Source organism: Nuphar pumila, chromosome 1 (assembly GCF_984573655.1).
Source record: "Nuphar pumila chromosome 1, dmNupPumi1.hap1.1, whole genome shotgun sequence".
Taxonomy (NCBI): domain Eukaryota; kingdom Viridiplantae; phylum Streptophyta; class Magnoliopsida; order Nymphaeales; family Nymphaeaceae; genus Nuphar; species Nuphar pumila.
The window spans coordinates 25,574,960-25,647,048 of NC_143249.1; the positions used below are offsets into that span (position 1 = coordinate 25,574,960).

At 37.6% G+C, this 72,089-nt stretch overlaps 3 protein-coding genes and 1 pseudogene across 4 annotated transcripts; 2 read left to right on the forward strand and 2 right to left on the reverse strand.

The window, feature by feature from the left end:
* Positions 1 to 10,472: 10,472 nt before the first annotated feature.
* LOC149848425 (phytolongin Phyl1.1 pseudogene) lies at positions 10,473 to 12,973 on the forward strand (annotated as a pseudogene). Its single transcript, XR_016430152.1, has 2 exons — positions 10,473 to 10,741; positions 11,682 to 12,973. The product of XR_016430152.1 is annotated as a phytolongin Phyl1.1 pseudogene (transcript).
* A 7,831-nt stretch (positions 12,974 to 20,804) lies between these two features.
* LOC149848426 (protein SUPPRESSOR OF GENE SILENCING 3 homolog) lies at positions 20,805 to 29,351 on the reverse strand. The gene is made up of 3 exons (XM_090004290.1): positions 29,148 to 29,351; positions 28,801 to 28,961; positions 20,805 to 20,961 (listed from the first exon to the last, which is right to left on the reverse strand). Exons 1-3 carry the CDS (start codon positions 29,349 to 29,351, stop codon positions 20,805 to 20,807), a joined length of 522 nt encoding a protein of 173 aa, XP_089860416.1.
* A 2,856-nt stretch (positions 29,352 to 32,207) lies between these two features.
* On the reverse strand, positions 32,208 to 36,325 carry LOC149848427 (GDSL-like Lipase/Acylhydrolase superfamily protein). Its single transcript, XM_090004302.1, has 5 exons — positions 36,133 to 36,325; positions 35,917 to 36,044; positions 35,268 to 35,507; positions 34,804 to 35,059; positions 32,208 to 32,428 (listed from the first exon to the last, which is right to left on the reverse strand). Exons 1-5 carry the CDS (start codon positions 36,323 to 36,325, stop codon positions 32,208 to 32,210), a joined length of 1,038 nt encoding a protein of 345 aa, XP_089860428.1.
* Positions 36,326 to 56,482: 20,157 nt separating this feature from the next.
* LOC149848428 (protein NRT1/ PTR FAMILY 4.3-like) lies at positions 56,483 to 62,108 on the forward strand. Its single transcript, XM_090004312.1, has 5 exons — positions 56,483 to 56,615; positions 57,815 to 58,032; positions 58,350 to 58,790; positions 60,512 to 60,648; positions 61,052 to 62,108. Exons 1-5 carry the CDS (start codon positions 56,483 to 56,485, stop codon positions 61,935 to 61,937), a joined length of 1,815 nt encoding a protein of 604 aa, XP_089860438.1. The 3' UTR covers positions 61,938 to 62,108.
* Positions 62,109 to 72,089: the final 9,981 nt, after the last annotated feature.

The window sequence follows — 72,089 nt, forward strand, 5'->3', positions numbered from 1 at the left end:
CATAGGATAAAGGTTGGGTGGATGAAATAGAAAAGTGCAACTGGAGTGCTGTGCGATCGTAGAATGCCATTGCGGTTGAAGGGTACATTTTATAGGACGACTATTAGACCCGCTTTACTATATGGTACAGAATGTTGGGCTGCCAAGAGACATCATATTCAAAAAATGAGTGTAGCTGAGATGCAGATGCTTAGATGGATGTGTGGAAATACAATAAAAGATAAGATTCAGAACAAGGAGATACGTAAGAAGGTAGGTGTTGCACCCATTGAAAATAAGATGCGAGAGAATCGTTTACGGTGGTTTGGACATATTCGGCGAAGGCCTAATGATGCTCCAGTTAGAAGGTTGGAGAAATGGGAAAATATTTTAGTTAAAAGAGGTCGGGGTAGGCCTAGGAAGACTTGGATGAAGATGATAGGAAAGGATATGAATGCTTTGAACCTCACCGAGGACATGGCATTGGATAGAAATGATTGGAGGAAAAGGATTCATGTGGAAGACCCAAAATGAATTTCTTTTTTGGTTCATATCGCTGACCCTAATTGTTTTGGGATGAAGGCATAGTTGTTGTTGTTGTATATATATATATATATATATATATATATATATATATATATATATATATATATATATATATATATATATATATATCTGGAATCCAATGGGATCTTTGTAAAGTCGATCGGTATGAGTGTTATGATGAACTCGATTGAGAAGTCCAAAAGGAGACTCATTAGGTCGTTATTTAGCAAGAATTGACCAAATGATGGAATTTATAAAAATTATTTAACATGGTCTAGAAGGAATCACTGGGGGGACGCTTTGCTGGAACAAAAGAATAGTATTGGCTACTCTCAATTGGACTGTGCTCTTTAGAAGAAACAACTCATTCTTCACGTTTTTATGAGTATTTAGTAGATGAAGGCCTATGGCTATGATTTAAATTATTTGTCAAAACCAAGTTAGATCGTATAATCACATTATACAAGTAAATATTTTCAAAGGTTTCAAATTTCAATGGTCCACAATATGTGGAAACTTTATAAATGACAAAATCATGTGTTCACATCAAACCACTCGCTCAAAGTGCATTTCCAACTAAATCAACCATGTTGACTGCATATGTGCGGTCAAATTGATAAAAAAAAGCTTATACCTATGAGTATCAACTTAAAAAGTACCGTACTTTAGAGTGTAGCCTATATATATGTATATATATCCGTGCTAAATATGACAGTGTTAAATGAAATATTTCATTAGATTTTTGGTGTTTTTTAAAATTCTGTGAGTATATGTTTTTTTTATAGAAATCAGTTCTTGGAGCATTTAACTCATGGATAAGTTTTTATAAGGTTTAAAAAATTAATATGGCTTGTGATTTTCATAAATTTTTGAGGCTCTAAATATCATTTTTTCTTCCAAAATACATTATTTAAGTGTTGATTTCTAGTAAATCAATCATCCTAAACACATCTATACGAACAAAATTTTGAAAAAACACCAAAAATCTAACAAAATGTTTCATTTAGCACTGTGCCATATAAATAAAATATTTTATTGGATTTTTGATGGTTTTTTAAGATTCTGACCTATTATATTTATATATTTATATATAGGGCCACCAGACTTTGTTAACTGAAACACAAATCTAACCCTTTTAGATGTGCTCAACGTGGTTCATTTGTTAGGAATTGACTATTGGGTCACATCTTTTCTTTGAAAAAAATATGATTTTTGGATGCTTGAACATTTACAAATTTCAAGCGTTAAAAACTCTTGTTGGCATTCTTAAAATAGAACCGAAATGTAAAAGCAAGAATACATACCGGTAGACGCTATGAATAAAATGAGTGTTGATGTAAGTGTATGATGTTTTTTTTGGCCTATCGACACCCACGATGAGCCCAGGCTGTTAAGTCAATGGTGAGCCAGACCTTGAATTCAAATGAGAGAAAGAAGATACCCCCCCCCCCCCCCCCCCTTTTTGTTGTACTCATCAAACAACCAAGCTTCTTTAAAGACTTCTAAGAGAAGCATGTAGTAGAAGGTTGTAGTGAGAGGTTACCATATCAATGGTTACCCTGCATGGGCAGTTGCAATAACTGCCCTGTAACTCTCATGAGTCATGCTATTTAATGATGTACCCATATCAAATCAGGTCACATAAGGTTGAATATCATTTATATTCCAATATTCTCCTACTCGACCCATTGACATGAAAAAACACTTCATCAAAGTTTTACTACTATCATGATTTAATTTTCATGTGGGTTCACTTGCTATTCGGTATCACAAGAATGAACCATATGAGTTATGAAGATGAACACATCTTTATAAAATGTCATATTTTCATGCACTATAATATAATTTATTTTCAGTGTTTTAGCGTATTAAAATGATTTTTATGAGTAGGTTGGTCTCTAACTCATTCTATTGGTTCTCCAAATGAAAGATCTTTTATGCAAAATCAACAATACACCATAAAGAATCAATTTAGCTTCACAAATATGATCACATATAACCATAATGTATTGTCATACATCAGAAGAAATCAAACATACCTATCCTCTTTATATGTTGAGAATATAATTTCGATGCTAGCCCTTTAGTAAGGAGATTCACAGTCATTTCTTTTGTATCGATTATATCAATACACACTAAATGATTCTCTGTTCTTTTTTAATAACAAAGTACTTTAACTTTATATGTCGATACAAGGTTGAGCTCTTGTTATTTGAGAAAAACATAACAACTTTATTATCACAAAAGATCTTTAGTAGTCTCTTAATAAAGTCCACAATCCCAAGACCCATAATAAATTTTTTTATCCAAATGGCCTAAGATGAAGTTTTGTATAGAGTAATAATTTCTACCCCAATGGTTTTCAGAAGTTCTTTCACTATCCTGTAATAAGAGATGACACATTGAATATTCTAGCACTCACGATTGCAAAAACAACAAGCTAAAAATATTTGAGTACTCCCACTTCTCATAGGCATCTTTTTAAGCACTCTCACTTATCTTAGATAACATTTAGAGTGATTGTTCTATTCTCTGTATGAGTGAGAGATTAATCACTCTATATGAGATTCATATTGAAAAGGTAAGTTTAAGACCCTTTATTATTCATATTTTCTAAGACAAGTATAATTGGGTAATTATCATTTTACTTTAGTGAAAACGATAATATTTATAGTTGTTTCGTTTCGTCAATTCACAAAGAATTAACTTTAATTGGTGAAACTAGCAGATCATGTAACCATAACCAATTCAACACTGTACCTTTAGATACGAATATGCTTCATGGGTTGATATATATATCTTTTATTACACCTTGTGTGAATTTGAAATACAATGACCAACCTTTGGGTAGAATCATTGTTTCATAAAGTCACACACAATCATAATACTGAATCTTAACACGGTCAAAAGAATCTTCAATCAACACAACTCAGATCACTTTGGTAATTGCATGAGTAAGTTAATTAGATCTTTTATTGCAAACATATTCGTATTATGAAGCATGCCCATGAACACATGATAATGCATGTATATTCATGATAAAATATGTATTATATCATAAAAAATATAAATTCATGCTTAAACTTATATGCATACATAAATTTTGATGAAAATACATCACATATATCATGAATTTAGTCATAATGCATGCTTAAATATCATACATAACTTAAATAACATCAAATGCATGTAAAAAGTCATGCTTCTATGATAATAAACACCTATAAAACATGAAAAAATAACAAAAACATGCTCTTATGGGTAAAACTCGAGGTTCTCATGCCGGAACCAGTCTAAAAATGCTTAGAATTGGTCTGAAATGACCCTGAACTAATCAACTAAAAGCTTGAACCGGTTCTGAAACAGTCGAATCGGTCTGAAACATATACAAAAGCTCATAAATCCCTAAACTCGAATGAAAATAATCTTTGTTTCTTCACTGATTCATGAAAATAAGTTTTCTACATTCAGAAACCAGTGAAAAACTGATAGAAACCAGTAAAAAATGGCTCTAAACCGGTCCCGAAATGCACCATATCGGTCACAGAACTGGTTCAGTTCTTTAAAGGTTTAAATAGCACATGGACCTTATTTCAGATCTGATCTGATTCAACATGGATCCAGATCCAATTCTAATGGACCTGAGTCTGATCCCCAGGTCCGGATCAAGTCTGGATCTAGACTCGTTTATGACCAGGTCCTGGGTTGGATCCCACAATCCAGACCCGATCCAGATCCATACTCGATCCAAATAGGATCCGGGTCATAGTTGAATCCACAATCCAATCTAGAACTGCACCCAGGTCGGATTCGTATCTTGGATTGGGTTAGACCCAGACCTAATATCCCAAATGGGTTTGGGTTTGGTTCTGTCCCATGGATCAGGTCCTGACCCAATCCACCTGGTTCCCTAATGGACTCGGTTTGGATCGAATCCACTCGGGACATGCTTCGACCGGATCCACCCAAAATAGAGGATCTGGGTTTGGATGGGGACCTTCCGAGAGGAGGATCCGATACTTGATCATCCCGGACCAGGTCAGATCGGGCTAGCCCCTGGGTTGGGATCCATTGTAGGTTGCTACAGTGGATCCCGACGCTGGAGATCCCTGAGAAAACTGACCGACGTTGGTTTCTCAAACCCCCCAACTTCCTCTATCCAGCCACTGCCGTTGGCAGCCGCCTTCGATGGGCTGCCACAGTTGTCATGAGCGATGGCCAACCACTGCCGATCTAGGTCATCCGTCAGTGGCTGCAATGGTAGAAAATGGTCCAGATATGGTTCGCCCCCCGCCTTCTTCGTCTTTCAGCCACCACCACTGATGACTGGCCCCATGGCTGTTGGTGATGGCCAACTATCGACGGAGGCTAATGATTGAAAGGGGGTTTTAAATCCCCAAACCGAAGCCATTCGATTTCTCACGGTACCGCCTCCCCTCCACTGCTACCTCAGGCAATCGTTGTCTGCGGCCGACTTCTACCACTGACGATGATGATCGGGCTCTGATAGCATCTGTCGCCGACCATGATGATCTATCATCGATGGTAGCTAGCCACGTTGTTGGTTGTGATTGTGCAGCCACAGTCATCAATAGCTGTCGACGACCACCAACCGTCATCCAACCTTGGGAGCCATCAACGAAGGCCGACCATAAGAGGCCAGCCATCGCTTGGCAAGGCCTGTTCCAGCCTACTAGTGACAATAGGTGCCAACTTATGATGATTGGAGGGAACCTCGAAGGGGCTCCAAAAGCCCCAGTTGAACGAAGCTATGTAAGCATGTGCGTCTCGTATCCCCATGTTTGTCAGCATTAATTAGCGTTGGAGTTTGATGCGATTGCAAAGACTTAAGTACCCTCTCCTCCATTGGTGCAAAAAAAATGACGATTCTTGAAAAGGAGTGGTTGTAAAGACTTAAGTGCCTCAAAGATGATTATTTAAAACCCAGTCTCTACAATGTAGGATTATCAGAGAAAGAAATCTCCCCTGGAGGAGGCCATGAACATCAACCCTCTCACTCTCTCTCTCCCTTCTATTTCTTCTTCTGTGCACATCCAGCAGAAGATCCTACATTGCTCCATCAAGCACCGACTGACCTGCACATTGACTGTTGTGGAGCCTGATTCAGAGTTTTTACCCTTACATGAGGAGGATTTGGGGGCTCATCCCAGCGTGAGTAGCATCATTCAACTTGAAGAGTTGTAGATCCCGATTCAGAGTTTTTACCCTTACAGGAGAGGGGTCTGGGGGCTCCTCCCAGCGTGGGTAACATCATTCAACTTGAAGAGTTGTGGAGACTGATTTAGAGTTTTTACCGTTACAGAAAGGGGGGTTTGAAGGCTCCTCCCAGCGTGGGTAGCATCATTCAACTTGAAGAGTTATGGAGTCTGATTTAGAGTTTTTACCCTTATAGAAGGGGGGTCTGAGGGCTCCTGCCAGCGTAGGTAGCATCATTCAACTTGATGAGTTGTGGAGCTTGATTTAGAGTTTTTGCCCTTATAGGAGGAGGGTTTGGGGGCTCCTCCCAACGTGGATAGCATCGTTCAACTTGATTCATTGTGGAGCCTGATTCAGAGTTTTTGCACCAATGGAGGAGAGGGTACTTAAGCCTGATTCTCTCTCTCTCCCTTCTATTTCTGGTTCTGTGCACATCCAGCAGAAGATCCTATATTGCTCCATCAAGCACCGACTGACCTGCACATTGACTATTGTGGAGCCTGATTCAGAGTTATTACCCTTACAGGAGGAGGGTTTGGGGGCTCATCCCAGCGTGGGTAGCATCATTCAACTAAATGAGTTGTAGATCCTGATTCAGAGTTTTTACCCTTACAAGAGAGGGGTCTGGGGGCTCCTCCCAGCGTGGGTAGCATCATTCAACTTGAAGAGTTATGGAGTCTGATTTAGAGTTTTTACCCTTACAGAAAGGGGGGTCTGAGGGCTCCTCTCAGCGTGGGTAGCATCATTCAACTTGATGAGTTGTGGAGCTTGATTTAGAGTTTTTGCCCTTATAGGAGGAGGGTTTGGGGGCTCCTCCCAGCATGGGTAGCATCGTTCAACTTGATTCGTTGTGGAGTCTGATTTAGAGTTTTTGCCCTTATAGGAGGGGGGTTCAGGGGCTCCCCCCCGACACGGGTCCCAAGTGTCGTGGTAAAAAACTGCACAGGGTGTCGTGGTGAGAAAGACATATGTTTGTTCCAAGCAAGGTTGGAAGAAATCAATGAAAAATCCAACAGGGAGCATGCCAGAATCAAGATGTGGATGTCAAGCGAGAATGGTGTTGTGCAACTCAAATAACACAAAATAATAAGGGTCTGATTTTTAATTAAAATAGGGAATGAAATGACAATATAAATTGCCTAAAATTGACAGGAATAAACTAGACTCAATAACGAAGACACCACTTTTTACGGATTTGGAATATGATTTTCGGTTAGGGAGATATGACCCTGACAAGTTGGTCCTAATTCGGGTAGCGATTTACAGCGATTTGCTTAGTGAATAACACTATAAATCGCTATAGCGATTTGCAGAAGATACTACAAATCGCTATAGTGAGATCCAAAAACACTATAAATCGCTATAGCGATTTGCGGAAGACACTACAAATCGCTATAGTGAGATCCAAAAACACTATAAATCGCTATAGCGAGATCAAAAAACACTATAAATCGCTATAACGATTTGCGGAAGACACTACAAATCGCTGTTGAAAAGCCGTATAACATTATAAATCGTTGTGGGGCTTGTTGGAGACCCGAAAATACTACAAATCGCTGTAGGAAAGCCTGATAACACTACAAATCGCTGTTGGAAGGCCCCAAAAAAATTTGGTCCGGAGGGCGCTGCCCCCTGAGCCCCCCGCCAGGGGCGGCCCCCCCTGGACCCCAAGCCCCCCGCCAGCGGGATCTGCGCCGGGGGGGAGCCCCCGGACCCCCTTCTGTAAGGGAAAAAACTCTAAATCAGGCTCCACAACTCATCAAGTTGAATGATGCTACCCACGCTGGGAGAAGCCCTCAGACCCCCCTTCTGTAAGGGTAAAAACTCTGAATCAGACTCCACAACTCTTCAAGTTGAACGATGCTACAGTCAGTGTGCAGGTCAGTCGGTGTTTGATGGAGCAATATAGGATCGTCTGTTGGATGTGCACAGAAGTAGAGAGAGAAGGGAGAAAGAGTGAGAGGGTTGATGTTCATGGCCTTCTCCAGGGAGAACTCTTTGCCTCCCTTGATTTCTTCTCTAGAAAGAGAGAGAGAGGGTTTTACAGTGTTTTACGGAGAAAGAAGAAGAAGACTTTGAAGAGTCAACGTCATCCTCGACTTTCTGAATGGAGGACATGTTTGTCCTTTTTTTGAACGGAGAAAGAAGAAGAAGACTTTGAAGAGTCAATATCATCCTCGACTTTCTGGATGGAGGACATGTTTTTCCTTTTTTTGAACGGAGAAAGAAGAAGGAGACTTTGAAGAGTCAACATCATCCTCGACTTTCTGGATGGAGGATATGTTTATCTTTTTTTTGAACTGTTTGTTTTTTCTTTTTTGAATGAAGGGCATTTTTGTCATTTTCTCAAACCATCACTTTATGAGAAGAATAACAAGAAAGGGTACTTAAGTCTTTGCAACAACACCAGAGTCCGATGCAAAGTTATGTCAACATACACGGGAATACGAGCCCCATGTGCTTGTATACGTGGTGCTCATTCAAAGCCCCGAACACGGACGTGGGATTTAGTGAATCATCCGGGGGGAACATACACCACCCTCTCCCAATTGAAGGCCTAAATCTGGCATCGCTGCTCATCGACAACCACTGCCGACCTTCGCAAGGAATAGCAGCAGATGTCTACCTGCAGCCGATGGGTCGCTGGCCAGTGCTTTCCCATCGCCATCAAACTTTCCATAGCAAAATAAAGTCTGAGTAGGGAGAACAACGCCGACAAAAATTTTGACGAGCATCGCATGGATGTCAGCACACCCACACCTCGGATGTGTGTAGTAGATGCACAGTGTTGGCTCATAACTCAATGTTGGCGTTCTTAAACAGAATCGAAATGTAAAAGCAAAAATACATACCAGTAAACGCAATGGATGAAACGAGCATTGTCACAGGTGCACGACGTTCTCCTCAGCCTATTGATGTGCACGATGAGTTCAGACCGTCAAGTTAATAGTGAGTAGGACCCTGAACCCAAATGAGAGAAGGAGGTTTTTATTTTTTGGTTATACTCATCAAGAAATTAAGCTTATTTATAGACTTCTCCGATAAGCCTGAATTACAATAACTGCCCTGAATCATGTTATCTCATGATTCACCTATGTTAAATCGGGTTGCATTAGGTTAGATACTATCCATATTTTAACATATGAATCATAATTGGATGATTCAAGAAACAGTTCCTATAAAACCAGATGTAGATCATCATGTTTGTACGGTAAAAAAACTTGTGAAAATGAGTTCAGACTCTGATTCACAAAATACGTCATGGTCATCCTTTTATTGTCTGTTTTTTTTTTTTCATCTGATCTCGTTGATGTACATTAGATTTAGAAAAAAAGAAGCAAGAATGAACTTTGCTAGGTCGTTTGTAAAACTTTGCTAGGTCGTTTGTAAATCTTTCTCTCACTATTCACTCATATATATATATATATATATATATATATATATATATATATATATATAGATAGAGAGAGAGAGAGAGAGAGAGAGAGAGAGAGAGAGAGAGAGAGATGAATTAAATAAAGGCGTACCATAAACGCGTGATGACTTCCGTGTGGGTCTACGGGCCATTACAAACCCTTGTGCAATTCATGCGGGGTCCACTCTCATCGTCTTGTCGGTCCTTAGGTTTGGATCCGAATCCGACTAAACATCGGCCCAGGTCCTTATCAAGGTTAATTTCCTTTCTTACATACAAATCAATCCAATTCACATCATGGACGGAAGGTCCAATTGCCCTGACGAACCAATTGACCATGTGATTCACAACAACACGGAGGCTGGAGTGGGATTGAGTTGCGTCCCTTTATTTTCTCTGATGCGCTTGGGAGGTTGATTAGATCCATTCCTACCTTACCAAACTTAGGGTCCGTTTGCTTGTCACGGAAAGTGGTCAGTTTCGGCGAAAGCGCATCGATGGAGCCCATAGTGACAAAACAAACACAAAATCCACAATCCGCATTGAAAAGGAAGTCATTTTCAATGCCGGATCCCCCTTTCGTAGAAAGCATTCCCTTGCGGGGGGAGGGTCTGATTCTGTTTCCGTGGAAGAGGTGCCGCAGCTTCCTCTTCCATGACATGCAAATGGACCCTTAAGCGCTTGCCTGAAGATGACACAAATCTTTTGTCTTTTGGATTCGGTGGCTGATCTCAAAACTGAAACCCTACTATTTTAACTTTTCCTACTATTTTCTCACTTTCAAACGGGCCCTATGAAAAGTAAACTGATCCAGGCGAGGCAACCGGGTGCTAGCTCAGACATAGTTTAGTGATCAGTACAAGCGGTTTATGTTCGGACCTACTCGTTTGGCCTAAAATTATGTGTGACCTGCACTTTGCAACCTCAAGCCTCCGATATGGCATTCAAAACTTTCCGGACTTTTTAGCTTCATTCCCGGGGTGAGTGGAGCCGAGACAAAATTAGGAATGTAAATTGGTAGCATTTGGACTACCGGATCTAGCATTATCAGATAAAAATAAGGACTAGAGGTTGTTACAAGGTCCAGTTGTCTTATTCAACCCAGAGCCAGAGGCATCAGGAGCTCACCGTGTCCAATTAAACAGATCCAGACGGTAAGTGGTCCATCCCCTTACGCGATGCGGACAGGGCCCAGGGATAAAACCATGCCCATTTGCACTCAGTTGGATCCCCAAGAGAGAGAGAGAGATGAGTATGATGACGACGCACTGACCACGACGGCTTTGTATATTATTGTACATGACTAATTAGAAGATTGGTAGGGACTTTGGGGGCGATGACTCGGTCTTTTGGTTGTGGCATTTCGTCGAACAGTTGGCAACGAGCCTCTCAACGGGAAACCTCCCACCACCACCAACGTCCCTCTGTCTCTAGAGCTCCTGGTCTCTCTTTAGACTTTTAGTTTGCCTCTTCTAATCGCTCACTTTACCGTCTGAAGCTCCCCCTCCCTCCCTCTCTCTCTCTTTGATCATTATTTTCGGGGATCGTCGTCACTGCCGTCAAGCGGAGTTGGACGCGCTTCAGGTAAGAAAAGAAACCCCCAGCCGTCTTCCAATAGAAAAAGGCGCTAATTTTAGCCGAGGTGTGTGTCAAGAACGGTTTTCGCTTGGTTCCCTTTGTTGGGCAAAACCCCTCATGGCGGCAGAACGATGGGAACTCGAGGGCCGACCCTCGTTCCTTTTCATTTTCCCCCTCTTTTTCCCGATTTGGGTGTAACCGAAAACATTTCTTTCTTGGTCACTTCGTGAAACAAAAAACTTACTGACAATGGATTTGATGGCATGGGAAATTTATAAACATGTGAATATCAAAGGTTGGGAATTATGGTCTGTGTGTTGCTTTCTTGGTATTTCTGAGTCGTCAAATTCTGTACGGATTGATTGGGGGGGTTCTATCGGAGTTTGGGAATATTCATTACTGGAATCTGAATTTGATCAGAGACTGGCCTTCCTTTCCTGGGTTTTGGAATCCTAGAGACTGAAAGGATCAGTGGGGAGTCGATCAGTTTCTGGAATTCGTTGGAACTTGACTTTTCATTCTGGATTTTAGAACCCTAGTGACCGGGAGGATAGGTAACTTCTTCTTTTTAATGTGAGTATGGAAAAAGGAACAATTGGTTCTTTTTTCTGGTTATCGGGTTTTCGGGAACTCTCGATGTGGAAAACTGTGGTACCCATATTGGGATTTGTCGTTCCTGTGGTTCGTCAAACCCTTTGGGGGGGACTCCATGGATAATTCAGATTCCCCAATTTTGCTTTTTCTGCTGAAACTGAAGGCTCAGAATTGACTGTAGTTCTTGTTTGAAACAATTCAGCAATTGAATATTTTGAAACATCAGACCATGATTTTCAGGACGAATTTTGGTTCTCACTTTCTCCTTTTTCTTTCTGGAAGTTATGTTCATCAGGTTTAGAATCTGGAAAATTTGTGTGGTGTTGCTTACATTTCTCTATGGTGTACACAGATGGGTTCCATCCCAAACACCGTCTATTATTGCTCTGTTTCTAAAGGAACAAAAGTACTTGCTGCATATAGCCGCGGAGATCCAGAGATAGAGAAGTGGGCTGCGTTATGCTTAGAGAGAACACCTCCATTTCATGCTTGCTATTTCCAGACGGTCCGGAACCGTATCTTCGCGTTTCTAATGGAAGACGGGCATGTTTATTTCACGATTGCTGATGAAGGCCTGGGAAGGTCTGGTGTCTTGGAATTCCTTGGGCACGTCAGGGATCATTTCAAGAACGTATTGAAGAATGGTGCAGTGGGCAGTTTGGGCTTGACATCTTTCTGTCTACATGAAGAATTGGTTCCTGTTCTTCGCCGGCTTATTTTGTCTCTTGAGAACGTTCCTAGAATGGACGGGGATCGTGAGAACCATTGCACTCCTCCTGCAAATCCTGAGGTTCTGGTTTTGCATAACCAGATGAACAGTTTGCATGGCAAGGCCGGTTCAAAGTCATCGACAAAGGAACCATTCCTAGGGAAGCCCAACAAGTATGAAAAGATCTCGAGGGAGCTAACAGAAGTTCGGGAAGACATAGCAGAGGACCGAGGGAATGCTGCGGATGAAGGGCATAGGATAGATGTGGTGGTTGATTCCAATAAAAATGGAGATGCTGTATCTTCATTTCCTTTGCAGAAGAGCGCGAGTGCCAGGGTCAGAGCGCAGCAGCTCGCACGCAGGATGTGGTGGCGCCATGTTTGGATAGTTCTTATTTTTGATGTGGCGTTGTGTTTGATTCTGTTCGGAATTTGGCTTAGCATATGCAAGGATTTTGAGTGTCTCTCTTAGTTGATGATCAAAGAAGAAAAGTTGGTAAAGACAGTTCAGGAAATCTGCTTATATTTTCATTGAAGGATGCCTAGGCGTTCATTCTTTTACCTTCATTCTTTTACCTCTAGGCTTGGTGTAAATATTGTCTTGGGAGGATCTACTTATGGAGATCTTAGTCCACACAGCGGATTGAGCTCAGAAAGTCATGAATCGCCATCTTCCTAGGCACTGTGTACCATTAGTTTCAATTGGAGTTGCTTGTTGCGGACTCTTCGAGAAGGTTTGATTCATTGCAACTGAAGCTGTACAAGACACCGAATGTAAATACACTCACTCAGGCTGATTGCCTGAAGCAGAGTCAATGTGCCATCACTCTGGAGAGCCTGGTACCTCTTTGATCTTGTCTCAGCCTTTGGATAAGTTGTTTTCAGGAACTGCTTCTGTATGTTCTTATTTCAGTGTCACGATCACATTAATTATCCTCTTATTCTTCTTCTTCTTCACCACCAGCACCAACCACTGCATCTATGGCTATATCTACTCACAAAGCGCTGAAACATCTGTTTATTTGTTTCCTTCTTTCTTCAACTAGACATGTTGTCTAGTTTTGGCTTAGGGGGTGTAATATCTCCCTTGCAGAATTCTGTACAGATACGTGGTGCAATGCTGGTAACCAGTTTGGTGATGAACCTGGTTCAGTAAGAATCGAACCTAAATGAGTAAAGACAGAGAACTCATCGAGTGGTTTTACAATCAGTGTGATCAAACGAGTCCTAATTTCAGCCCTTATGGCGTGTTTGGATGCAGGAAATTCAGTGGAATTGGAATCCTATTCCACTAAAATTTTCTTTGTGGCCGAAGAATAGCCAAAGATTTCAATGGAATTGGAATAAAATTCCACGAATTCTCCTCAACCCAAACACACCCTTTTGGTGTGCTTCGGTTCAGACAATTTAGTGGAGACGGTATCCAAATTCACTAAATTCCTCTTTGTAACTGGAAAGTGACCAAAGTATTCAGTGGAATTGGATTTCATTTCCACTAAATTCTCTGAATCCCAACAAAACAACACTAGACCGCAGTAGTATCTGCCAATGAAGAGTGTTTGTTCATGGTGGCTTGGCCAATTGAAAAATTGTCACTGTGTGTCATCTCAAACCAACCATTTTGTCCCCTTTTGAATCCGTGAACCTGTATGATTTGGTGCCCACCTTGACCGCAAGAGTTCATATTTAAATTTGGTGATTCTACTGAATAATTTATAGATTCTTGCCTCAATAGACACTTTTACCTAGTGTTTTACTTGTTCAAGTCTTTTGAGTCTAGGGTCGGATCAGGGTTTGCCTAAACCCACCCAAAATAACAATTGGTTATGTTGGATCATGAAAATGAATCCCAAACCCTACCCGTTTAAAATATATATATATATATATTTATACTAAAAAATTACCTATAAAATACTCGGTTCAGCAGGGTCAGGTTGGTTATCCAAGTGAAATTAGATCCCAAACCTGACTTCGGGTCAAGAAGTTTTCATCCCCATACTCGGATATTCAATTTGGGTCTGGTCGGGTATTCGACGCCATGAGAGATTGGCAATGTTATGGTCTCTGTTGCCAGGGTACAGCTGAAAGAGTATCGAGTACAGTGACACAGTCATGGCAAAGTATTCGATACTCAAATGGTTGCTCAAGTCCTAAGGGTCTGTTTTGAAAGTGTGAATTTGAGAGGAATTGACCAAAATGACTTGGAGGGAATCTAGGAGAAACCTTGATTCTCTTCATACCTTTACAATTTCACCAATTCCTTTATCCCAAACAAGGTGAACGTGATTGTAAGAGTGAGAAGCCTTGATTCCTCGTGACTGTACTACGGTTTCCTCTGGTTCTTCCCTGATTCCTACTTTCCAAACAGGCTCCAAATGTAATGTAAATAAAATTATTGATAGTATGACCAAGGATTTGATGTCATATGCCACCGGGGCTGCATACAGATTGGGTACGGGGCTGGATCCTGCATAATCGATATTTGAATTTTGTGCACTTGATCTGAATCCACGTCCGAATCTGAAAAAGGTGCAACGATCTAAAAGGTCAAATTCAAATCCCAACTATATGTGCTAGCATGGATCCGGTAAAAACATGTCCAAAACATACTCCTTACATGTAAAAACCGTAATCAGATCAAATTTTGATCTGAATCTAAATCAGATCCGACGTAAAGTACTCATCTGAATCTGAACATGATCTGATTAAGAGAATCCTAGTCCAATTGGAATGCAAATTTTGGATCTTGCTTGAAGGATCTGAATATGGAAATAACATGCTGGATTCAGATCGGATATCTTATTGTATCTGATCTGTTTGCACCCCTATATGCCAGAATCCTCTCCTGGAGGAGCATGTATGCTTGTAGAGACTATTTCCTGCTAAGTAGCTCTATACGTATGAACCTGTGGTCACCTACTATGGAAAGGGAATGCAATTGCTAAATAGTAAACGCCTACATCCAAAGACCAGTAGTTTTTTTACTAAAAAGGAAAACATTACTAAAATATAAATTATTCATAGGCCCAGTAAATGAACCAATCTAGCCGAGCTTGAATGTTCAAGCTTTGCCCCATTCTTGTAGCAAGCTGATCCTAGTTTGAGCTCATAATGAGTCCGAGTCAAGCTCCAGCTGGTTAGTTATAAAAAAAAATGACATTGTCTCAAAGCGGTTAAAACGTATGCCTTGCTTTTTGGGAGTTGGTATGTAGGACACTTGATTGATTGGTTCCCAACCTTCCTTGTATCAAATGAAAAAGCTCAACTTTGTTTTGATTATAAATCTTGCTCTTTTAAGATCAAGAAACCGGATTATGGGATATAATTCATTTTTAATGCAAAAAAGGCATCTTAACCGTAAAGGCAAATGTTGACCAACATAACCAACTGGGTCTCCGCGTGGTTGGCAGGAGCTGTCAGTGCACGTCTACCTGTGGTGGGACGTTGCAGGTTCAAAACCCCAGTGTTACATTGAATAATAACTGGTGGTGTTCTGCCTGATCCCTTGTGACTTACATTGTACAATTGCGCTTAGAGTCTGTTTTGCTTTTGTTGAGTCTGATGTAAGCTGCTCGGTTCAGGTGAATCAATACCCCGAAGGGGCAGCCCGTATACTTGAACTGTAATAGCCTGCGGGCAAAATTATGAATGAAGTAAATGCGTTGAGCTTTCTTTTGTTCACCCTCGTTGTGATTGCTTCTTGTGATTGCAATTTCTCTCTCTCTATTCTCTCTTGCACTTTGATTACAAGTTTTCGTGACCGGCAAGCGAGCTGACAAGTAGGCTTGTGGCAGTGAGGAGGGACCGTCGCGCTGCGCTGGCCCATTGAAGAAAATAGGCCTGTGACACTGCTTAACTTTAAAAAAAAAATTATTGACCATGTAACTATTTTCATTATGCCAATTGTAAGATTTATTGATTTCTTGCAAAACTTTTCGTTATAATTCATGGTTTACATGTGATGTGATGTGATATGATGCATGTTTAGCATATTTGTAAGAGGTTGATGACAAATCTGTACTTAACAATATAGAAAATCTTTCCCAAATGGCAAGAATAGACTTTTCTCAATTCTTTAAAAAACAAAAATGTCAAATAATGGTGGGGGCCACATATTTGTGTATTTGAAAGAAAGAAACTTCAGTTTTTGTCATCCATTGGTCAATGCCTCAAAAATCATGAGGGAGGCAGTTGTTCGGGCACATTTGTGGCAGTGCACTATTTGGGTAAAAACTTTTGAAAATTGTGATAGATATCCAACATGTACAAAGTTGTAATTCCTATTTGAATAAATTAACCCAAAGCCAGCAAGTGGGTTGCACTAACAAGGGTCTTAACTCTTAAGACCATTCTTTTATCATCATCATCATCATCATCATCATCATCATCATCATCATCATCATCATCAAGCTTTATATCAATTATCAACTACCCGGGGCCAGCCAAGAATGACCTCTTTATATTGAGAAATCTTTGTCATTTCAACTCTAATCAATCTTTTGTTTGCCTTGCCCCAAAAGGGTTTGGCGTAGGTGGATGGTGCCTAGGCCACTAGGAAGGCGGTCTAGGTTCAAATCCTATGAGCATCATTCTTTCTGCAAGCCTAAGCGTGGTGACTCTCTGGGACAAGGGGTAATTAAGTCCACAGAGTTTTATGCTGCCAGGACAGTGATCATAAGTATGGCAGGCAAAAACCAGTGCAGCTAGGTCTCTGATCTTAAGGGTGGTTTCTTCGTGTAAATATAAAAAAAAAAAATCTTTTGCTTGCCTCACAAGAGGGTGGCGGGCACGTTAATTGATCTAAGTCTAAGGGAGGGCTCCTCTTCATAAAAAAAAAAAACTCTAAGCATTTTTTCCTCTTTTTTCTTTTCTTTCTTTTGAACAGTCGAGCTGGGTGGATTGCCGCCGCGTGAATCGAACCCGAGACCCCTTGGTTATGAAAATGAAACTCAACCGTCCAGTTTCTTGATACTAATGGCTAAACTGTTGTTCAAATATAGCAGATTCTTTGGTGGGTTCTCTGATCCTTGACCCTGCATATGAGCTCACCACTATACCTAAACGTGTGACCGCAATCATGGGTGTGGGGTTTGTGGACTAAGAACCTAAAACTGTTGGCTGCCCAATTACAACTGCAGGACAAGAGCTTTGTTATAACCCTTTTGAATAAATTCATTGTAAATTATAAAACCTAAATAATTTCATGAAAACTTATAAAATCTATTAAAATTATGAGATTGCACACCAAATAATGAAAGAACAAGACAAACCATAAAGCGCACATGTTTTCTTCATGATTTTTTTTTTATGTCAAAAATATGAAAGTGAAGAAAAAAACCAAATTTGATGGTTTTGAGAGTTCTGAATTTCTAGAGGCTTTTATTTCCATTGATTTTGACATAGAAAATGATCAAACTCAGGGTCTTGTGAATGCGGTCATGACCAAATCATGTTTTTCAGTCCAAAAGAAATAAAAAATAAAAAAATACAGTTGAAAAAATTGAAAATAAACAAACTACTCTTCGGTGAGGCATGCTTTTCCAACACCCATTTCATTAAATAGAAAAAATATAAGGCCACACTGATTTATATATTTGAGGAGGAATTAGTCTGATTTAGACCGATTCGTTAGACTCGAGAAATAATTGGTCAATTTTTCAGGCACTCCATTTGGGTTTCCTAATGAGTGTCTTTTATTGTGCTGTTCTGCTAAACGGTTCGGATTTGGGTTAGATGTGGCCAACACCAGATTGGATTAATTGATGTTTCCTAAACGGATTCGGATTCAAATAGTGAAAAGCTCATACCAAATATGCCTTTTTTACATGTAATCCACTTCAGGTATCAAATCCGGATATCTGTCGGTAGCAAAAAATCAAAACTATATATTTATCCAGTTATAATTGGATAACGTACACTATGATCGCATCAGAAAGTGCAACCCTCTTTCCTATGTAGGGTCCTCTTAATTTGTTTTTTTTTTTAAATATTTATAGGGAGAAATCGCCCCAGGATCAGAGACCTAGCCGTGCTGGCTCAAACCTGCCTCAGCGACCATAGAATACAGAATCACATTTAATCCTGTTTTGGTTTCTTGAATCACTAAGGACTAAATTGAGTATTTTTCGAGGGACCTAAGAATGTTCGATTCAGTGCCTTACCCAATTGGATTTATAGTCAGATGAAAAAAAAAAAACTCGCATCTAAATCCGATCCAATTAGCTTAAAGAGCTAGTTCGATTTCTAACCGGATTTGGACATCCGTTGTGTCCGGTTTATGTTTAGATTCCGACATGGATTCAGGTGTAAAACTTTACAAAAAGACCAATTCAGTTGGATTTGGATTTGGATTTGGTTAGATATCTGATCTAAATGAAGCAATGAATTTATGAATCAGAAAAGCATGGACATAAATGCCTCATAAAAATACAGTTGCAATTTTGCAGTCGTAATAATCATGATAAAATGCAGAGAGAGTTTATTTTTTCTATCTTTATAACACAGTATTTATTTTTCGATCTTTATAACACTTACGATGGGAAGCAAGAGAGAAAACTCTCAATTATATTGAAAAAAAAAGTCATCTTAGGACCTTTGATTCTCTGATAATTTGCAATTTATAATGGCAGAATGGAGAACAGAATCAGCAAAACTTAGAACTTCTGAAATCTTTGAACTCCTACTCCAATCTTTCTTGCCTCAATATGTCACAAGCCTAATTTCATTTTCTCTTCTTTCCCATTATGATTTTACACTTGGTATTTACAGAATATTCTATAAGGAAGTAACCTCTGCGTACAAAGGGTTACTACCACATGAAAAGTTCCTCTACTGTCATGTGGCACTTAATGTGCATTGCTTTAATATGCATCCTTGATCGTGGTTGATGAAGGGTGAAGATCTTATTTGATAGTTAATTGATTTATAAGAGTACTTGAGTACCGTAGTTTGTGTCTCATGTCTGGTTTTAGTGGAAAATAGAATAATGTGCTACACTACAACCAAAATTAAGGGAAGTGGTATGCTCCAATAAAGTCTGAAATTGTAGGATAACATTGGTAGCTCTACTAGAAAGTAGGAAGCAAGAGGGTGAATCCCACTTGAAAAACTGAAAATTGGAAGGGCGAGCAGGGTTCCAGTTCTAGATCTGATTTGAATCTCACATAAAGATTTAGATTCAGTCGAAAAGTACAGCCTTGTGGTGCTGAATATGCTGAAAACAGGTAGAACCTATTGTTTCCCAAATGAAATAGATAAAAAGGTCGAGAATCAGATAATATTTGTTCACTTGATTCAAATTTCATGTATATCAAAAGTAAACAAACAAAAGAAAAGGGTTGTGATGTCCTTGTCTACCAACAAAAAGATATCCTGGTTGATGGTTTAGGTGACATGAGAAAATTGCGAAAGTCGACAAAAACATCGTGTAAATCCATAAGGAATTCAAAAATTAATACAAAATTTCAGGTCTAATTTTCAAGTACATATTCACATGATACTGTTGAATTGATTTGATCAATCTGACCTCGTAGATGTGATTTAGAGATCAGCATTTTTAAATTGCCAAAATCCGATCTATGTGCAGGACTTTCGGTGATTAAAAAATCAACAGATATTTTAGTGGTCATTTTTGGACAGCAAAAAGCCAACTGAAGAAAATATTATGACGTGATCGCATATGGTAAAATCCAATACTCCACCATTGTTTGAAGGAGCTGTACACAACTTTTTAACCAACTGATAGGTGGAGGCTTTCATATGGGGAGATACCTCCCTATGAAATAACCCCCACAACCAGTGTTGCCCAACAACTGCTTATCAGAAACATGTCAATGTCACTTCATGAAATGTGATCCCTACAAATAACACCAGCATATTGAACCTAAACGCATCACAGAGATGAAGTTTAACAAAATACAGGAAAAGCACCAACCAAGAATCATCCATCCACATTCAAGATATCATATTAAGTTACAGCCAACGAACACCAACTGTTAAAACCGAGTCATAGTCAAATCACCTGGGTCAGATCAATAAGATGCACACAATCTACTTCTGATTTTCCTGAACCTGCAAATAACAAGAAATCTCAACCCAAAGGAGCTGGAAGAAACAAAACTATTCAGTGCAAGCACAAAATATCAGCTCAGACCCAAATTCCACCAATGTACAGCAGGAAGCTGGGCAAATCACCCACCAAGAGACACTGGTGTATTTTATTATAAAAGGGAAAAATGTAAACCAATTGGTCCCAATGTGGTTTATCTCAAACTCTCATTAAGTTTCGACGAAGTTCTGATGTAATGCATCTCACTCATCACACCCAGCCACAGTTTGAAATTGTCAGACAAGCCCAAGAGCCAAAGCAGACAAAGTGCAAAGATTTGTTCCATCTAGTCTGATTCACAAATAATACGTTCAATACCAATTTAAGATCCACTTTCTAGAGATTCCATCAAAATTATATACGAGTAAACTTCACCAAAGCGAACATTATAAATATAAAATCTTTAATGTTGGGCTAGTCAACTGAAGAAAATGCCTTGAGTCCATATTATGACATCAATCTTCTCCTAGTAACCTTGCATCAAGATTTTTGTTGATCTAAGAGAAGAACTGAATTCTTGTTCAACCAACAGAAAAGCTCAACATGTTCACAGGGTATAGAGGAAAGATTTCCATTTCCAAACAAGAGTTAGGAATTGTAGTCAGGCATTTTCGGCAGATGATTCATGTGCCTGTGCCATGTACTTGTCTAGCGACCGGGTCACGGCTCCAATTCAACTTCTTGCTCGAGCTGCTTGCTCTTGAACTCAGTCCTCATCTCGTCATGCTTCTTAATCAATTTCTGCCTCTCCAGCTCATACTCTACCCATTTTGACTGAGCCATAAGAATGTGTTCCACCTTGGAAATTTCTTCATCCCTGGTAAACAAATGCATAACAAATTAAATGAGCAGAAAGAACGTAACTTCCTACCAATCTAGCAGCTTTCTAGTTTAGAAACATTAACTGATATAAAATAACTTTATGCAACCCTTTTGTCTGACAAATTGTAACGTGGTATCCCATAGGCCATAAGCAAGGGCCTAGAGAAAACCAACAAGCCAACAATACTTTACCACACTGACAAGAATCCACAGAGATGGAAGACAATCAATGCAATGGACCCCATTGCACAACTAAGTGATGTTAAGTCAATCCTACTGGATGATATTTGAGCCAAGAAGACAAAAATAGATGGTGCTCATCTCATGGTAAGTTGATGATACGAGCCTGCTTCAAGGTCCATGTACTTGTCCTTTACGGAAAAAAACACAAGGGTGGTTCACTAACATACCCTAGAGGAGAATAGAAAGAGTACCCAAGGAGGTCTTCTTATATGTTGTAGCATGTGAAATTGAAAACTAGCCTGATAATATCAATTGGAAGCAATGTTCGAAGCAAGACAAGAAAAGACAGTTTCAAAAGATACTTAAAGATGCACTTCAATCAACCTTTTATGAAATGAGAAAATTTGTATCGACATATAGCAAAACAATGCTAATAAATTCACCAGGCAAGACATCTTCATTAGGCTGCGTCCCCTTACAAAGTGTTGGGGTTCTGAATCCAATTATCCCATTCATTCTTGTACAACGCTAATTCTAAGCTATGTAATGCGGACACTCCATTTGGAGAGCGGTACCCGTGTCGACACGGGTACCACCACTAGACTTGCCGCATTGCATCAGGTCGGGTAAAAAAAACCCGACCCGTGTTGGATTCTCCCCCCCTCCCCCCAACCACTTCCTCTTGAAATGAAACAAGAAGTGCACGATCACAATGCTAACAAAGGGCTACACAAGTTCACAATCACAACATGGTCTCTAATGGGCGGAATACAATCTCACAAAAGACATAACAAATTTCACAAGAACACAATGTAAAATAAATGCTTTTTTGTATTCACACAAATATGCTCAAAAACGTGCCTAAATACTTTACAAGAGGCACTATATATAGATCATAACATACAGCAAAAAAAAGGCTGAGAAGCTCCGTCGGTCAGAAATATGACCATTGAGAGCAATAGTCTAAAAATAATAATTTAAATAAAAAGGAAAAATAAATAAAAGAAAAACAAAAAAGACAATACAATCCCTAGGACTGTATTTATTACAACATATACAATGACCAACATACTCCTAATATATATATATATATATATATATATATATATATATATATATATATATATATATATATATATATATATATATATATATATATATATATTAAAACTCCCTATCAAACTTACTGTGAGATCATCGAAAGTTTGTTAAGAAAAAACAAAAATCGAGGTAAAGGAAGAGCTTTGGTGAAGAAGTTTGCAATCTGAAACTCAGACTGAACATATGGTAAAGTAATCATCTCTTTCAAGTATTCTTCTCGAACATAGTGACAATCTATCTCGATATGATTTATTCTTTCATGAAATGTATGGTTACTGGCTATATATATGACATTTTTGTTGTTGCAGCATAACTTTAAAGGTTCTAAAACATCAGCACCCATGTCTGAAAGTAATGATCTCATCCACATGACCTCGGTTGTTGTTGTAGTCATCGCCCTATATTTAGCTTCTATGGAAGATAAAGACACTTTTTGCTGCTTTTTGCATCTCCAAAAAATAAAAAATCACCTACAAACACACAAAAACCTTTGGTTGAGTGTCGATTATTGAAATCTCCCCCCCCCGTCGAAATTAGTATAAGTAATGAGATTTAAAGGTGATGAAGATGATAAAATTAACCCTTTAGATATTGTCTTCTTGATGTATTGAACTATTTTTAACACGACACTCATGTGAACAGATGTAGACGCATGTTGAAACTGACTTATAGTATATACTACAAGACCAATATCCAATCTAGTAATGGATAAATACATTAGTGACCCGATAAGTTGCCTATAAGGAGTTGGATCATGTAGTAAAACTCAGTCTTCAGCTCTCATTTTAACATTTATTACTTCAAGAGTGTCAGCATATTTTGTGTCTATGATTTCTGATTGCGCAACAATATCAACTGCAAACTTTATTTGAGACAAAATGTATTCTCTTCGCGAATATGTTACTTTAATACCTAGAAAATATCTAAAAAAACCAAGGTCAGTTATATCAAAAGTTTTTTTAAACATAATTTTAATTTCTTCAATTTCCCTCTGATCATTCTCAGTGATGATTATATCAACAACATAGAAGAGCAAAATGATAAACAAAGTACCTGCAGATCTTACAAAAAGTGCAGCGTCAATATAACAGGATTTAAATCCAAAATTTATCGTAGTTCCACTAAACCGATCATACCACGCTTTAGGAGCTTGTTTAAGCTCATATAAAGCCTTTCGAAGACGAAGAACCATACCATTTGCAATAGTCAGATCAGGGAGAGGATCGATGCAAACTTATTCATTTAAATTTTCATTTAAGAAAGCATTCTTAACATCAAACTGATATATAAGTCATTTCTTAATGGATGCTACTGCAACTAAAGTCCTAACGGTGGTTATGCGGGCAACCAGGGTAAAGGTTTCATCATAATCCATACCATATTCTTGGGAATACCCTTTTGTAACTAATCTTGCTTTATATCTTTTTAGAGACCCATCACTCTGTGTTTTGACCTTAAATACCCATCTACATCCTATTGTTTTATTTTCCTTAGAAAGATATTGAACTTCCCAAGTATAAGTCTTATGTAGAGCATCTAATTCTATTTTTATAGCTTGTACCCATTCTCTTATGTCTTTAGCTTTCCTATAGTTGGATGGTTCATGCTATAAGTGGATAGGTAGAAGACATGTCCTATAATTTGAGGAGAAGGATTCATAGGAGACAAACCTATTTGGCAGTTTAGGTATTCGTACAGATTATCTAACCCTAGATTCTTCTACATTTATTGGTTGACTATATTTCTCAAAAGCACATGGATGCTCTCCATTATTACAGCTAGAGTAGTGTATAATGTTATGAGTTGATTCTCTTTCTTTCACTTGGTTCATCATTTGACTCAACATTATCATTATCTTTATCATCATTTTCAATGTTGGATTTAGGCAATAAGTCAAACAAGAAGGCATACTGGGATTCTTAGTTTTTTCAAGATCAAATACTTTTTTCTTTTTTCAAGAAATGTTACATTTCTAGATATATAAAGCTTACCATTTTTAGAATCATAGCATCAATAGCCTTTTTATTTTCAGCATACCCAAAAAAAATACATTCAATAGCTTTAGGAAAGAGTTTGTTGTACTCTTCAAGAAGTACAAAACACTTGCATCCGAAAATCCTTAATCCTTTTAAATCAGGTGAAATCTTAAAGAGTTTTTCAATTTAAATTTTGTTTTCTAAAATTTGAGAAGGCATTCTATTTATTAAATAAACCGCAGTGAGGGCAACTTTGGTCCAAAACTGCTTTGGAACTTATTTTGAAATAAGTAGTGTCCTATTAGTTTCAATAATTTTCTTTTGTTAAATAACGATGTTTTCTTTCAAAAATTTTATTTTGTTGGGGGGTCCTTGTACAAGATTTTTGGTGTAAAATACTATGGATTTTTAGATATGATTGGAAATCATTTGAAAGAAACTCTCGCCCAAGTCAAAGTGAAAGATCTTAATATTTGTTTTGAATTGATTTTTAACAAGATTATGAAAATTTTTAAAATACGAAAAACTTCAGATTTGAGTCTAAAGAAGTAGATTCAAGTGCGTCTACTAAAATAATCTATGAATGTAATATAGTATAAATAACCACCTTTTGACATAACGGGAGTGGGACCTCATACATCCGAATGCACTAATTCAAAATTTTCATTAATTAAAGAAGTTCTAGACCCAAAAGGTATCATTTGTATTTTTTCAAATATATAATCTTCAAATACGATTTTTTTTTCTTACAAAATATTTTCAAAAATGAAAAAAGAGATAGTTTGGATACACTTGATGTCTTAATCTTTTATGCCAAAGATCCAAATTAATTTCTTGGATATGGTTACAAAAAGATTCTTTAGGAAGACATAAAGAGTCCATATAGTAAAGGTTCCTTCTTCTATGGCCTTGTCCAATTAGCTTCTCTGACGGGAGATCTTGCACCTAACAAGCCTTAGATAAAAATAATACTTTACACCCATAATAAAAAATTTGAAAAACTGAGAAAATATTTGAATCAAGTTTTAGAATAGCCCTGACATTTGGAACAAAGAATTTTTTTGAATCATTATTAAGATTTCCTATACTTTTAACTTTTAAAAAAGTACCATCGACGGTTGACACACATAAAAAATATGAATTAATGCAATCAGATACTAGTGATTCATTATGAGTCATGTGAAAAGAAGCTTCCGAATCCAAAATCCAAGATGACTTATCTGGAGGAGAAGAAGAGACGACGACACCAAATGTAGAGGGAATGGCTTTTAGTATTTGTGAAACGACCTTCGCAATTTGAGCAATTGTCAAATAATTGAAGTTGCTCCATTTCTTTGATTCTTGAAACTCTACACTTACCGTGGCAACCTTTTTGAGTTTGGGACAATCCGGTCTTATGTGTCCTAGTTTTTTACAATAGTGACAAGTAAAATTTCCTCTCTTATATTCTCCTTTGTATCCTCCCCCATTATGTCCTTCTCCATTATATCCTCCTCCATTAAATTTTTTCTCGAAGTGGGTAGGTCTATAAGTTTTTACAAAACTTTCGGGTCTTGATATGGCAAGCACCTCATCACTAGACTTGTGTATTCCAAGTCTAGTTTATTCTTAACATATTTGGGCAAGAGCATCACTTATAGAAGGAGATGAGGTCCTATAAAGTAAAGAGGACCTAATTTGCTCAAATTCTGATCGAACACCATATAGAAAAGATAAATATTTTCTCTTTCAACTTGTTGTTTTCTCATCTCAACATCTGAACCTTCTTATTTTGGTTACAACGTAGCCAATTGATCCCAAATAAGAGATAAAAGACCATAAAAAACTCTTACACCCTTGTTTGGTAGTGCGTACCATGTATTGGAGATAATATAGTCTAGCCATATCCTTTTGGATGAATGTACTCTTTAAGAAGATTCATCAATCACATGTTTTTTTCAACTTGATGATGTTAGTTGCAATCTTGAATTCTATGGTATTCATAAACCATGAGAGTATTTGAGCATTGTTGGCCTCCCAATCCTCCATTTTTTCTTGATATTCTTGTAAAGTCTTTTCCTTTTCTTCTTCAGAGATCTCCTTATCTTTTCATTAGCTTTAGTTGAGGTTTATTAGTGGTTCCACTAACAAAACCCCAAAGCTTTTTCCCCTTGATATGGTTTTCCATTGCGGTAGCCCATATCAATTAGTTATTTTCGTTGATCTTGTAGGAGATGACAGAGGCAAATTCCCTTTCACCCATGTTGAAGAAATAAACTTGTGGTTGAAAGACAAAGTTTAAAGACTACCACCATAAAGCGAGTATACCCAAGATAATTTTCAACACTACAAAAGCCCAAAGCTCTTATACCATGAAATGAAACAAGAAGTGCATAATCACAATGCCAACAAAAAGCTACACAAGTGCACAATTACAATATGGTCTTTAATGGACCAAATATAATCTCACAAAAGAGATAACAAATTTCACAAGAACACAATGTAAAATAAATGCTTTTTTGTATTCACACAAATATGCTCAAAAGCGTACCTAAATACTTTACAAGAGGCTCTATATATATAGCATAATATACAACAAAAAAGGGTTGAGAAGGAAAGTAGTCCAACAACTGTTGGACTGCCTCCAACGGTTAGAAATATGACTGTTGGAAGCAGTCCAACAACTAGTTGGACTGCTTCCCAACAATCTAAAAAAAAATTTAAATAAAAAGCAAAAATAAATAAAAGAAAAATAAAAAGGACAATACAATCCCTATTGGACAGTATTTATTACAATATATACAATAACCAAAATACCCCTGATATATATATATATATATATATATATATATATACATATATCAGGTATATATATACATATACAATGTATTTTAACACCTCTCTCTCTCTCGGCTCTCTCTGCCCTAACCCTCCGACTCTCTCTCTCTCTCAGCACCCACTGCCCCTCATAGCGCTGCCTCTCTTAGCCCCTCACAGCGCCTCTCAACCCCTCACAATGTTGCCCACTTTGTGCAGCTCAAGTACTCTTGTCTCTATCTCCCCCTCGACTCATCCTCTCTCATCTTTGTCTCCTCGACAAAGACCATATTGTTTGCAACAGATTGTTCCTCATGTAGAGAGGGGTTACTTTATCTCTCTCAACTCGCCTCTCTCCTCTCTCATCTTTGTCTCCTTCTCGACAAAGACCATATTCTTATCAACAGATTGTTCCTCATGTAGAGAGGGGTTAAGGTGTCTCTCTCGATTCCCTCTTTTTGGTAAGCGTGTTATTTGCTAACTTGATAGTTGATACTATGTTAATGAATTTTTTTCTATAGTTATGTTTTCTAAGTGCTAATTGTTAGGTATTATATATTTAATTAATTACCTGAAATTGTTATTACCTTATTATAACTTGTTTCTTAAATTTTAATTTCCTAGTTGTAGTTGTAGCTTTACTTGTTATTGAATTTTGATTCTTTGAATAAAAGTCATTAGCATGTTCTAATACTAGTTTAGTTGGTTGTTAAATGTTAATTATTTAAATGATAAATCAATTTATGTTGTTTTATTGGAATAATAGATTTTGATTTTTGGAATTTATTTTATATATATATATATATACTGTCGTGTCCCTGTACCCAACATTTTTTGGAATTATTGTCGTACCCTCCGTACCTGCACCCGTACCCATACCCATGTGACTTAGATTTTAAGTTAGATCACAATCTTTCAGTCCCTATTCACTGCACTCATCAAGTCTGCATTAGTTCCCTCCTTGTAGTTCCTTAAAATGGAACCATGTAATCCGTTTGTTTATCTGCAGAACTACCCAGAACAATTGAGCATGCTTCTTTCTGCCTTTGCATCACCCAACTCTAAGACGATAAAAAGGGGGTCTTTCTCATTAGATTTCGACACCCAATGAAACCATAATAATTCATTTTGCTACTCAATCCTTGTTAGCAACTTCGTCTTCATCTAAAGATTACTGGTCACAAACTTGCAATAGTTAAGATGTCAGGGCGCTTCCAGAGTTTGTCATGAAATGGCAAGAAACTCGAGGGACAAGAAGCATAAACAAAGACAACATAAATGAAGTCCATTCATTTGACTAGATACAATAAACTATGCATAGCCATGAAGAAAAACAAGACATAAAAAATTAAATATACAAGAACACCTCATTACAACACTCATACACACACACTCTACATACATACACCCTCTCTCACTAAGATGCACACATATGCACCCTTTATATAATGGTGTGTGAGAGAGAAAAGGAGACGACTAGCCTAACAGCTAGTTGGAGCTCCTCCAACTAGCCGTTATGCATAGTCCTAATGGCCAGCTTGGCCAAATCAATTTGACCAAAAAGGAAAAATATAAATATTAGTCATTAAATAATGACTAAAAAATAAACACAAAAATACAAATTAAAAAAAACTATTCTAACCCTACAAGTATACTCAATATAAGTACTAAATACCTAATAGGTATACCTAGAAATAAAAAAGGATAAAAAGAAAGAAAACAACAAGTATACCTCAGTAATTAAATCACAATATTACATTAATCTTAACAGAGTTTACCTCAAGTGATGTTCTTGTTTACTATTTCCAGAATCCACTCTTGAAAATGCAGCTTGTCTATGCTCCAACTGGTTGTGGTAATCTTCCAGAGTAGAATTCCTAATTTTCTCTTGCGATTTCTCGAGTTCTATTTCTTTAGCTGCAACCATCTCATGAAGCTCCTATATTTGTTTCCTATAGAATTGCTCTTGTGCATCCATGTATCAAGTCAATCAAACACACATACATCAAACTAAACAAACATTTTTCTTGTGAAAGGAAAAGGTACAGACACAACAATGTAACATAGAACAAAGATATACTCAAATAACATATAATTGAACCAAATATATAACAGCAGAATATACCTCCTTTCTACTTTCTTCATGCTGCATTTTGGATATCTCCCTCACTATCTTATTTTCCAGTTCTTTTGAATGCAATTTCTTCCCAACAACCATTACAGTCTCCTTCAAAGTCTTTGATTCCTGTTGTCCCCTTGCAACTTTGTTCTTGTACCAATTAAGTTGCTGATTATCTTTCTCCATCTGCTTCATCGGAATGACAACCATTTCCTGGTAGGACCTCATCTCAAATTTTATTCTTGATATACCTGGGACAAGCTTGGTACAATGTTAGAAACAATTAGATTGTCAAAGACCAAATACAAAACCAAAGACACAAAAACTAGAGACAAAAAGATTTGCAAAGAAAAATACCAAAAAAGAAAGAAACAAAAACAATAATCGGCTAAACGCACCTTGATGGTGTTGATTAATACATGAACCTAGGTATAATTTGTGAAATTTTATACCAGATCCAGACCCAACCTAAGTTCCGATTAAGACCTATAAATTTTCAATGTAAAAATGATAAAAATATGGTTTTACCGGATATGGTGTGGGTTTGGTTCATGTAGTTCTTATCGGGTTTGAGTATGGTTTTTCTTATAGTGGACTCGATTAGACCAGGCTCCTGTCCTGATACCATACCCAAAAAACTAGTCCAAGTTTGGTTTCACCTGGGTCTGAACCAAACCCAAAAACGTTGACACCCCTAGTTTTGATGCAATAAACAATGAGATCATGTTTTGCTATTCTACGTGGATGCCCAAGTCTTGATATAATTGGCTTAGTTTGCTATATAGTTGTTATTCATCTAGGAGTTCATGTACACTTCACACACACACAAAAAAAAAGAAAACAAGGAAGCAAAAAAACTGGAAGTTTATGTACAAGTTCATGAATTGATGCGAAAATTAAGTAGTTCATGAACTTGGTCATATTTCACACAAAATGACATTTTGGAATGCAAGTCATACAACATGAATTGATGCAATGAAACTACCAGGGTTGTTACAACCATTATTGATCCCTGAGCAAGCATTGCAAGATATTTCTATGGACTTCATAGAAGCCCTACCATCATGTGAGTGAAAAGAGGTCGTCATAACAATGGTAAACATATTCTCAAAGTATGCCTACTTCATTAAGTTGCCACAAGAGTACTCGATCGAGTAGATGGCTAAACATCTTATGAGTCACGTGGTAAAGCTTCACAGGATGCCAAGGAGCATTATGAGCGATCAAGACTTGATTTTCTTGAGTCAATTTTGGACTACATACTTTAAGCTTAGTGGGATAAAATTGAACTACAGTACCGCTCAACACCCACAGACGGGCAAACATACAAAAATTATGAACAAAGCGGCAAAGACCTACCTTTGTTGCTTCATGGGAGACCATCCAAACAAGTGACACCACTTTTTGTTGTGGGCAGAGTACGCCTAGATAACATTGATCAAACCACATCAATCTCGATGCAGTGCATTTTTTTCCTATTTGTGTTTTTCTTTCATGTGCATGATTTAACTTATATATATAGATATATGAGGTAAATATTTGGTGCTATTGAAGGCACAAAAATTGAGTATAAATAACCTTCTTTTCATATTTTTTAGACTTTTTTTGTAGTTATTAATTGGACCTTATGGATGTGTTCTACAAGTTTTGTTTAGTAGAAAATGAGTTTTGAATAATGTGATTATAACATGTAAGCAAGTTAATTTCATAACTCAAAAAATCATATTTTTAGTTCGAAATAACATGAATCAAGGTTTATACTTAGGAAACAAGTAGTGTTTAACACATTTATGTAGTTAGATTGAGTTGATAGAGCTTGAAACTATGATTTTCAGCTCAACAATTATATGACTTCAATAGCACCAAATATTAACCTATATATAGGGAAACCAAAATATGTTTACTAGTATAAACTATGATTTTCATAGGTTTTTTTGCAAATCTAACCCTACATATGCATTTGACATGGTCCATTTGCTAGGAATTGATTGTTGGAACATCGTAATGGGATCAAGAAATGCAATTTTTTATGCTTGAATATTTTATAAAAATTCCAAGTCACTGATTTTCAACACTTAAAAAGATCCTTATATATCATAATTGGATGATCCAAGATTTTGTTTCTATAAAACCAAAAATCTAAATCACATCCGTATGGTGAAATTTTCAAAAAACATAAAAAAACCTACCCTATATTTATATATACATGAGAACTGAAAATATAAGAATTAGAGTGTGAACCAAGATTTTTATGGGTTTTTTGTTGTAGGAATGTGATCTATATGCTTGGTTTTAGGGAACGACTCTTGAATAATTGATTTTGATGCATAAGTAGGATTTTTTTAAGGCTTGAAAATGGATGGCACAGAATTTTCATAAATATTCAAGCATCCAAAACTCGTGTTTTTTGTTGAAAAAGCATGGTCCAACAGTCGACTCCTGACAAATGGACCATGCTCAACGCATCTGCAGGGTTAGATTTGCAAAAAAAGAATGAAAGATGCGTAGCTCACATTATATATATATATATATATATATATATATTAATGGCTCCGTGCTTTTGTTTTCTGAGAGCATAATGACAATGAACAAAAAAACCTCTATATGGGGATGGCCGATTAATTGTTGAAAACGGATTCGCTGGGCATCGGCACTGATCTTGAATGGTTTGATTTTGTTACTTTGCAGTCGGCTCATCCATCATCTTCAAGGTTGTCATTGTTAATTTTTTTTTCTAAAGAAAATATCCATTAAACAATTATCAGAAAAAGGAGTTAATTTGAGGCCAGGTCAAATATTTAAAGGCTAGGGTCATGGTAGAGATTCTGATCAGTTCCCTGCATGGTTAGCCGCATACATAAACTATAATAATTTTTGTTCTGACGTGAGGCATGTATTCAGATTGGCAAGCACGGATGGATTTGAAGAGCTGGCCACTTAGTTAAGAATCTATATATTTATATACCACTTAGCTATGACATTTCAATATGTGAACATGTGTCTGTATCCATGTGGGTGCATCCGGAACTTGAAATGTTCTTGTAGATACACAATTTGTCACTTAGATTATATCATAGCCAGCTGAGAGACATTGATTGGGTAACAATCAGAAGGAGGCCCAGCATAAACCCTCTGAGCTAGAATCCAGTTTACCGCCTCAGTAGGGTGGAAGGCATCCCAGAACACGTACTGGGTCCTGTTGCAACAAGGGATTGAAAGGGGAAGGCAACCAATCTGCCCCAGATTGGTCTGAACTCCACAGCAGCCTCTGTCTCTTACGGTGAAACCTGCGTAGATATATTTTTTAGCGTGCAAATTTTCTTTTCTTTTATAGGCAAGCTGGTAGGAGAGGCAGGATCAGGAGCAATGTGGTTGCAAACTTTTAGTGTGCTGCTACACCTGATCGCCTTCCATCTTTGGGATACAGCCTGTCAGCTGTGGGGGGCCCAACAGCAGATGATGAGTGATCAGGTGCAGCATCACACAAAAATTGTGTACACAATCTTCCCCTACCAGTTCATTAATTAAAAAATCAATTTACAATTATCTTCCTAGAAGAAAGCTAATCCATGAAATACAAGATTATTCCCAAGAGATAAACCGCCAAAGCAAAAAAAACTCCGAGGCCAAATACAATATTTGTGTGTTACAATGGGCTTCTATTTTTCGTAACAATTCTGGATCTAAGATCATGAGATCAAAGACCACTAACAGGTTTTCCCATTAAACTATTTAAAGTTTCATCTTTTCTTGGACGACCCACTTTTTTAGGGGTAGGAGATAGGGAACTTTTCTTCTGCATATAAACTTTGGTACCAAATTAAGACTCATTTAGAATTCCTGCTCAGGGAACCATTTTAGCATTAGAATATGAGAACTAGAAATATGGGAATTTCCAACACTATTTTTGAAAATCCAACCATGTGGATGTGCTTGGCATGGTGAATTTGCTAGGAATCAACCATTGGATCATGTATTTTCGACGAAAAATGTGATTTTTGAATGCTTAAAAATTTATGAAGATTATGAGCCATTGATTTTAAAGCCTTAAAAAATCTCATTTATGCATCAAAATCGGACGATTCAAGAGCGGGTTCTTATAAAACCAAGCATGCAGATCACATCTGTACGGTTAGATTCAAGAGAAAAGAACAAAAAATCCATGAAAATCACAGTTCACACATTAGTTATCATATTCTAGTGATTATATATATACATATATATGAAAGTGTTACAATGCACAATCATTCATGCATACTTTAATGACATGCACAATAATGTTTAAGACAGAAATTTGCAGAAAGCATTCTGAGCATACAATTGGTTGGAAAAAAAAATAAAAATTGAGCATGAGAAGATGTTATAAAAAATCATTCACAGTGAAGGGTGAATAGGTGAGAAAGCAAAACCAAGGTGAAAAATGAAGCAGAAAACTTAATCCCTTCAACAAGTAATCTACAAAAACCAACCACCAAACAAAGTAACCAAATTCTCAAGCTGGAAATAACCAATACAAAATGTTCAACAAAACCCTAAAACCCAAATCAAATACCCTAGTATGAGATTGTCTAGGAATGTAGAGATAGGGAGACTGCCGGTACCCAATACAGATTTAATTTTAGGAAATTTCCTGTGGCTTTCCAGTAACGGTGGGCAATCGGTGAGTGAGGGGGACGATAGGCTTGGCAAATGGTAGGTAATTTTAAAGAAAGGGTAGATTGGACATTATGTTTTCAAATTAAACAATATTCTTTTGGTAAAATAACAAGAAAACCAAAGCACTAATTACAAAAGACCCATTTTGATGGGAAAATTTCTGTCTTAAACATTATTGTGCATATTATTAAAATGCATGAATGGGTGTGCATTGTAACACTTCCCTCTTTATATATATATATATATAGGAGAGAGAGAGAGTAGTAGAGCATAGAGCGTAGGTGCTTGTGCTTGTGATACGTTCTTGAGGGGTTTTCCAGGTTTTTTTTTTTTTTATATATTCTGACCGTGCAGATGTGATCTATATACTTGATTTTATAGGGATCAGCTCTTGAAGTGTTCTATTTCTACACGTGTTTAGGTTTTTATAAGGTTAAAAAAATCAATGGTCCAAAATCTTTGCAAAATTTTTAGGCTTCAAATATCATTTTTTTTTTCATCGAAAACACATGAAAAAAAAACACATTTAAAGATCATGGCCAACACATTTATGGGGTCAGAACTACTAAAAAAAACATCTAAAGATCCAAAAAAAACCCATCAAACACTTATCACAAACACTTAATGTTAAAGCACCTACGCTCTACTCTCTCTCTCTCTCTCTCTATATATATAAGCATGATCACTTCCGAACATGACCAGAACAAACTAAGGTTGAGCATCTATTGTGCAAGCAATGGACGCTCAGCGTCATTATTTTCTCATAACACCGGCGACAAAAGTCACCGCTAAAGGTGTTATTTGACACAAACTTGTGCCAAACGTAGTGCCAGTTCATTCTGGTCATGTTTGAAAGTGATCATGCACCTGCACATTTTCATATCTATCTATCTATCTATCTATATATATATATATATATATATATATATATATATATATATATATATATATATATATATATATATATATAAGCAATCATGTAGAACATAGGGAAGTAAATCTGGACCGTATGCAGCTGGGTTGTTGAGTATGTCCCCCACTATTCGATAAACGTCTCCGTAGACGAAGACTGCATCTGAATGGTTTGAGTTTAGCTCGTTCACAAGGGACACAAGCCCATTGTTGAACAAACCAACCATCTCATTGACGCGCGTTACGCATGAGCCGCTTGGGGCCTCTCCTGTTGCTAGTTGGTAGGGTATGCACCCGAGCGGGCCGATTCCGGCGATGGCGAACCTCCTCAGACCGAGACTGTGAAGTGCCTGCAGCCAACCATATGCACCCATTGCATTAACTGGTTAATTATCCTCGATCATGGTGGCTAAAGTTTAAAATGCCCTTCAGAGCATGAATGAATATAAAACATTTGTTTTTTCACGATATTTTCAGAGCATGAACGATATTTGAACATGCACTATGGTTTTTCTCTCTGAACTGAGCGAGAATGAGGCGATGGAACGGCTGCCTTACCAGTATCTGCCTTGTGTAGTGTTGGATGAGAAGGTCTGCATAGGACTGAGGGTTGTAGTTGTAGCTTGATTGGTATAGAGAAGGATTCAAGTAGTTGTTTGCATAGTCATTGCTTCCAAACACCAGCACAACTATGGCCTTGGCTATGTACCGCTGGAAATCGTTCCCTGTTAGGTTTCTTAGTTCTTCCAACATGCTCTCGAAATTTATCACTTGCCGGCTCAAGCTTATGCGTTCTCCCTGTTGCATTAAACAGTTCATGCTTTAATACCACAATGAATGTGCTCACACACGAGTTGGGATCCAAGGAGCGCCTATGTGACACTAGCCAATCCCATGACAGCATTGCATGGGCACACAACAACAGATTGCAGGCCCCACAAAGAATGCCGTCATGTTATTGGCTGTGTCACATAGCCAGGCACTTAAGCACGGACACGGATCCCATCATTTGAAATATCATTTGGGTTTCATCATACATTCAATCTTAGCCATCCAGCAGAATCATCAAGCAGTAGATTGGATGGTTAGGATTGAATCTATGATGGAACCCATCATATTTCAAATGATGGGATTCGTGTTCCTTAAGCACTCCCTGGACACACACACACACACACACACACTAATTTTCATATATAAAATCATGTACCAAGTTTTGGCCAGTCTCGTCAAGTATGCCAGCAGCTGCAGATGCAAAATTAACTCCGCCAAGTATTCTTGTCCCCGTTGTGGTAGGGTCCTCAAATGGCGGAAGATATGGAACACCAAGCAGGTCACCTACAATTTGAAGAGAAACTCATCATTAGGAAGAAAGTAAGAAAAAAATTGATGAAGGTGATGGTGGTGCTGATAAGAAAGTGCATACATAACAAGTCGATTATTGTTTTCCCATTGCCAAATCTGCCAGTTGGTCCCTGAGAGAAATCAACTCCATAGGGAGGGAAATTGGATTTCGCTAATGACTTAAGATTGTTGTTATTTCCATTGTCAACCAGTGAATCTCCAAACACAAGCACGGCTGGCACTTGTATCGCTGCTGCTGCTGCTGCTCCAAGCATCGTTTCGCTGCCATGAGAGACCAAAAGCAGTGAAAAAGTGAAGGCAAAGCTGCAAACTCCTGAGTGATTCATGTTTTTGAAGAATGAAATAAGGAATTGCCTATTTTTTGCAAGATTTTTCTATGAACATATAGATGGTGAATAAGAAAGCAGTCAGGCTTGTTTTGTAACGGCTAGCATTTGGGCGCGTAAAAACGTGAGTCATGCTGAACATGAGCGTTTTTGCTCATGCTCACATCGTGGCCATCCGATTGGCATTTAAAAAAGTTCAAAAGTCAAAAAACCACGTGGCATTCATCCAAAATGCAAACAAACGGCCACGCTGTCGGCATGAACAAAAAAACGCTCATGTTCAGCATGACCTGATCTGCTTCCCTAAAAACGGCATGGTTTTCAGCAAAAAGATTGCTCGTCTCAAGGGTGACCACCTTCGGTTGTGTGTTGCGTGTATCAATTTCTTTTCCATGGTATCATGTTTGAATGGCACGTACAACTGAGAGAGGGGGAGATATAGATGACAAATTTCCTGACTGCACTCAACATGACAAGTATGGTAGGTGGGCAGTTTCACGCTTCCTTCGTGTAGACTTCCTGAAAATAGTGGCACTTTGCTGATTGGAACCTAGTATGTATTTTTTGGCTAGGCCAACTCTTGGTATATATGTACCTCTAATCTTACAAAAGCTAAGGTAGGGTTAGTCATGGCTAAAAAAATCACTTTTTACTTTTTTTTAATGACACTACGTGATGTAATTTTGAGTGTAATATTACTTTGTTTATAGGCCCCAAAGGGGTTCGGTGCAGTGGAGGGGGCCTTGGCCACTTGGCGGGTGGTCACCCATGAGCGTCAGCTCCTCGCATTAATGAGAGCAAAGGATAGAGCTTTGCTTAGCAGAAGCTTAGCTATTTCCTCAAGGCAAGGGGTGCACCGCAGGTTTACACTCGGAACAGCAATAGTAATTACGGTTGGTGTAGCCAGTGACTATATCTCTGATCTTGAGGGTGGTTTTCCCGTCCTTTATGAAAAGGAAAAACATGCCCTAGCATCTCCAATTTTGTCACCAAGGACTTGCAGCTAAAATGGCAGTCCATATGTCATAGATACACTCACACAGGTCTCTCTCTCTCTCTCTGTGTGTGTGTGAACTAGACATTGAACACCAACCCTGTGGCTGATGGCTGGGTTTATCACAGGGGAAGGTTCTCATGTTGAAACCCCACACGGGTTATCCCCTAGCTTGCTTATCAAAGAAAAAAAAAAGTACAGGAGAGTACCTTCGTCAAAGCAAAGAAAACCATAACATGCGTGTCCTCAAAGAACCATTTCATGTCGGAGCAGGTTCCGCATCACATAACATCGTAATTTGGTGCCATCACAAAGACTTAAGTACCCTTTACCACCATTCTTTTCCTCTTCCTGGAACGGACATAAATGCTCTCCATTTTGAAAACTGAATCAGCGGTTCGTGAAAAGGATAAAACTGCCCTCCATCGTGATCGCGCCAAAATTTTCAGCAAAGTTTGCGTATGTAGCAAGCTTTATGTTGTAGGATTTAAATAGTTCAAAACAATTCATTTTCGCCCTAAGCAGAAAAGTCTATCGGAGCATACTTTGCCTTCTTCTGTTGCCGCCAAAGCATCCTTTCCTTTCTTCTGCTACCGCCAGAGCATCTGTTTCTGTCTTATGCGCAGTCGCAACATTGTTGCCACCATCTGTTGCGTATACATTCTGAGTGTTTCTTACTCTACAATTGGACTACCCAAACTCTGATCATTTCGGTGAATTTCGTATAATCTTTCGTTATGCATTCTGAAGGTTGCGATTTATACAATGATTTGTAAGTTTGAATCTGCGACAATTTATGCATTCAAAGCAATAGCGATGTGTATTTATGAAGATACCTCGATTTGTACGTAAGTTTGCTAAATCTTACAATGATGTGTACTTATGAAGCCAAATATTACGACGATTTGTAATCATGATGATCGTTTAACAAATGAGATAATTTGTATTATCAATGTGTTGTGCAGGTTAGCAATATCTGCGGCTCATTAGAGAAGAAATACCCCATCGTTCTATGGGTTGTGTATTAGAAAAGTGATCCGTCAGTCCCATCTATCTCAATTTTTTGAAAGGTACCAAAATATACTTAAGATTGAGAATGATAAAGACAGGAAAAAAACGTTGAAATCGTATTATGCGGATGATTATCCATCAAATATTGAGGCTACAAACCAAAGAAAGAACGCTGAAGAACTAAAGATGCAGAAGAAATATGACCAAGAGAAGGCAAAACAAAGAAATAAGGAGGAGAATGAAAATAAAAGGCAAAGGAAGAAGGCAAAGGAGAGGGAAAGGTACAAAAAGAACGAGGAGAAGAGGGAAAAGCAAGAATCTAATGGAGGAGGCTAAGATGGAAGTGCGAAAATTGTTGAATGAGCATAACGCTATGCGAATGAGGGTAAAACAAATAAAGGAGGCGAAGGAGAGACGAAGGCAATTGAATAAGGAGGAGGAAGGGAAGGAACAAAATAAGCTTCAGAATAAGGAAGAAAAGGAAAGGCGAAGGAGGGAGAAGGAGTTTGAGGAAGAGAAGGAAAGGCAAATGAAGGAGAAGGAGGACGAGGAAAAGAAGGAAAGAGAAAGGAAGGAGAAGGAGGAGGAGGAAGAGAAATAAAGGGAAAGGAAGGAACAAATTGAAAATCAGATGATACCGGTGATGGAGCTAGGGACGGTAGAAGTGGAAAAGCAGTGGGAGGCAGTGGACAAACGTGAAAGGCCTAGGTTGGAGGGATTGGTTGAACAAGAGAAAAGTGCGACCAAGGTAAATAAATTTGTCCTGTCTATGAAGATTTAATACTATGTTTAGCGATTTTTGGATAGCGATTATTGTGTTAGGTATTAATATGTATAGCGATTACTGTGATAGTGTGTGTGCAACCAATATTATTTATTATGATTAGTAGAATATTATTTATAAGTACACATGATACTAATTTACAATTGATACAAATAATATGTTATTGTGTGTTACAGGGAAGTCAGAAGAGAAGCAGAGCACCAGGTGAAAAGCTCAGAGGTCGGTGTCAGTGGCCTGTAGTTTTGTCGTGGTATAGTCAACTGAGTGCATATCAGAAGGACCAATTACAAAATATGCACTTCGGTGGCCTTTTGGACCAACAATATTTTGAAATTTGCTGGAAGACCATGACCCACCTGGTAAATAAGTGCAATGATAAGACAAACACATTCCAGTTTGATTCTTTTGAGATCACCATGACCCTAGAAGATGTGGCGCAGATAACTGGCCTTAATTGCGGTGACAGTGTTGTCCTATTACAGGATTCAAACTATAACACAAGAGAAAAATGCACAGCCCTTTTAGGAATGTCGATGGACGAATGGAGTCAATATATTTTTGGTGGAATCAATTCCACATCAATGAAAGTCTCATCTTTTCGTAATAAATGGGAAGGCCGCTTCGTTACTTGTGCATCTGAAATAGCTGACCAAGAGTTGCGCGACTTCCTTCTTTATTTTTTTGGTCTTACTTTATTTTCTGATTGTTCTGGTTCGAGAATAAGTTACATGTGACTGCAGTACCCGAAAGACTTAGACACAGTCGACAACTATGCATAGGGTGCCGCTATGCTCGCACACTTGTACAATCAACTCTACCGTTCGAGTAAGGGTACGAAAACAGTCGAGGGATTTTGGCCATTTGTTGAGGTATTTGTTTATTACATACTTAGTACTTGTAGACTAAGCTCATTAAAGGTTGTAGTGTTACTGATATATTGTTTTTGTTAGGCTTGAGCGTGAGAACATATTATCCCATTGTGTTCACATTGTAGCCCTGCGATTTGTGTTTTTTCAAAGATCGGTCGCTGGGCTAGAATAAACGTCACAGTTCATAATGCTAAGTCCATTTTAGATGGGCTGCAACTAAATGAGGTAAACATTCTAAAATTATTTACAATCGGTTCAGCATTTATCATTCACTATTATAAATCGTTGAAATGTTTAGCATTCTTAAGTAATCATCGCTGCGGGATTTTGTCTTCCTTAACACAAATCGTTGTCGCCATAGCATTCTTAAGTAAATTGTAATATATTTTTCACATTGATTAGTTTTGTATACAACTATATGAAATGACTTTGTTTAATTTCATTAATGCAGAGTGTATTTTATTTGAGATTTGCTGCGCTATTTTTGAAAACTGTCGTATTTATTTGAAAACTGGCGGAGGGTGATAGGACGTTTCATTTATATATGAATGACACATCACACAAGCTAAGGATGTGTTCTACTTTGCTTCGTGAATAAGGAATCGAAAAACCAACAATTCCTGCATAAATGACTTGTTCGTGAATCGAGTGTATAACCGGCTTCGTCGCAATTGAGGTATCCGTCTAGACTTATTTCAGATGTCCGCAAACTCATAATTAAAGGAAATGTCGTTTCACAGACCAAATTTTTTCAAATTTTTATACAAGATTTCATGGTAGTAGCAGTCAAAATGATGTTAGACCAAGATTTCTGAACAATAAACGTGTCTTATCACTGTGTAATCTTTCTAATTACGAAAGTGACATTAATGGCTCTTATTGACCGTATTCATTGCGAATTTCTTTTGCAATTTTCATTCAAGGAGTGTGAGCAATAAAGCGATGTGTAAACATCAAGCATTTCTTATCGATGTTGACTATTATCATTTCGAACATTACAAGCCTTTGTTGATTGCATACATCGCAATCTAATTTTGCGAATGTCAATCATGCGGGTTGAGCACACATCTTTTATCAATTAAAAGATTTTATTACTTGCGCAAGCTGACCGTATAAATCGCATATTTTCTTTGCGATTTGCATCCAATGATGACAAAAAATATTGCGATTTCTGAACAACATCGAACATGAAATTACTCTGACGTGGTGGGTACTGCTGTTTGTTGCCTTTTAGATCCTCATGGTAGTCGCGTTATTTTCTCTTCCGCAATTAGAAAGGCCGTCAATTTTTCGTAGAGTTCTTCGCGAAATCCAGGTATATCAACTTGCAAAAAAATCTGTAATGTGGAACCAATAGACATACATTTAATCCCCAATAACAAAGGCTAAGAAATGACATACAATGTAGAAACAAGGTTTTGCACCATTGTATATCACTTCAATGTACTTCATTATAAATACGCCACAATCAACGCCATTATTTTATAAAGGAGCATGGTCTGTCGTGCGATAGATCCACTGACTAACGTCGACTCCCAAAATTCCTTTGACAAAACCGATCTGAGAATCATGCGGATGAAAGTAAATTCATGGCCTCAGTACATGACACAATACTCCTATAGATGGAATCTTACGAGATGAGAAATGATGATTCGAACTCCGCTAACCGCTAGGGTCATTGGTTGTTGATTCATACAATGATGGCATCCATCGCTGAACTGCCTTTCTTGAGCTTCAAAGAATTTTGTTGAGCTCTGGCTGAGAACCAAACAACCCATCCATGGTGGTTGGATGACATTCATTGCATTAAGGAATGACAGCTGAGGGGGATCCTGGCGGTATCATAAAGAGGGCCTCGTTAACAACTAGGCCCATGCACCCTTGTGCCCTAGGCATGCCAGGCAAACCTGCATAAGAACTTGTAGCACAGGAAGCCTTCTAATCTTTTTCCTCGTTTCCCTTTTTTTTTGAGGACTTCTTTTTACGTCCAACACTCGGGTGACTTCACGTTACGCTTCCAATTCTTTCATTCAAACATGGTTACTATACAGTATTCAATCAGTCAGACCTTACAAGATGGATCCATTTACTACATGATTTCTATATCAAAGCAAAAGCAACAAAAAGCTTATGTTTCCACACCAAGCCACTGACCGTTCTCTTCCAGAAATGGTCTTTAATATTATTTAATTGTTGAGAACATGTAAATAAAGCTAACAAAACATCTCAACTATATACATATATATATCATGAAACATTAAATATTTCAAAAATAAACTATATCAGTTATATATTATGAAGAGAAGATGGCCAAACACATCACAAATATGATATATAAAAAATATTTAATAAGACAATTTAACATTTTTAAAAAATCATTAATTTTTCAAACACAATAGTCACCACATTGAATAAATGATTTAATTACAGAATAAATAAATAAACTACAATACACTAAAACACACACAAAAGAACCTAAAAATACCCATCAATACTCACCACATTGAAAACATCTCTTGTCTACCTACAATGATACTCAAAATAAGTGTATAAGCTACTAGAACAAGAGTATAATTATAATGTCACTTATGAGCTAAACAAAACACACAAAAACATGACTATTATAATGTTAATCTTTTAGTTTTTCATTCTTGTAAAAGTTCTGTTTAGTCTTTTTGCTTCATTTGCATAAGTGTTTGTGTTTCCCTAATTAGCTTCAATATTCATTGCAGTACATTACTTGCACACTTTATTTTATCGCATTTCATCATTAGATATATCATCATCAGTTTAGTTGTTTTTTGCATTGCATAAGTGTTTGTGTTTCCCTAATTAGCTTCAATATTCATTTTAACACAGTGTTTTTTGCAGATTTCTTAACGGAACTCGCTTGTGCCCCGCCACCCGTGGTAAGTAAGTGACAAAAATAATGCAAATCGGGTAAATACCCGTAGTGAGTAAGTGATGCAAGCACATCACATGTTATTTAATTTATTGAATGTAACACTTTATTGTTCACACACTCACTTAGTTGTTGATATCTAGGACTGCTTTGTTGGAGTTCGGAGATCATGCTGAGCATGATTTTAATGTATGAATATGGAAGTGTTCTTATTTTTGGAGTACGGAGTCCATGCTAGGCATGGTAGTAGTTAGTGGGATATTGAAGTGTGTTTGCTGCAGGTACATGTTTGACATTTGTTTGATATGAATTATTTCGATGTATTGCAATGTTTGATGTGATGGTATCCATGCTTACATGTAGTTATTTTCAATTTGATTATGTCTTCCATGTGAAATTGTATACTGAAAGCATGCTTCAAATGAATGTATCGTGTCATGAATAGTTTGCACATGAAAATATTAAGTTATCAATGCATGCATCATAATTCTTGTGATTGTATGACATCATATATTGCATGATAAATTTGATATTTTCTTCATCATAGCATTTTGATGGTTCTCTTTTAACTTGTTAGGATACTATTCGTAACATCATACGACAAAATGACTGCAAACCGTGAATGGATGTACCGTAGGATAGTGGACAATGAGTTATCGCATGAATATATGGATGGTGTTGATAGTTTCATTGAATTTACAACGACAAGTGTCAGTACAGTAGATCCCACAGGTCGGATTAGGTGTCCCTGCAAGATTTGTAAGAATAATCGATTTGTAGAACCTCATGGCGTTAGACATCACCTATACAGGAAAGGTTTTGTGAGTGATTATCAGAACTGGACGTTTCATGGAGAAGAATTTAAAAACGATTTTGATGCACGGGTGTTTTTAATTATTGCATATCTTTTAAATATTTTATATTGATATTTACTGTGTAACAATTCATGTGCAGCACGAGGTTTGAGCAACAAGAAGTAGTACGGGAGATTAGGAATTCACTTCTTCAACATCTACCAGGACCAGTTGCTCAATGGAAATAGTACCCAATGGAGGTGTTAGACAGATTGTGGTCCTCATTCATGGTATACAGTTGTTCCTCATAGTTAATGTGTTTCATATTTTATTTATTTAAGCAATGTCTACTAACTTTCTGAAAATATTTGTAGGCTTCGAATCGCTTCGCAACTACGGTGGAAGAAAATGATGCAAGAAAGGTGTGGCAGAAGGTGGCTGCCAATCGATTTGCAGACATGCTGCACACTATGAAGACTGTAGCAAAAAAAGCATCTGGCGTAGTAGATGATCCATTACTGTGGAAGGACCATGGTGCTATTATTATCAGGAGAGATTACTGGGATAAAATGTGCGATAAGTGGGCGGGAGATGCATTTAGAAATCGCTCTGCGAAGGCTGCACAAAATCGATCGAAGATGCCCGAAGCCCATCTACACACAGGTGGATCTAGGACATTTGAGAGCCACCTGAAGAAAATAGTAACTCATTAATATATAATATTAATTTTATAAGTATTGTTGCAAACTTGTGTACTAAATCTTTTGTTATTTAACTTCGCAGGAAGCAGAAAAAGGAGGCAGTGTACCATATAATGATGTGTTTGTTGAAACACATAAACGGAAGACCACGGGAGTCTTCGTATCAGAGAAGGCGAGAACGACAACAGTATGTATTAATTCTATTAATAATCATTGCAATATATATGCAAGTTATCATAATGTTATCATTAATTATTAATGAATACTTTAAACATTATTTTGTAGGAGGCATATGAGAAACAGATGATAGAGCAATATGGTGATGACGCTACTCAGCATCCATCATTTGATCCTATAGCATGGGTGACTGCAGCAGGTGAACCCAAAAAAGGTCGCGTGTTCGGGTTTGGGAGTAATATGAACACTTCACCCGTTATTGGTTCTTCCAGTTACGGCTCACCGACTTCTTGCGCCGACATAAGCTCCAAGCAGCCGACTATTCTTTCTGGTGATGATGTACGCCAGATCGTTAATGAATCACTGAATAACTACTTCCAATACACTGTCGCCCCCTTTCTCCGAAATGAGATCAAGGCCGCTTTTCTGGAAAGGGGATCTTCGATTTCAGGTCCCTCTCAGGTATAATCACATATTCAGTTTTTTGTCTGCCTTAGAACACATATGAGCATAATCGAATCACATATATAACTTTTTGCCTGCCTAAGAGCACATATGAGCATGCTATAATAACATATAGAGTTTTTTGATTGCCTTAGAGCACATATGAGCATGCTATAATAACATATAGACTTTTTTTATTGCCTTAGAGCACATATGAGCATGCTATAATCACATATAAAGTTTTTTTGCCTGCCTAAGAACACATATGAGCATGATAGAATCACATATAAAGTTTTTTTGACTGCATTAGAACACATATGAGCATGCTATAATCACATATTCAGTTTTTTGACTGCCTAAGAACACATATGAGCATGTTATAATCACATATTCAGTTTTTTGACTGCCTTAGCACACTTATGAGCATGATAGAATCACATATAGAGTTTTTTTATTGCCTTAGAGCACATATGAGCATGCTATAATAACATAGAGTTTTTTTATTGCCTTAGAGCACATATGAGCATGCTATAATAACATATAGACTTTTTTTATTGCCTTAGAGCACATATGAGCATGCTACAATCACATATAAAGTTTTTTTGCCTGCCTAAGAACACATATGAGCATGATAGAATCACATATAAAGTTTTTTTGACTGCATTAGAACACATATGAGCATGCTATAATCACATATTCAGTTTTTTGACTGCCTAAGAACACATATGAGCATATTATAATCACATATTCAGTTTTTTGACTGCCTTAGCACACATATGAGCATAATAGAATCACATATAGAGTTTTTTTATTGCCTTAGAGCACATATGAGCATGCTATAATAACATATAGAGTTTTTTTATTGCCTTAGAGCACATATGAGCATGCTATAATCACATATAAAGTTTTTTTGCCTGCCTTAGAGCACATATAAGCATGCTATAATCACATATTCAGTTTTTTGACTGCCTAAGAACACATATGAGCATGTTATAATCACATATTCAGTTTTTTGACTACCTTAAAACACATATGACCATGCACAAATCACATATAGAGTTTTTTTACTGCCTTAGAACATATATCATTTATGATAGAATCACATATAAATTTTTTTGCTTTGCCTGCCTTAGAGCTCATATGAGCATGCTATAATCACATATTCAATTTTTTGACTGCCTTAGCACACATACGAGCATGATCGAATCACATATATAGTTTTTTACCTGCCTTAAAGCATATCTGAGCATGGTAGAATCACATATAGAGTTTTTCTAGCTGCCTTAGAACATATATGAACATGCTATAATCACATATTCAATTTTTTGACTGCCTTAGCATACATATGAGCATGATAGAATCACATATATATGTAATTTTTTGTCTGCCTTAGAGCACATATGAGCATGATAGAATCACATATAGAGTTTTTTTATTGCCTTAGATCACACATGAGCTCATGATAGAATCACATATAGTGTGTAATTTATTTCATTATATTTTGTTTATCAATACTGACTGTTCTTTTCTTGTGTAGGCTGCTAGCGATAATCAGCGTAGTGGAGTTGAAGGGACATATAAAGACAATGAACAAGAAGACGCACAAAATCTTGGTGATGATTAGAGAACTGTGTTGAAGAAGTTCTATTTTTTTATGTTTCCTAATTGTAATTGTTGAATTATAAATAATTAAACTTGTTAATTTTAAGGTGGAACGATTAATTATTGTAGATTCTTGTTATATGAATTTTTTTGTGTGGTTTGTTTTTTATTTACAAGAAATATAAATTGTACAGGAAATATAAATTATACAGTTCTCGGTATTTAATTTTCAATTAATTTTTTTTTAATTTTTTTTCGTGTTTGCGACGGATTAGCGACGGAACCATCCGTCGCTATTCATATTAATCTAGCGACGACAGTAAATCCGTCGCCAAGCCATGGTCGCCGTTTAGTACCGGCGGATTGGCGACGGAATATAGCGCTCGTTAGTCCGTCGCAATTAGCGACGAACCTGGCGACAGAATAATTCCGTCGCCAGTTAGCGTCGAAATATTCGCGACGTAAGCATACCGTCGCCTCGTTGTCGTTAATCCGTCACTAACATGTGTAGCGACGGATTAGCGACGGATTAGCAACAGAATGTGGTCGTCGCTAATCTACTGCTTTGTTGTAGTGGCTGTAAGCCACTGTCAACATTCAATGAATTATAACACCATGGTTGTTTTTTATGTAAATCCATCACGTATAAGACCCAATGCTTTTCAGATTGCCAGAGTGTAGGAATCAATATCTGTAAATGGATCGTACAAATGTTGTTAGCACTGTTATGTTGTAACCTTGCACTCTAGGTTTGTTTACTTACTTTTTCACTTGACAAAAGGTCTCTGCAATGATTACCGTTAACCCAGTAAGGTAGGCCGTTTTTAAATTCACTGGAGTATGGCAAACGACGTACGATAGTCTGCAAACCAAAACATTATTAACATCAATGTTAAAATACGAATCAACTGGACTAAATCAATAACCAAAAACAACATAAAATAGAACCGATATACCATGAAATAAGGACTGACGATGCCTATAGTTTTGCTTGTTGCATTGCTTTTAATATAACTGACGAAATCAGATATAGTCTGTTTGCAGCAAATATGATGTTGTTAACATACGTACATACGACTTACATATATAGATAACTCCTACTAGTGTCATACAAACAAAATTACTGATCATGTTGCATTGTGTGAATTCATCGTGCATCCGTTTGATGTCCTCCAGGAGTGATTGACTGAGTTTTTGCCCAACTTCTTTGGTGGATGTTGTACTGAAATGAGCAGAATTTGCAATGAATGATATTGAAATTACATTATACAGTACACAACACAAATAAAAAAAATGGCATAAAAGAGATGGATTTTGATGAAAATGGAGATGATGTGTAGACAATATATGCCTGATTCACCATCGTTGGTCGTGTAGTTGTCTTCGTCTGCCTCATCGACCACAATTTGCTATGTAGTTGGTTACATGTTCGAGTGACGATCTCGAGGTTTATAAAGGAACTGTCGGTTTGTATGTTGCTTGTTCATGAAGCAAAAGATAATCACACCATCCAGTACTTGTGCGACTATTTATGAGCTAAAAGATCTATTGCTCAACCACCGTGATCAATGAATAATGTATGATCAATGAAAAAATTGTCAATACATCCTTTGCTGACTGTATGAATCACATATGTGTCCTGCGATTTACATTCAATGACGATGAGGAAAATTGCAATTTCTTAACGACAAACGTACCTTATCGCTGCTGACTATTATCATTCAAAGGGAAACATTACCATGTTTTTTTGACAGCATACAACGCAAATGTATTTTACGCTTTTCAGTATAAGAGGGAGAGAATTACAACGATTTTTGAACGCCAATCATTTCTTATTGATCTTTACTTTTATCATTTCCAAACGTCGATTACATGCCTGTGTTGACCGAATAAATCGCAAATGTGTTCTGCGATGTTCATTCAGTTTAGGGTATAGGGTTTATGTTATAGGGAATCAGGTTGAGGCTTCATGTTCAATTTTTGGCTCGATGTGTACTATATTATGCTATATGTACATCGATTTCTGTATTGAAATCGTTACTTTGTTATAAATTTCTCATAAAATTGATGCATAGTATTTGAACTATGAATCGTTGTAAATATGTATTAAGCGTATACGAATGACTGTTATAGATTTCTTATACAAATCACAGCCGGATGACTGCACAAATTGTTATACATCGAAAATACAAAATCGATTCACGCACCACCAAGCACGGACCACAAATCATGACTGACAAATCAAAATCCAGCGAATACAAAGTACATCCTCGGCAAGATCAGTCGACGACCTAGGAGTTCTGCTGCGGTCCGAATAAGAAGGAAAACCCAACAATTTCTCAGTAAATGGGCTCAGCTATAAACCCTAAACTCTTTACAAATCCGACAATGTGGAAATTGGGTCATGCAAAGAGGCATGACAACTTAATTAATAGCCCAAACGAGATTCTTGTGTCCCAGTTTTCTCTTTCGAATTCATCAGAGTCTGTCATGAAACAGAAAATATAAGACACTGCGTTAAGTTTCACAAGAAATGCCAACCTCGTCCCAACATTCATTACATACCAAAAGACTTATAAAACTAAAACTATCGTTGCCAGAAATCTGGTCGGGAGGAATGAAGGTTAGTACGTTGGGTATTACGTCTTTAGGGTATTCCTGCATGTTGAACATTACACGAGTTAGATATTGACAAGTTTCACGTAATGGGAAGCAATATAATGTCTTACATACCTGTTCATGTGAAGGGCTTTGTTGTTTTTTATTACAGGTTGATTGTTTCTTAGATCTTTTCTTGCCAACCAATTCTAGTGCACCCTTTGTCCTCCGACGACTGCGATCAGAGGCAGGTTTTCTTTTGATACCCTTCGCTTCATGAATATGTCCATCATAATCAACAACGTTCACTACAGACTTGTTGAAGATGATGTTTAGGTTACAACGCAACTTCTCAGGAGTGTCAAGCGAAGCATGATTTTTACCTACGCTGTTCGATCCCATTATCTTCGACTGGTATTCATTCGCTGCAACGGACTAAAGGTTAATTAACTGCACGTTTTCAAGTAACTCCCTTGATGCTTTTCTCATGCATACATAGCCTTCTTCACTTCTCGATGCCAAATCAGCAACATGCATAAATGACCTACACAGTTGTTGGTAACGAAAGGCTATGTGACACTTCTCGTCGACACCAGATTTACTCACATTGTCCATATCAAGCATTTCAATCTTTGTTTGTCTTCTCCATCTTCGCATTACATAAGACTCTGGTATTTCTTGTATCTTCTCTTGATTAAGTGCCTTTAATGCATGACAACATAAAATACCTTTGAATTCATACATTTTGCACGAACATTCAACTCTTTCATTGTCCACATTATACGTGACATGTGCTTCTTGCCTTTTGTGATGATTTTCGTCTTCCCATAAAATACGGTATTTGCGTATATTCTCAGTTTGCATGGGTCCTTCTATATTGCAATTCATGACATGAAACACCTCTTTCTTGATCCATTCAAATACAGTTAGTGTATACAGATCTGCATGTCGCATCAGTATTTTCATGCCAAAAGTCACAGGTCGTGTATTGAAGCATTTCGCGTCTTGTTCAAGCTCATTATGTCTTAGACTGTCTACAAATAATTCATATTGTTCCATGAAGCGAAACATTGTTAAACATTGGATCATGCATCAACTTGACTTCAAAAATGCCTTCCTAAATAGCTATCTCGATAAAGACGTGTACATGAGCCAGCCACCAGGCTTCAAAGATGCTAAGTTCTCTCACTGTGTAAATTAAACTATGTCATCTATAGACTTAAGCAAGCTCTCCGAGCGTGCTACCAACGTTTGATCTCATGCTTACTGTCTCATGAATTTGTCATGTCTCAATCTGATGCTTCTCTTTTCATTTATAAAGATCGTCATCTCATCCTGTTCTCACTAGTCTATGTTGATGATATTATAATTATAGGTAACTCTCCAGAGGTCGTTCCCCGAATGGTCGCAAATCTTGGCTCTACCTTCTCTGTCAAAGATTTTGGGTTTTTAAGTTATTTTTTGGGTATTGAAGTTCATTATCTTCACAATTGTGTGCATCTGTCTCAACGAATGTATATTATTAATCTTTTTAAGAAAGCTTCCATGGTCGATGCCAAGCCGGTTGCCACCCCAATGAGTTCCTCTCTGAAGCTCACCAAAGTTGGGACTGTGTTATTCTTCGATCCAATGATGTATCGTAGTATCGTTGGAGGTCTGTAATATTTATCTCTCACTCGCCCATATATTGTGTTTGCTGTCAACAAAATCTATCAGTATATGCATCAACCTCTCGATGAGCATTGGTCTGCTGTCAAGCGCATTCTTTGATACTTGAAGGATACCATTGAGTATGACCTTCTTCTTCACCCATCTTTCTCTATTGTTCTAAGTGCCTTTTCTGATGTTGACTGGGCAAGCTACTCGGATGATCGCAAGTCCATGGACAATTTTGTTGTCTTCTTAGGCAACAATGTCGTCTCGTAGTCTTTTCGCAAACAACATACAGTTGCCAAATCCAGTATTGAAGTCGAATACAAGTCCCTTGCCTGTGCCGCCTCTGACGTTCTATGGTTAAAGTCTTTACTTATGGAACTTGGTGTTTCTCTGCTTAAATGACCTATTTTATGGAGTGATAATCTTGGTGCATTGTTCTTAGCAGCCAATCTCATGTTTCATACTTGCACGAAACACATTGAGATTGACTTCAAATTCAGCTCATTTCCTTCAGAGATCAGCTTGCCGATGGCCTTACTAAGTTGTTGCCTACATCGAAGTTTCAAATTTTTCGCATCAAACTCAACGTATGCTCTCCCTCGCTAAGCTTGTAGGGGCGTGTTAATGATAATGCTAAAGATATAGGCCAAACCGAGGATAACGAGAAATCGTTATCTCTCGGTTATGTAGACTTTTCAAATCTCAGCAAATGTAACAGTCAAACCGAGAGATTGTTATCTCTTGGTTGTGCGGACTCTCTGGGTTCCATGGACTCCTCAAGGTTAAGCAAATGTAACAGAATTCATATTATGGACTCCTCGTGTAACACCATCAATATTGTGAACTCTTCAAAATTAAGCAAATGTAACAGATGAATAATGGTTACATTAGGCAACATAGTGTTCTGTAAAATTTGTTCTGTCCTGTAGCGTAAACCATGTACAGCCAAGAGAACTATTAATATATATTCATGAACGTCTCAGTTGTGTACCGAAACAGTGTATTTCTCAGTGCTATTGTTATTCAATTTTTTGTGGTGTTATTATTTTTCACAAACTGGGGTAAGTCAAGGCCCTTACCAGAGTACATCACTAATCGATAGAATTAACCGAAGGATACCAATCAGGTGGCTTATCCTTCCAAAACCTGTCACAGTCCAAGATTGCGTATAGTTGCACTCCTTAGAAATCCATATACAGCGACGGTAAGCAAGTGTCATTGTCAATCTGTCATCCTAAACATCCATTGAAAATGATGATACAAGGAGTTAATGAACCATCATTTCCTGGACCTCATTCAGTTTTGCATATGACCTTTCAATGGCAAGTTTGCCGGATGTGCTGCCTACGATATGGTGAATAATGAAGTTGGGAGGGACCCTCCCGGTTTACTGGTTCTTCGAGGACACGCATCTTATGGTTTGTTTTTCTAAGTTACGAGTAAAAAACTTAACAAAAACGTAGTAAGAAATCTGAGGCCTGTTTCAGAAATTATGGGTAAAAAGTTGGTCCCTAAATAAGATTTTCCCTTTTTTTAATTTTCAGATGCTCAGTAAGACCAACTACTTTGAAGTCACAAATTAGACCTTTTTGTTTTTTTTTTCTTTCTCTGCATGTTTTGTAGGGGTGTCAACCGGTAGGGTTTGGTTCGGACCCAGGTGAAACCAGACTTAGATCAGATTTTCGGGTATGGTATCAGGTCCGGACCTGAATCTAATCGAATCTAGTATAAGAGAAATCATACCCAGACCCGATAAGAATTATATGAACCAGACCTGGACCATACCCAGTAAATTAAATTTTTATTATTATTGTTACATTGAAGAACTGGATCTGGTATAAAATTTCACAAACTATACCCGGATCCATGTAGTAATCGGACCTTTAAGTCCGGACCGGGTCTTCTTATTTGTCACCATACCCGGACTCTAGTGTTGGGTCTGGGTAAACCAGATCCGTTGATACCCCTAATGTTTTGGCATCATATATAGAAACAAAACTAAGTTTATGAACTATGAGCAATACTTTTCCCTAAAAAAAAAACTATGAGCAATACTTTTTTAATAGCTTAGAGGATCTCGGGATTCTCAAAACGTAATGTGGACATAACTTCCATAATAAGCATAATGGAGTAGCGGTAGATATTGACTGCATATCCTCTCCTTTTTCTTGGGTGTCGATGTCTCGTGATAAATCAGAAACCTGACTCTGGAACTTCTAAAAGATTCACTCTTGGAAACGCCATCCCTTCTGGCTTTCTGCATTAGGTTCTATCAGTCGAAATATGCACATACCACGGTATCAAGATTTTCTAGTTTAAGGAATAAAAAAAAATTGTCTTGGGAAATCTCAATAAAAGCATAGGAGAATGTAGAAAAATGAAAACCTCCCCAATATTTATTGGATTTTTTGTGGTTTTTTCAAAATTTTGACCCTAAAAATATGATCTATATGTTTGTTTTTATAGGAATGAGCATTTGATTTTCATGCATGGATAGGTTTTCATAAGTTTCAAAATCAACTGGCGTATAACTTTCATAAATTTTTGAGGCTCAAAATACTATTTTTCTATCCAAATTTCATGATCCAACATCCGGTAAGCACAAAACTGGGTGGTAGTGTTCTCAACTTACCTCATATGGAGGCAGACCCATTAAGTGACCCGGTTCTCAGTAAGGGGTCTTTTGTCATAAGAAAAAGGTTATTGTATAACTGGTAGGGCTCTGCCCAATTTCTGCTAGTCTATAAAAAAATGATTTATATTAACAATTTTGAAAAGAATCTTTAACAAATTCTAAGTTTTACACGTGCTACACACGGACCGTGTGCCTCTCTATCTATATAGAGATAGATAGAGAGAGAGAAATGGATCGATGCTGTTGATACAAATTCTGAGGTTGAGAATAAGTCCCATCTTTCCCAACCTCATAATTTTTATCAACAGGTGCTTGATGCTTTTTGTGCCTACCCCGAGCCTACCACTAGTGGATAGGGGTTTTCAAGCTGTTTTTCAAAAATCTGACCCGATTTGCTAGGAAATCACACTTGGATTATGTTCTTTTAAGGAAAAAATATTTTTTAAGCATTAAATATTTTTTCAAATTGTAGACAATTGAATTTTGAATCTTATAAAAACCTAATTTGGTGTTGGAATTTGATGATCCAAAAAGCCGATTCTCAAAAAATCAAGCATGTAGATCATTTGTATGGTCCGATTTTAGAAAAAATATAAACAATCTTTCCAAAGCTCAGTAGGCTCACGGTAAACACGAAAAGCGTTGGGCACTTACCTCTCTCTCTCTCTCTCTCTCTCTCTATATATATATATATATATATATATATATATATATATATATATATATATATATATATATATGTGTGTGTGTGTGTGTGTGTGTTCCTTAGGCACCCTTTTTCGTTAGATCGCATTAGGCCCCTTCAAAAATTGTAGTTTTATGCATTTTTTTCTCACTTCTAACACAGTAAATGTTATTTATAGGTTTTGTTTAGTGGAAACCGGCTTTTGGATCATCGAAATCTGACCTGTATACAGGTTTTTTCGGTGATCCAAAATCAATGATTATGAAGGTACCAGTTTTTCCCAGCTCAGAAAAATATATTTTTTCGTTGAAAAAACATGATCCAAGAGCCGATTCTCACTAAATCGAGCATACTAAACACATCTAACGGTTCAGATTTATCATAAAATACTTAAAACCTATGGAGCAGAACGAGAAATGGGGCCTAATATGTTCAGTTCTCATATATATATATAGGGCATAGGTGCTTGATGTGTTTTTCTGCTCTTCTGATATTTTTTTTTGCAGTTTTGACCCTATACATGTGTTGGGCATAGTCCATTTGCAAGGAATCCATACCTTGATCATTATATATATTATATATAGAGTAGGGCGTAGGTGCTTGATGTGTTTTTCTGCTCTTCTGATATTTTTTTTTGCAGTTTTGACCCTATGAATGTGTTGGGCATAGTCCATTTGCAAGGAATCCATACCTTGATCATTTGTTTATGATAAAATTAAAAAGATATTTGGAGCATCGGAAAATTTACAAAAGTTTCGGTCCGTTGATTTTTCTAACTTTATAAAAACCCACCCATGTGTTTGGAAACGAAAATTTCAAGAAGTGATCCCTATAAAATAAAGTACATAGATGCGTATGGTCAGAATTTAAAAATAAAACGAAAAAAACTTGAAAAACCCATTAAGCACGCATAGCAAGCTCACTTATGCTCTCTCTCTCTCTCTCTCTCTCTCTCTCTCTATATATATATATATATATATATATATATATATATATATATATATATAACACGAAACTGAAGGAGATATAATGTAAGAAGACCTGTCATGACGACCAATAGGAAAAGGTTTGACAGGATATTTGAAAAAAGGGCAATTAAATATTTTGGGCAAGGCTAATAAGAAGAGATACCTAGCGTTGGAAGGAAATTGAAACCAGAACTCTGGATTTGGAAAATAAATATAGAGAAATCATAAAGCGAACCTTAGACGACGGCGATGATGTTGAGAGAACAAGAGCAGGGCACGGAGGGAGGTGGGGGAGAGATAGAGGCTTGTGGCATTGTCTATAGTACTGCAATAACTCAACAGTATAAAAAATTGCAAGCTTAACCGGGGTGCACATATCAATGATGTGATTATCATGGTCTATTTAAGTACTGTGGCATGATTTGCATGGAGAAGTCTGAATGATGCGACAGCGGCTTTGGACTATGCTATGATCAAAGTTTAGATCTGAGCATCCAACTCATTCAACCAGAAGAACGCGTCGTACTGAATATTATTTATGACAATTACGTCTGATAGGTACAACCTACTTTATTGCTGTAGTCATTTTCTAGCAATGAGAAGATATTCTATTGTGTGATGTGTGTGGTTGTGTTGTGTAGCCTCATGAATGCATGCATGCAGTACACAGGGCAATTTTCAAGCCTAATTCAAAGCAACCTCAAAACATAAAATGATTATGTAAACAAAAATAAAGAAATTAAGGCCCAGATGGACTTGCCTTGAGCTTTGGCTTAGCCTACAAACGGCATCGAATTGAACAATTTACTTTTGAGAGCATCAAAATAATTGTGAGAAATAAACAATCCTTGCCTTCACGTCTAGGCAGTTTGTTTTAAATAGCTGAGAGTAATTCATTGCCATTTTGTCGTTTGCTCTCTTTGGTTCAATTTTTTGAATTGCCAACTTTGCCTTTTATTTGTCGTGCTTCCTAACAATTCTCGGTTTTTTGTGGGGAAGACCAATTTTGTGTTCCCCGCACACCTCTGTTTGGTCAGGCACACAAACACTACTCGTCCTTTCCACTTTCCACAGTGACCTGAAGCACTATCAAAATGGTAGCAACATCCATCATGACATAAGAAAGTGTCCAACCATCCACAACCCTTACATATAAAGTTCATCACCTCGATCACTAGTGTATATCAAATTTCGAGTGGAGACGTATCACTATTACTTTTTAAGACGAAGGATTACTTATTGGTCAAATTCTCCACATCGATACAATGGAGCATAACAACACTAGTACTAGAGTGAGTGTCAAAGGAGCACCCATGTCCTTGAATCCCCCACTGGATTGGAAAGGCAGACCTTGCAAGGCAAACCATGGGGGAATGAAAGCTGCAATCTTCATTCTGGGTATTCCATCCTTCTCCTTAAGTACCTTTTCATTCAAATTTTTTGCCTTTTAGTCGTTTGGCTTGATGGCATGTCACTGATTTTTCCTGCTAAGAACATAACATCGGGGAAGGAAAGAGACACAGTCCTTGAGAACTGGGTTTCGTCCATCTTGAACTTCCTCTTTCATGGATTTGTGCTCTTGGTCAGTTTGTGATTATGTGCAAAACCAAGCATGGTAGGTGGGAAACTGCCATCTCTGAGCTGGCTCTTCTTTCGTCTGCCTTGCCTTGATCCAAATTTTTGTGTTCTTGGACTGTTACCAATTTTATGCCAAAACTAATCCCTGTAGGAAAAAAAAAAGCTGTAATCTCTGTAATGGATGTTCCTTTGCACTTTTGTCTTCATCTATGGTTAGTGTATTTGTACAAACATAATCAATGGTGGGTCGAAAGCTGCCATATTTATCTGGCCATCCTCTCTTGTTTTGCCTGAGCCTTGACTGAAATGTCTTGATTAATGCATTCTTAATCAATGTGTTATACAAATTCCAACTGCCGAGGGGGAAAGACATATAGTGGCTGTCATTATACATCCTTCTGTCTATTTCCTTTACCTCGACTTACATTGCTCTGTTATTATGTCCCTTGATGCTATTGTGGGCTACGGTTTTTAAATCAAAACATAACAGTGGAAGATTAAAAAGGACATTCTTCATAATGGGACTTCTCTGTTTTCTCTTGAATTTCAGTCAATAACTTTTGGTTCTTACTGATATTGTCTAAGAGAGTGCTTATGGTATACTGAGTGAAGTTTGTGCTCAACCAAACTGTGAGCCAACTGAATTCCTCCTCTAGCAGCCCCAGTGGGTTAATTTTGCACAGTGAGAGGGGGCCTTGGCCTCTAGGCTGGAAGTCAAAGTTCCATTCCCATGGGCATCACCTCTTGTGTTATGCCGAAACAAGGTCACTCCTTGAGGGATTCCCCATAGGTTTACACCGCTGGGGCAACGACTGTATGTACGGCAGGCATAACCAGCATGACTAGGTCTCTGTTTTGAGGGTGGTTTTCCTGTTCTTCATGAAAAAAAACTGAAATTCTCTAGCTGTTCTAGATTTTCTTCTCATATGGTGCCTCATCTACCTTTTCTTTGTCACATTGGATTAATTGTCCTTATTTTCGAATACCATGGTGAAGTTTTTTTGTTTGTGATGGTCCAGGCATTCAAGCTTTCGAGATCATGGCGATTGCCGCCGTGGGGAACAATCTTATCATCTACGTATTCAACGAGATGCATTTCTGTCTTTCAAAGTCTGCTAACGTGGTGACGAATTTTGTGGGTACCATCTTTCTTCTGTCCCTATTGGGCGGATTCCTTTCTGACTCTTATCTTGGGAGCTTTTGGACCATCATCATATTCGGATTCGTAGAGCTTTTAGTAAGCTCCTCTTCCTCTAGTTTATCAGTTGATCATATTGAAATCCTCTTCTGATGGGACCGCTTATTACAAGCACTGTTGGACAGTTCATTGACAGAAAAAGGGGTTTTATAGGCTTTGCTGATAAATCATCATGCATTATTTGATTCAACTGAAAAATGGAAATTTTATTGGCTTTTTTTGATAAATGATATTGGTCTGACATGATGGTTTCATGAGTTTAAGCTTTATCATGCATCCTTCAGAAGATCAACAAATTAAAATGAAAATTAAATAAATAACTCAAATCTTAACAGATGACATGAATTTGATTGCAGGGTTTTATCTTGCTCTCTGTCCAAGCTCATTTCTCACAACTTAGACCGCCAGACTGCAATATGAGAACTGAAGGGAACTTGTGTCAGGAAGCAAAAGGGTTCCAGGCATTGATGTTCTTTGTGGGTCTTTACTTGGTAGCTCTGGGAAGTGGGTGTCTGAAGCCAAACATGCTGTCCCACGGAGGTGATCAGTTTGCATGGGATGACCCTAGGCAGTCAAGGAGGCTCTCATCATACTTCAATGCTGCATATTTTAGCTTCTGTATCGGGGAGCTTATCGCACTTACTGTCCTCGTTTGGGTTCAGACTCACTCAGGCATGGGTGTTGGCTTTGGGACCTCAGCTGCAGCCATGGTCATGGCCTTAGGCAGCCTAATATGTGGCACTACCTTGTACAGAAACAAGCCACCTCAAGGCAGCATCTTCACTCCCATTGCACAGGTATGCATATGTTTTCTCTTTTTTTTTGGTGTATTTGTGTGTGTGCGCGCATGTGCATGTAAAGAGCGGGGAGTAGGTGACTACTTGGGCCCACTGAGGGTTTTTAGTTGTTTTTTGCAAATCTGATCTTGCAGATACTGATAGATTTAGTAGGAAACGACACATGAATATTGCTTTTTAAATTAAAAAAACTTGATTTTTTAAGTCTATATTGATGAAATTTTTAACCTGCCCACTGTTAGAATGAGACGAGTCTATTCCTATAAAATCAAGCAAGTATAATACATCTGTATGGACAGATTTGAGAAAAACATGAAACCCTTCAAAAGCCCCATAAGCTGATGGTAGGCACGGATCAAAATAAGCAGCTACTTCCCTATATATACTAGTCACTACAATATGGCAATTATCATGTGAACTGTTTTGTTCTTTTCTCTTAAAGCTAACCTTACAGTTGTGATCTACATGCTTGGTTTTATATGTTTCAGCTCTTGAATCATTCCGACAGTTAATTCGTAACAAATTTATCCTGCCAAATGTTAGGAAAGTTTTAAAATTGATGATTTCTTTTCACCAAAAGTGTTTTAAAAACTTTAGTCCCATATCTAAGAGAAATCAGTTTTTCTAGTGGTTTAAATACAAACTTTGTTCTCCATTCTTTACTTTGGTAAGCCTTGTGTCCATGGGTGGCTTGCGGACGTTGTTGCGCATCGTGCAGCAACGGACGCGCCGTTGGCGCGCGTGCGTGCGCAAGGGCGCTTGGCATTTTGGTGGCGTTTTGATGGCGCACTTTGCACTTCGCACGCTCGCAGCGGTGCGAGGTGCATATGAGGCGCAAATATTCGTTTTGATTTTTCGGTTTTGAGATATCTGGCCGTTTGAAAAGTTTAATATCATTTATATTGAGATTAAGGCGCTTTGTGACTGTTGGACGGTTTTGGAGGCCTTTGATTAACAGTCAAAGGTGGGTGACCGTTCAGGTACCTTTTTGTCCTATTTTCAAACCGTCAAATTTATGGCCATTAATCTCATTTATCGCAAAACGTTTTGGCTACTCTAAAAGTCTATAAATTCTTCTTTTTCGTCTTTTGAGGATCATCAGAATCTCTGACTCTCCAGTTTTCTCCTTTCTTTCTTCTCGGTTTGGCTTGCAGAGTTCATGTGTGGGAGAGGTCATCTGTTCTTGCGAAGCAGTGACTCTCTTGAGGTTCAAGCCTAGTTGTATCCTGGGAACTCAGTCGTAACAAAACCCTTTTTCGCATCTTCGGAATTTCCGGAGTGGGGCGATTGAAGTTCTAAAGATAGCGATCTTAAGAACGTGCCTCTAGGCTTGAAATCTTTTTTCAGAAATCCAATTTTCACGAGGTTGGTATAACACCAAACACATCTACATAGTTGAATTTACAAAAAAAAAAGGCATTGGAAATGCCCATATTTCTAGTTCTCAAATTCTAGTGGCCATGTATATATATATATATATATATATATATATATATATATATATATATATATATATATATATATATATATATATATATAGAGAGAGAGAGAGAGAGAGAGAGAGAGAGAGATGTTGTTCTTTGTTTATTTCCTTTACAAAGGAATCCTGTTTATCACAGCATTGCTTGGTGCAACTTTTTCTTTGATGGCAAGATATACTTTATGAGATTCTAAACTAACATCACTTTTTCGTACCATGGTAATTTGTTTGGTGATATGAGGTATTTGTAGCTGCCATTATTAAGAGGAAGTCCGTCTGTACATCTAAACCCGAGCTTCTTGATGAAAACAGACATGATGGTCCCAACCTCAACTCTTCTACAGTTGTTGAGAACCTATTGCATACGGAAAGGTTCAGGTAAAAGCTGATTCTGGCAGCCAGAACTCGAGAGCGTATCGGGTCAGAGGCACCTCTGATGGTAATATCGTCAGCAGTGCCTTGGATGCCGTCGTCGTTCATCCATGAGATGAACGGCAACCCAAACACCAATATTTTTTCTTGTTTTTCAGCCCTTTCATTTTTTGTGTTTTAGATGCTGTTCATCTACAAGATGTATGGCTCTGAAAATTTTTGGGGGACCCATCTGAGAGGTAAACTATGAAATCATGGTATTTGGGTTATGTGATGTGCCTTTGACCTGATCCTGTCTCCAGAATTCTGCAACTTCTTCCTAGTTACTGTTAATTAGGATAATCGTGCAAAAAATAAGACGAGAGATTCCAATTTGAAGTAATGATTACAAATTATTTAAGAGATGCAGGTTTTTGGACAAGGCATGCGTCATGACTCAGGATGGAACCGCAAGAAAGGAAAGCCCATGGGCGCTTTGTACATTAACTCAAGTTGAGCAAGTGAAAATCCTCATCTCTGTAATCCCCATTTTTGCCTGCACCATCATCTTCAACACCATACTTGCTCAGCTGCAGACATTCTCAGTGCAACAGGGAAGCAGCATGAACACCCAACTGATCAAGAACTTCAAAGTTCCACCTGCTTCACTTCAATCAATCCCTTACATTATGCTCATCTTTGTTGTGCCTCTCTATGAGGCCGTCTTCATCCCGTTTGCACGTCGGATCTCCGGCAAGGACTCGGGTATCTCACCGTTGCAACGCATAGGTGTGGGACTATTCATTGCAACTTTCTCCATGGTAACGGCAGCTCTAGTTGAGAACAAAAGGAGAAAAGTGGCCCAATTCACTAACCAGACAATCTCCATATTTTGGATTGCACCACAGTTTCTCATATTCGGACTCTCTGAGATGCTCACCGCTGTCGGGCTCATTGAGTTCTTCTACAAGCAGTCTCTAGCAGGGATGCAATCCTTCTTAACTGCTATGACATACTGTTCATACTCATTTGGCTTCTTTTTTAGTTCAATTCTAGTCTCTGTGGTGAACAACATCACCTCCTCGGGCAAGTCTCACAAGGGGTGGCTCTCAAACAATGATCTCAACAAAGACAGGTTGGACCTTTTCTATTGGCTGCTTGCTGCACTAAGCCTGATCAATTTTTTTAATTATATATTTTGGTCTAGATGGTACACTTATAACCCAACTCTTGACCCTACTCAACAGCACGATACCTATAGAGAAGACACTAAGCTCAACTCGTCCAAGCATGCTGCAGAAGAAATTGTACTTTAGTATCTCCCTTGTTCTTTCTATCCTATTGAGTTTTTTTGTTTGGACAAATTAGTAAAGAAGTTCACGTTGGATAGAGATGCGACTATGTTGAAGACTTCACTTTTTCCTTTCTTTAAAAATTGACCATATGTAAAACCCTACTGAGGTCAACTTTGTATTAAGTAAAGGAGAAACCTAGCTCAAGTTCCGACTTTAATTTTCATCAGACTTCCTTTTCTTTCCTCCTTATTCTGACTTGTTTTCCCTAATCGTGATGTGTTGTTATATTCTTTTATGATTGGGTCAATGTTTGCTACCCTCATAGCTAAGAATCTCTCTAGTGAAAAACTGTAATATTTTTAATGTTTTTCAAACTCTACGGCTTATGTATCATGTGATATGGTCTGCAGGTAAGTATTTTAAGAATTTTAAAGATCATAGATCCACAATCTACAAAATTTTCATGGCTTAAAAAGTTGTACTTTTTATTTCAAAAGAGGGTAATATATATATATATATATATATATATATATATATATATATATATATATATATATATATATATATATATATATATATATATATATTTGTTACCTTCATGAGAAAGGAATCCCCTAACAAAAAAAATATAGTACTTTTCATTTTTCCTGTTTTTTTTTTCATTTGACTCTCTAAACGTGATCTACATATTAAGTTTTAGTAGAAAATGACCTTTTGATCATGTTTTTCTGAGGTATATGTCAGATTTTACGAGGGTTGAAAAATCAACGACAAACAATGTCTCAAAATTTCAAACATAAAAAAAAACAGATTTCTACATAAGGTCCATTCTTATGATTTTGACCATATTGAACCCATCCATAATGTCAGATATGGTAGAAACATCCCCCCACCCTATCAGTTTTAACTAGGGGATTCCTTACTCTAATAAATGTTATCCCATATATATATATATATATATATATATATATATATATATATATATATATATATATATCGGTAAATATTGTCTACTAATGAAGGTATGAAACTAATGAGCTAAAAATCATAGGTGCAAGTTGTATCCACTCAAAACCACATAGATGGGTTCAACATGGTTTGTTTGCTAAGAATCAAGCTTTGGATTGTGCTTTTCTTTGAAATTTTGGTACAATGTGGGCCTTTGATATTTGGACCCCTTTAAAAACCTAAATACTTGTCATAATTACATGATTCAAAATAAATTTCCTACTAAACAAACCATGTGGATCACATCTTGAACATTTGATCTACAACAATTCTAAAATTTTTGAAGAAAAAAAGTGATTTTGTACGTACTTTCATTAGTAGCGAATATATATATATATATATATATATATATATATATATATGGGTTAATTCATCATTAAACCAATTAGGTTCAACCTTATAAAATGACTAAAATACTATTAAAATAATAGTTTTTTTTAAATACAAGGTTATTTTTTTGGGCATTATAGGTCTTTTGAACTGAAAAGAAATTAAAAAGTCAAATACCTTTTCCAAAAAAAGTATCTTTAAGAAGCTATCAATTACTTTTTTCCACAAGAGAGTAACCTTGAATTCTCAAAAATGTTGTTTTTTAGTATATTTTAAACATTTTTTATAAGGTTGAATCCATTTAACATTAAACTTAATTGGTCTAATGGTAAATTAACCATATATATATATAAAGAGAGAGTGAAATGACTCCTTTGACATTTTTTTTCTTCTAATTTTTTGTTGTTTGTAAATAGATTAACATTACAAATATGATATACATGTTTTTCTTAGTGAGAATGGGCTCACAATTCGTCTGATTATTGTGGGTAGGCATTTATAAGGCTTCAAAAATCAATAGCCAAATCAGTGGCAGACATGCGTATGTTTGTAGGCTACGTCACAAAGATACAGGTATGTATGTGGTTCGTGGATGGGGTACAAGTAAGGGTGTCAATGGGTCGGGTTTGGTTCGGACCCCTGGTAGAACCAGACTTCGATCCGGTTTTGGGTATGGTATCGGGTCCAGACCTAGGTCTAATCGGGTCCACTATAATAAAAATCATACTCAGACCCAATAAGAACTACATGAACCAAACTCAGACCCAATAAGAACTACATGAACCAGACTCAGTAAACCATATTTTTTATCATTTTTATGTTGAAAATTTGTGGGTCTTAATCGAGACTCAGGTCGGGTCCAGGTTTAGTATAAAATTTCACAACTATACCAGTATCCATGTAGTAATTGGACCTTTGGGTCCAAACCCGAATCTTAATGGGGTCTTATTAATTATCACCATACCCGGACCTTATGTGATTTGGTTCGGGTCGAATCTGGGTAACCCAGGCCGGTTGACACCACCGGGTACAAGTTGGTAAAAAATGTAAAAGATAAAGTTACGACAACACGTGTGTGTGCCTATATATACTTTGTAACATTTTATATTAAAATATAAAATATCACTATAACATATTCAAATTTTAAAAGATATTTTTTTTTTAATGAAATAGCGATGTGGTTATATATTTTAGTTGTTTTAACAATATAATGAAAATGATTAAGTCTATCATATTTATCAATAATCAATACTTATTGTTAATTATAGTTTTACCCTCATAAATTATTTTAATTACGAGTTTTTATTTCAACATAAGATTTGCAATGCAGGGATATTTTTGTAATTATGAGAGACAAGCACGGCTTGAAAGCTGCTGATAAGTAATAAATGCCGCAAAGGAAGGAGATTGACATTTTGACATCTGTGCTGTATTTTATATTTATTTCAACCCACAGACTCTGTCTCTTATTTGATACGTGCAGTTTTAAAAGGAAAAGCTATTGGGACACGGTCAACGCGTGCATGACACGACATTGACCGTGTCCACCGCGAGTCATCACATACATTGTATCGCACGTGTCAACGTGTCATTTATAAAGCGGCATACCCTAAGTTTGGCGTGTCTCTGTGACATTTTTGTAGGTGCAAATGCCTCTGGATATCCATGGCATGAGTTTTGATATATTTGGACCACGTAAATAGATTTGGTATGTCCAAAATAGCAGGAATCAGCTTTTGAATCGTATTTTTTTTTTTATGAAAAACATTATTTTATGACAGAAAAGTATCACATATTGCAAGCTATTGACTTTGAGGTCTTATAAAAACCTACCAACGTGTCTTAATGGGATTATCTAAGAGCCAATTCCCACTAAGAAACTCATGTCTGTAAGGTTAATTTCATGAAAATTAATAAAGAAAAGAACAAAAAGTGGTATTCGTACCCTCAAACTACTGTAGCAATATATATATATATATATATATATATATATATATATATATATATATATATATATATATATATATATATATATATATATAGAGAGAGAGAGAGAGAGAGAGAGAGAGAGAAATTTTCTCAATTATCACAGTCATAGCTGGAAACTGTTGGGCAACGGGCCCCCGGCTCCTTACCTCCCTCCTCCAGTAGTTGTCACCGTCTGTTATGGTGTGGGCTACTTCTCTCACTGTACTTGGTTATATAATTTTAACTTACTGCGCGAGCTGTATGTTGTCAAGCCAAGCTTCTTTGTCTGAAGCTTGACTTAAGTTTTAAGCCATGGGTCGAGTGACATGAATCAAGGTGAGCATAGGGAAAGGTTCCCGGTTTTATCTCTATCTTTTGTGGTGATCATTTTTTGCCGATATAAATGTGTTCATTTCGATGTCCCAGTAACTGAGATTCATTATTCGACCATGAAGTCTTAAATGTTGGAGAAGATTGCCAGGATCCTTTCAGCAAGTTGCTATGGGGCTTATGGACCATCATTTATTTGGACCTACTCCAATCAAGGGTAACTTTGGTTGGGCTGTTGGATTAACCACCACTATTGACGTAGTGGTTATCCACGATGTGGATACATTCCCGCATCAGGGATGGATAAATAAGCATACAATAAGGGAAAACGATTACGCAAACTGTTTTCACCATATGCTTTATATAGACAGGGTATCATGAGCGACCCTGGTGTGTGAAAGAGGAATACATGGTCTATTCACCGGCTGCTTGAGGAAGCCTGTGCTTGTGGTGGTTGCAGCCCGACTGAGCAGAGAATCTTCGGCGACCTCCCTTTTTCGGTGACCACCGCAGCTCAGCAATGGCGGCATCAAGTACGCAACCCTCTCCTGTGCGATTAAATTGTTTTAAATAATAGTGTTTTTGGTTTTTCCCTGTCACAGGGAAGGCGTTGCCGGAAACAAACCCAACAATGGGTTATGGGCCCACACCACGCTTCCACTGCGAGGGTTCGATGGTGTTTTTGGGTTTTTTCGGTAACTGTTGCCATTGGGCGACAATGTTTTTCAGCGACTGTCACCATGAGGCGACAAAGGTTTTTCGGAAAAGAGGCATCGTTGTGGGGCGACCTTGCAGGCTGTCGACAGCAGGTCGCCGTGGGGCGACATGATGTCGCCGACAGCCGGTGACTGTCGTTGTTGGGTGACAAAACAAAAAAAAATGCAAATAGGGTTTGAAAACCCCTATTTTGCGTATAAAGTTTTTTTTTTAGACCGTTTCGGGTCAGGTTCATTTTTTGAACTGGACACACCCACCCGAATCTGATCCATAAAGTTGATTCGGATCGGATCCGGTATTCGGGTGGGGACCCTCTCTGGTCTGGCCCGGATCCAATTAAAACCCTGCGTCAGACCCGAATCCGGTTAAATCGGGTCTGACCCGGATCCGGTAAATGTTTCTCAATGGGGATCTGAATGAAGAGGTATACATAGAACAACCATTTGGTTTCTTTGAAGATAATCGTTTGGTTTGCAAGCTTAACAAAACAATATATGGACTTAAACGGGCCTCCTGACAGTGGTACATTAAATTTTCCCAAGTCATTGTGACTTTTGGGTTTACAGAAAATATTATTGATCAATGTATATACCTTAAGGAAAGTTGGAGTAAGTTCATTATATTGATGTTGTATGTGAATAATATTTTACTTACAACCAACGATATAAAGTTGCTTTCAGAGACAAAACAGTTTCTTGCATCACATTTTGATATAAAAGATATGGGTAAGGCGGCTTATGTTCTTGGCATTGAGATCCGTCGAGACAGAGCAAAAGGTTTTCTAGGCCTCTCCCAGAGATCCTATATAGATAAGGTGTTAAAGCGATATAGGATGAAGAATTGTTCTCCTAAATCTACACCCATATCAAAAGGTGACAAACTGAGCCTAAAGGATTGTCCACAGAACGATATTGACAAAGCACATATGAGTGTTTATCCATATGCATCAGTTGTTGGCAGTTTGCAGTACACACAGACATGTTCTCGACCAAATATTTCTTTTGCAATAGGGGTACTTGACAGATTTCAGTCTAACCCAGGTTTACCCCATTGGAAGGCTGCCAAGAAAGTCTTACGGTACTTGTAAGGGACAAAAGACTATATGTTAACATATCATAAAGTTGATCACCTCGAGGTCATTGGCTACTCAGATGCGGATTTAGGAGAATGCCTTGATAGTAGAAAGTCTACTGTTGGGTACGTCTTCTTACTTGCTGGGGGCACAATCTCTTGGAGGAGTGGGAAGCAGACGACCACTGTTGCCCACACCATAGAAGCAGAATTCATAGCATTGTACGAGACTACTTCGCAGGCTATATGGTTAAAGAACTTCATATCACAGTTAAAGGTGATCGATTCCATTGGAAAGCCACTGAAGGTCTAATGTGATAATGAAGTTGCGGTGTCTTTTTCGAACAACAACAAAAGTACTACGTCATGTAAGCATATGGAATTCAAGTTTTTTATTATTAAAGAAAGAACAGAGAATCATTTAGTGCATATTGTCAATATTGGTACCAAAGAAATGATCACTGATCCTCTTACTAAAGGGCTAGCACCGGGATTATATTCCGAACATGTAATGAGGATGTGATTGTTAAACTTTTTTTTGACATATGCATATAAATAAAGTGATCACTTTCAGTTCTTGATTCTCATTATGGTTGTTGTTAATCTCATAAGGATTAGAGATTCAGCTAAGGTTCTATAGAATAGATTATAAAGGCCATTCTATTTATCAAGTTATTCTCATAAGGTTTTATGGTTAAAAGATTTATCGTCGGATCAAGTGGGAGTATGTTGGATTAACCACCACGATTGACATGGTGGTTATCCAAGATGTGGATACATCCCCACATCAGGGATGATTCATCCGATAAATGAGCATACGATAAGGAGGAATGGTTACGCAAATCGTTCCCACCATATGCTTTATATAGATAGGGTATCATGAGCGACCCTGGTGTGCGAAAGAGGAATACAGGGTCTACTCACCGGCTGCCTGAGGAAGCTTGCGCTTGTGGTGGCTGCAGCCCGGCTGAGCAGAGAATCTCCGATGACCTCCCTTTTTCGATAACCACCGCAGCTCAGCAATGGCGGCATCAAGTACTTAGCCCTCTCATGTGCGATTAAATTGTTGTAAATAAGAGTGGTTTTGGTTTTTCCCTGTCACAAGGAAGGCGTTGCCGAAAACCGACACAACATGGGCCTCATGAGATTTGGATTCTCATTTAAATGAGATTCCAAATCTCATTTCACCGTTAACCAAACAAAAAAGGTGGCTGGTGTGAGAAACCTATTTGATTCGATTTCTCTCCAACCTCTGAGATTTGAAGTGATTTTGAATCATATGATTAGAAATCACATAATGCTCCTCTTCCGTCAATCAAAATGAATGTGAACGCCCAAACATCTTTCTTCTCTTGTTTTCTTGAGCACCAGGGTTGAGAAGGTGGAGCTACATCACTGCCAGCAAACTCCACCGCTCTCCCTGGTGGGGCCTGCCGGGAGTACTATTTTTTTTCAGTCAAGGAGGAGCTCAACAACCAGCGGCTCCATCCCATCCCTCCCTGGTTTCTTGAGTGACTTGAGGGGAGGAGGAGCTCGTTGGTGGTTCTCACCGGTGAGCTCAACTGCCCTCCCTGGTGGGGCTATCGTGAGCCCTGTTTTTTTTTTTCAGTCAAGGAGGAGCTCGGCCAGCAGCGAACTTCATCTCATCACTAATTGGTTTTTAGGGTGACTTGAGGGGAGGAGGAGCTCGCTGGTGGGTCTCGTCGGCCGTCCTTCCTAGTGGGGCTTACAAAGGCCATTTTTTTCCCCCATTTTTGCTGTTGAGGTGGAGCTTCACCCTCTACCTCTTGGGTTTTGGGATGCGCTTAGGTGAGGAGGGGCTCGCCGGCAAGCTCCACCTCATCCCACCCGCGGCTCACCCTTCCCCCCTCCACACACACACACACACACACACACACACACACACGCACACACGCACACACGCACACACACACACACACACACACACAGTAAACTGTTCTCTTTCAGAGGTGTTGCAGTGTCCCCAACTGCTGTTTGCACCCCTACCTTTCCTTTTTTTTATTGTTGCCGAGGTAGAGCTCCACCCCATCCCTCCGCTGGTTTTTCAGGTGACTTGAAGCCAGGAGGAGCTCGCCGGCTGGAACCACTGAAGAGCTCCAGCCCCCTCCTTGCTTCAAATGTGATTTCTTTCCTCACTCTAAACAAACATGATAAAAGAAATCACATGAGATTCCAAATCGTGTGATTTGGAGTCTCATAAGATTTAGATTCTCATATGATGAATTAAAAAACAAACAACCAAACATACCGCAAGTGTCATTGCTAGATGCTATTCTCTAGATTCGATGTTTTATTCTGTTTTGTGAAAAGCCTTTCAGGTTTTTCTCGTTTTCCTGTTTTTTGTTTATTTCATTCAAGTTTTTTTGAGAGAAAACAAAAAGTTTATTTCATTCAAGCTATGTTATCATAAATGGGTCATCGATTTGATGTGCAGTTTTTGTTTTTTGACAAAAAAACAATCATTAAGTATTTATTCAGATTTCATCTGCTGTGTACATTTTTCAGAAAACAAGCAGTTACAAAAGAATTACACGAGTCAGAGAGCGACAGCACCCTCTCCCATGCCTAGAACCGCGCGCACTATGCTATGAACACGGTCACTAAGCCACAGCCACCGACATGGAGGTCTCTCATATTTCCTTTAAGATTCTGTTCTGTATAATCTGCATACTTGGGACATCTTAAAAAATAATCTAGTTTTGGTTCTGCCAAATCTGCCTCCAGCTTGCTAATACCCAACGTCTCCAGTGAAGCAGTTAGCGATAAAAAAACAGATCACGTTGGATGGTGATGATTTTGGTGGCCGCTACTGCTGCAGTGATCTCCTAGGCTTGTTTCAGGAGTCGAGCTCTACAAATGTGATATGCTTAATTTATGTCAATAGTTAAGCGCAAGGTGCATTTGATAATAAATGATCCTATATATATATATATATATATATATATATATATATATATATATATATATATATATATATATATATATATATATATATATATATATATATATATATATATATATATATAGTGATTGGCTCCTCCGAAAAGAGGGAGGGTGTGGATAGTCTCAATTTTTCATTTTTTCGATACTTGTTTTGGAATTTGACCTTACAGATGTTATCGACATGTTTTGTTTAGTAAGAGTCGGCTTTTGAATAATCTTATTATACCATGTGAGCAGGTTTTTATAATGATTCAAAAATCAATAGCTCAAAAATTTTATAGATTCAAAGATCATAAAATCAAATGTTTTTTCCTAGGGAACTCTGTGGGTCATGCTAAACGTACATCTGTGGGGTCTGGTTTATCAAACATGGCTTGGAACATTGAAATATACTTGTATTTTATGGATAATTTGGAGTAACCAATTTCTCTCTCAATCTACACATATAGTGATGAAAATATTCTAAATTTGTTATTTGGGCTTTTCGATGTTATTTACTTTTTTGTAATTCTGACACCATAGATATGTTTGGCATGGTCAATTTATGAGAAATTGACACTTGAATCATGCTTTTCGATGAAGCAAACGGTATTTGGGGCTTTAAAAATTTACGAAATTTTGGGCCATAGATTTTTCAAACATGATAAAATCCACTTATGTATCAAAACCAAACGCCCCAGAAAATGATCCCTATAAAATCAAACACATAGATCACATCAGTAAGGTCAAAATTTAGAAATAAAACAAAAATCCTTAAAAACCGGCCATTTAGCATGTTTCATTTAACGTATTTTATTTATAATGTTTTCATCACTCATATATATATATATATATATATATATATATATATATATATATATATATATATATATATATATATGCTGACTTTTATGTGGTGCCACACATTTTCTCAACTCTTTTGAGGACATAACGTTATAGATGTGTTCTAAACATTTTGTTTAGTAGAAAACAAAGTTTTTTATTGTGTTTGCAACACATAAGCAGGTTTTTTAGTGGCTTCAAAAATCAATGTCTTATAATGTATACAAATTTCATGACTTAAAGAATCATACTTTTGTGTAGAAAAAGGTCTAAGGTGTGGTCTTTAGCAAACAAACCATGCTGAACACGTCTGAGGTACAAAAGGGTCTAAGGTGTGTGTGTGTGGGGAAATATTGGCTAGACTCTGGGTTGAGAGAGAGAGAGAGGTCCAGATAATGTGTGCACTGAGGCAAAAGACATCCCTCACGCAATCCAACCCTATGAGTAGGGTTGTCAACGGGTCAGGTTTGGTTCAGACTCAGGTGGAACCAGACTTTGACCAGATTTTCGGGTATGGTATTGAGTCCGCTATAAGAAAATTCATACCCGGACCCGATAAGAACTACATGAACCAAACCCGGTAAAACCATATTTTTATATCATTTTTACATTGAAAATTGTGGGTCTTAATCAGAACTTGGGTCGGGTCAGGGTCTGGTATAAAATTTTACAAGCAATACCTGGGTCAGGTCTTAATTTAGGTCTTATTATTTATCACCATACCTGGACCCTATAGTGTTTGGTTTGGGTCAGTCCGGGTAAACCAGGCCCGTTGACACCCCTACCTATGGGTGTGATAAGTATAGTTTGTTAGGTATCTAACATTAAATAGTGTTTTTCAAAATAAAATCATGGGTCCTTAAGCTGTGATTTTTTTTTTTAAATTGCAAGTCACTGATTTTTTACATCCTTTAAAATCTTTCTTTCAAATTGTAATTATACCAAGCAAAACTTGTTTTCTTT

What these genes read in the sequence shown, in the direction of transcription:
- LOC149848426 (XM_090004290.1), bottom strand. Translation starts at nt 29,351, where the DNA reads ATGGTTGTCATTCCGATGAAGCAGATGGAGAAAGATAATCAGCAACTT. An exon ending in ATGAAGAAAGTAGAAAGGAG is followed by an intron (nt 28,962 to 29,147) that starts GTATATTCTGCT and finishes AAACAAATATAG; the next exon opens with GAGCTTCATGAGATGGTTGC. An exon ending in AAACAAGAACATCACTTGAG is followed by an intron (nt 20,962 to 28,800) that starts GTAAACTCTGTT and finishes TTTGTTTACCAG; the next exon opens with GGATGAAGAAATTTCCAAGG.
- LOC149848427 (XM_090004302.1), bottom strand. Translation starts at nt 36,325, where the DNA reads ATGCTTGGAGCAGCAGCAGCAGCAGCGATACAAGTGCCAGCCGTGCTT. An exon ending in ACTACACAAGGCAGATACTG is followed by an intron (nt 35,060 to 35,267) that starts GTAAGGCAGCCG and finishes GGTTGGCTGCAG; the next exon opens with GCACTTCACAGTCTCGGTCT. An exon ending in CAACAACCCAGCTGCATACG is followed by an intron (nt 32,429 to 34,803) that starts GTCCAGATTTAC and finishes ATATCTACGCAG; the next exon opens with GTTTCACCGTAAGAGACAGA.
- LOC149848428 (XM_090004312.1), top strand. Translation starts at nt 56,483, where the DNA reads ATGGAGCATAACAACACTAGTACTAGAGTGAGTGTCAAAGGAGCACCC. An exon ending in TCGGATTCGTAGAGCTTTTA is followed by an intron (nt 58,033 to 58,349) that starts GTAAGCTCCTCT and finishes ATTTGATTGCAG; the next exon opens with GGTTTTATCTTGCTCTCTGT. An exon ending in TTGCATACGGAAAGGTTCAG is followed by an intron (nt 60,649 to 61,051) that starts GTAAAAGCTGAT and finishes TAAGAGATGCAG; the next exon opens with GTTTTTGGACAAGGCATGCG.